This window comes from Carcharodon carcharias, chromosome 12 (assembly GCF_017639515.1).
Source record: "Carcharodon carcharias isolate sCarCar2 chromosome 12, sCarCar2.pri, whole genome shotgun sequence".
Taxonomy (NCBI): domain Eukaryota; kingdom Metazoa; phylum Chordata; class Chondrichthyes; order Lamniformes; family Lamnidae; genus Carcharodon; species Carcharodon carcharias.
The window spans coordinates 152,405,634-152,477,722 of record NC_054478.1 but is presented as its reverse complement, the minus strand read 5'-3'; the positions used below and the strand labels follow the sequence as shown (position 1 = coordinate 152,477,722).

Here is a 72,089-nt window from a genome sequence, read left to right as displayed (position 1 = left end):
CTGTCTGCCCCCAACCCCCCTCCCCACCCCCCAACCACCCAACTACTGTCTGCCCCCAACCACCTTCCCCACCCCCCAACCCCCCCCCCAAACACCCAAATACTGTCTGCCCCCAAACACCCTCCCCACCCCCCAACCACCCAACCACCCTTTCCCCCCCAACCCCCCAACCACCCTCCCACCCCCCAAACACCAACCTACTGTCTGCCCCCAAACCACCTTCCCCAAACCCCAACCACCCTCCCCACCCTCCCAACCCAGAACCACCCTCCATACCCTCCAACCACCCAACTACTGTCTGCCCCCAACCACCCTCCCCACCCCCAAACACGCATCCACCCTCCCCACCCCCCAACCACCCAACTACTGTCTGCCCCCAACTACACTCCCCACCCCCCAACCACCCAACTACTGTCTGCCCCCAACTACACTCCCCACACCGCAAACACCCTCCCCACCCCCCAACCACCCAACTACTGTCTGCCCCCAACTACCCTCCTCACCCCGCAATAACTCTCCCCACCCCCCAACCACCCAACTACTGTCTGCCCCCAACCACACCCCTACCCCCCAACCACCCAACTACTGTCTGCCCCCAACCACCCCTCAACCACCCAACTACTGTCTGCCCCCAATCACACCCTCCACCCCCCAACCACCCAACTACTGTCTGCCCCCAACCACCCTCCCCACACACAACCACCCTCCCCACCCCTCAACCTCCCAACTACTGTCTGCCCCCAACCACCCTCCCCACCCCCCAACCACCCAACCACCCTTCCCAACCCCCAACCACCCAACTACTGTCTGCCCCCAACCACACTCCCACCCCCCAACCACCCAACTACTGTCTGCCCCCAACCACCCCTCAACCACCCAACTACTGTCTGCCCCCAACCACACCCCCACCCCTCAACCACCCAACTACTGTCTGCCCCAACCACCCTCCCCACCCCCCAACCACACAACTACTGTCTGCCCCAACTACCCTCCCCACCCCCAACCACCCAACTACTGTCTGCCCCCAACCACCCCTCAACCACCCAAATACTGTCTGCCCCCAACCACCCTCCCCACCCCCCCAACCAGCCAACTACCCTCCCCTCCCCCCAACCACCCAACTACCCTTCCCACCCCTCAACCACCCAACTACTGTCTGCCCCCAACCACCCTCCCCACCCCCCAACCACCCAACTACCGTCCTCACCCCCCAACCACCCAACCACCCTCCCCACCCTCCAACCACCCAACTACCCTCCCCACCCCCCAACTGCCCAACTACTGTCTGCCCCCAACCACCCCTCAACTACCCAACTATTGTCTGCCCCCAACCACCCACCCCACACCCCAACCACCCAACTACTGTCTGCCCCCAACCACCCTCCCCGCCCCCCAAAAACCCAACTACTGTCTGCCCCCAACCACCCTCCCCACCCCCAAAAAACCCAACTACTGTCTGCCCCCAACTACCCTCACCACCCCCCAAACACCCAATTACTGTCTGCCCCCAACCACCCTCCCCACCCCACAAACACCCAACTAATGTCTGCCCCCAACTACATTCCGCACCCCCCAACCACCCAACTACTGTCTGCCCCCAACCACCCTCCCCACCCCGCAACACCCAACCACCCTCCCCACCCACCAACCACCCAACCACCCTCCCCACTCCCCAACTACCCTCCCCACTCCCCAACCACCCTCAACACCCCCCAACCACCATCCCCAACTCCCAATCACCCTCCCCACCCTCCCAACCTACAACCACCCTCCCCACCCTCCAACCACCCAACTACTGTCTGCCCCCAACCCCCCTCCCCACACCCCAACCACCCAACTACTGTCTGCCCCCAACCCCCCTCCCCACCCCCCAACCACCCAACTACTGTCTGCCCCCAACCACCTTCCCCACCCCCCAACACCCTCCCAAACACCCAACTACTGTCTGCCCCCAATTACCCTCCCCACCCCCAACCACCCAACCACCCTTTCCCCCCCAACCCCCCAACCACCCCCCCACCCCCCAAACACCAACCTACTGTCTGCCCCCAAACCACCTTCCCCAAACCCCAACCACCCTCCCCACCCTCCCAACCCAGAACCACCCTCCATACCCTCCAACCACACAACTACTGTCTGCCCCCAACCACCCTCCCCAACCCCAAACACACAACCACCCTCCCCACCCCCCCAACCACCCAACTACTGTCTGCCCCCAAACACCCTCCCCACCCCCCAACCACCCAACTACTGTCTGCCCCCAACTACCCTCCCCACCCCGCAACCACCCTCCTCTCCCCCCAACCACCCAACTACTGTCTGCCCCCAACTACCCTCCCCACTCCCCAGCCACCCTCCCCACCCCCCAACCTCCGAACTACTGTCTGCCCCCAACCACACCCCCACCCCCCAACCACCCAACTACTGTCTGCCCCCAACCACCCCTCAACCACCCAACTACTGTCTGCCCCCAACCACCCTCCCCACCCCCCAACCACCCAACTACCCTCCCCAACCCCCAACCACCCAACCACCCTTCCCACCCCTCAACTACCCAACTACTGTCTGCCCCCAACTACCCTCCACACCCCCCAACCACCCAAGCACCCTCCCCAACCCCCAGCCACCCAACTACTTTCTACCCCCAACCACCCTCCCCAAGCCCCCCACCAACTGCTCACTGATCCCTGACTACCCAAATAACCCCCTCAACTAGCCTCGACTGCCCCTTCAACCCCCCAGCCAACCACCCTGATCCCAATGCCCATGACCACCAGGCTACCCTTATCCACTCTGCCCCCCCCCCCTACTGCCCCCATGCCAGCTCCCCCTGTTTGTCTGCAGGGCAAGAAGCCACACAGCAGGATGGAGAGGGACAAGGCCAGAGGCCGCAGCCTGCCCAACATCAGAATCCTCACCCTGTTCAAAGAGGTGTCCGCCAAGCTAGCCAGGGAGGGACAGGGTCCTGCCTGCGCTGAAGTGCTGAAGGGAGGCCCAAAAAGGAGACCGTCCACTGACCCAGCACCAATCGCCCCACCAAGGATGATGCCTCTGAACCCTCAGGAGATTCCCCATGACCGTGTTCGCCTGCCCCCACCGCCCCCCCCGCCCCCCCCAAAGTGCAGGGGGATTCACCTCGGTGGGTGCCTGCCCTCAGGTTAGGCTCAGGGTCACGTCTTGGTGAGCGCGTGGGTAGCCACGTCTCCAGAGCTGGCCCAGACCTGAGGACCACACAAAGAGGCCTCAAGGGGGAGTCAGACAGGCCAAGTGAGCGATCAGGATGAATTGCAAAAGTGCCAGGCTGTCCACTGTAGCCCTGAGGAATAGACAAATGAGAGTCTTTTCCAGGTGGTGTGACAGTGAGAAGTGTGGACAGGCAAAGGGACGTGGCTGCCGCTGTCTAAAATGAACTGTGAGCTGACAGGCAGCTGCAGCTGGAAGATGAGCGGGCAGCTGACAAACCTCCCTTCATTGCAAGAGAGATAGAGCGTGGGATTAAAGGGGTCTGGCAACAGTTGCCTGCAACCTGGGTGAGCCTTCATCTGAAGTATTGTCTGTCCTGTTCGTCTCCTTATCCAGGGAAGGATAGTCCCAGCAAGCCCCGCTAAAGGGATTGCAACCACCGTTCACCAGGCTGATTGCAGGCTCTGGGGGATTTTCCCACAAGACTGCCAGCCTTGCCGTGATCTCCATGTTGTGGGACCCATGAGTCAGGAGCAAACCTGCTGCCGTGTAGGCTCCACCTTAGAGAGGAGAAGACGGCTGAGAATGGTTCTCATCTCGTTACCTCATGATATTTAGGGTATTGCTTTCGTCAGCCATTTATACTAACCTTGGACTCCACCCACCTAAAAAGACCCTCCCCCCACTTTGAAGATTTACACGTACAGAGCAACTGTGTTGTGAAGGAGAGCCTTGAAAAAATGGTGTATGTAATTTTCCAGATACGTGTCCCCACCTTTTACCCTCTCCCTGTCACCCACCAACGTCCCCTATCACCCTTGACCCCAGCAATATAACCATTCCTCTCCCCTATGTCAGCCTTGAGCCTCCCTGTTAGGCCTGATGTCTATAACCATGTCCTCTGCCTTCTTTCACCTCTGAACCCACACCAGTTACCATTCCAATGCCCTCCCTGACCCTGCCCACTCCTGTTATCCAGACCACCTCTTTCACCTCATGGGAAAATACCCCAGTGCCTGGAATCAGGCCGGTGAACCACTGTCTATCATCCTCTGGCCTGGAAAAACAGCCATTTACCATGACCCACTCTTCTCTGCCCTTAAACCAATTATTTATCCACACTGATGTTAACCTCCCTATTCCATATATCACTTTAGTTAACAAATCCTTTATGTGGCACTTTGTCAAAAAGCATTCTGAAAATTCAAATGAGCAATATCCATTGTATTCCCACCACCCCCCCTCAATCCTCTCTATTACCTCATCAAAAAATTCAATTAGATTAGTCGAGCATGATCTGCATTTTTTCCAAATTCATGTTGGCTTTCCTAAATTAAATTAAACTTCTCCATTATTACCACCAAATGGCCACTTGAGCTTGTAGCTCACCCACATTATTCACCACACTTTGTGCATTTACATAAATGCACTGTACCCTTGTCTCTGTATCCCCCGTAGTCTTTCTTAGTCTGCTCCTATCAAATATGGTGCTTCTTCCTTATCCAGTACCGCCCAACGTTCTCACTTTGTGTACCTTATCCCTCTTTATTTACTTCTATATGCTGGTGCCTAGCCCCCTGCTCCTTGCCAGCCAAACTGGTGAACCTCTCCTTGTGGACATTGGTGCCTGGCCTGTTTCTAATTGGAAAGGTAGCTCCTGCCCAGGCCTGGTCCTAATGCCCAAGAATCTGAGACCCTCCCTCCTACATCATGCTTCAAGCCATACATTGATCCATCCTATCTTCCTATTTCTCCCTGGCAACGCCGGGTACTGGGAGTAATCCAGGGATTACTATCTTTGACGTCCTACCTTTTAACTTCCTCCCTCATCCCTGAAAATCTGACTGTAGGGCCCTTGAGGCCTGATCTCTCTATGTCATTGGTACCAACATGTACCACAACTCTTAGCTCTCTCTGTTCCCCTTACAGAATATCCTACACCTTCCCTGTGATGTCCTTTTACCCCAAAACCAGAAGGCTGACCATGTGGACTCGTGACGGTGTTTACAGAAATATCTGCCCGTCTCCTTGACTATGGAATCTCCTATAGCAACTGTATTTCTATCATTTGCTGTTCACTCCTGTGTTCCCATTGGTGCCACAGCCAGTTGGTGAAGGAGGAGGCCAGAATTCGATTTTAATTCAGTTTTAGATGTATTCACAAAGTGAGACTTGACATATTTATAGTTCTTCGTGTCTCTTTATATGTGCACAAGCCATTAGCCGATGATCTTCCCCCACATCTGTAGACGGAGCCTTAATTTATACAATTAACAGCTCAGGGTGGTGTCATTGCCCAGCAGTCTCCATGACTGAGTTCCTGTTTGAGAGTGACATGCACCGGGTGGGCTAGTCAGGAGCGGGCGCGGGCTGGCACGGAGCTGGTCGCTGCCCGCAATCGGCCGCGTGCCGCCATTTTAGGTGGGTGGACCAATTAATGCCCACCCAGTGTGACACACACGCAAAAACGCTGAGCGCTCACTGTGCAGGCGGAGAGGGGGGGTTCTCAGGGGGGGGAGAAGAGGGAGAGTCGGGGCCTGCTCTCTGCCGTGCGTGTGCGTGAGAGGGTGTAGAAATCACCCTGAAGCATGGAGCTTCCTTGGGGAGATTAAGTTCCATTCAAAACATGTGCCCTCATGTGACAGTGTCAATGAACGTTAATAAAAACATTTATTTGCTTTATAAACCCTTCGTGAGGCCTCACCCCGCCCCTGGATGAGGTTTGAGGAGGAACACGAAGGCCGCTTGAGTTCCTTGCCTGCCGCTAACCTTCAGGCTGGACAGACAGCCCCGACAATCAGTTTAATTAGTTTTTAAATGGCCTTAACAGGCCTTTAAGAGTTCGGTGGGTTCACAGCTGACTCCGGGGTCTGCCCACCATGCAGAGGATCATAATGACGCGCGGTTAGGTCAGGACACACACCTAACATCACCGTGGGGCATTTTACACATCGGCAACTGGGCCCTGCCCCCACAATCCAACCAGAAGCTTCAGGCCCACAAGCAGCATCATCATTTATCAAGCAATACACAAATCATCAGAACATTCTTGCGCAGACTACCACCTTCTCTAGAAATATGCGACCTGTCGTAACAGGTTATGGCATCAACAGAGGTTTGAAAACCACTCCCAAATATTTCTGCTTTAATTGGAAACATCCAAAGGCTTTGTTCTGGATGAAGTGGTGAAACACTTGGACCCCAGGCAGGGCAGCAGTGATAAAACAAGCCGGTTCTAACTGCGTTGTGGATTTTGGGCCATGTCAGTCAGGCTGAGGCATTGTTGACTTGCCTCACAGGTGAACACAAGTTCTATACCAATGAGCATTGATAGTTCGACTGATTTCTAAGTGTTCATAAAAATGCAGAGTATCAGCCTTTACACCACATCCTTGATGAAGCTGCTCATTTCATTCATATCATTCATATTTCTGTTACTTCCCCTCTAGCAGAAAATAATATGTTGTAATAAGTTTTGTCAGGCCTTTTATGGTTGGCCACAGTGTTCATCTGAGTCATGAATCCAAATTATAGTGTTTGGTGCTCAGTGTTTGCTATTTTAAAGCTGTTTCAAAGTCTTTGTATTCCTGAATCTTGCACTTCCCACTAGTCTGCATGAAGATTCTCACACACACACATTCCGGATACCCCTGAGCTCCTCTCATCCCAAGCTGCATGGGTAAAATTGCTGGATTTAGGACATCACCTTGTGGGACAAATGTAGCATTTGGAGGAATTTCAACTCTGGATTCTTTTCTCACCTCTTTCTGCCATAAAATATTAGTGCATTATTTATGGGAGCTGATACTGTGAGCTGATCGCTGGTAGTTTAATTTAACTTGTGATGAGTGATTCTGTGGAGTTGCTCCAGCTGAGCCATTGGCTGAAATTTAACGCGGCTCAGCAGGGTCTCGGTGGGGTAGAAGAGGGTGTGGATGGCAAGGACTCCCCCATTCTGACCTCCGCTCCCCCAGCGATTGAGAGCCAGGCTGGCAAATTAGTGGCTGCTCAGTGCCAGTGGGAGAATCAGCGGTGCTGGGGTTGGACAGTGAGCTGCAGGCACTGAGCAGCCAGTCTAAAGGAGTGGCAGCATCCAAAATGGTAGCATTGAAAGGAGCTGAAGCGTCAGCATTGGAATAACCTTTGGATCTGTGGTAGGAAGGAGAAAGGGAGGAGGGGAAGGCACAAAACAACAGCAGACAAGCTCCATAAACACCAAGGAAACCTCCCTGACATCCTTCCCCCACTGGGAAGAAACCCACCTTGGACCACCCCAGTAAGAACCATCAAACCCACAGACTCTTTAGCAGATCCATAGCCATAGCGGAGAGTAGAAGCTGGGTAGCTCCCAGTTCAGCAATGATTTCCTGCGTGTCTTCCCTCTGGGAAGATCTCCTTCCAGGATTCTGAAATGGAATTTCCTCTAATCGAATTGCATAAAGAGGAGGTACTTGAAAATTTAATTGCAATATTGAGTTACCTTCCAGGCAAGTGATTTGAAAAAAATATAGCGCTCACACATTTGTGGAAATAAGCTGGGAAGGACAAATTTAGCTATACATGATGTGTCTGTAGAAGTTTCATCTCTGCTAAGGCAACATCCTTATAGATTAAATCCAGCGAAGTTATCACAAGTGCAGAAAGAAAGTACATTCATGTTTCAATATTACATCAGTGAGTCTAGATGCAGTGACTGGAGTTCGCCTGTTGTACAGGTACCGAGACTGGATGGGACATGAAGATGGTGTGTGGGCTATCGAAAGGTGAATGTGGTGACAAAAGTGAATTCATATCCTATACCACGGTTGGGAGATTGTATTGGGAAAGTGGGACAATCAAAATTTATTACAAAGATTGATCTGCTAAAAGAATATTGACAAGTGCCATTATCGGAGAGAGCAAGGGAGATATCTGCTTCTGTGACTCCAGGTGGACTATCTCAGATTGAAGTCATGTTGTTTGGTATGAAGAACGAAGCATTGGGCTGAATCTTGCCCTCGGTTAGCGAGCAGGCCCCACCAGCTCGGCAGACCCCCGCCACTGAAACAGGGTCAGCTGCCATTTTGAGTGGGCGGGTCAATTAAGGCCCACCCAGCGGCCTGTCCAACAGGTAGCGCTATGCACCTCCTGTCCGGGGTGGGGGGGAGAGAGTCCCCAGCTGACAGAGTGCGCTCTTTCACACATGCACACACTGCTCCCTGACAGGGAGACCAGTGACAGTCTGAAAAACTTCACAAATACAAAAATTAAAAAATCCTTAACCTGCCCCCCACATGTGACAATGTCACACGAGATGGGACATGTTAATAAAGACCACATCAACTTTATTAATTTTTTAAACCACGGACATGAAACCTCATCCCGCCAGTGGGTGAAGTTTCATCAATAATCTGGAGCCCGCTGGGACTCCTGGCCTGTCTAACAGCCTTACGCTTGGCCGGGCAGGGTCTTTAATTAATTTAATTAGCCTGACAATGGCCTCAGTTGGGGTCAGCAGGCGGAGAGCTGATTTCACTGTGCCCCCACCTTCCTCAATATTTAAATGGCCCAGGATGACATCAGGGATTCCTCCTGACATCATCCTGCATCATATTCCCCTCGACGACCGGGCCCCGCTTCCAAATCACCGAGGAGAAAACCCTGGCCAGAGAAACATAGAAACGAGCAGCAGGAGGAGGCCATTCAACCCATCGAGGCTGCTCCACCATTCACTATGATCATGGCTGATCAACCAACTCAATAGCCCGCTCCCACTTTCTCTCCATATCCTTTGAACCCTTTCACCCCAAGGGCTATATCTAACTCCTTCTTCAAAACATACAATGTTTTGGCCTCAACTACTTTCTGTGGTATTGAGTTCCACAGGCTCAACACTCTCTGGGTGAAGAAATTTCTCCTCATCTCAGTCCTAAATGGTCTACCCCATATCCTCAGACTGTGACCCCTGGTTCTGGACTCCCCCACCATCGGGAACATCCTTCTTGCATCTACCCTGTCTGGTCCTGTTAGAATTTTATAGGTTTCTATGAGATCCCTCCTCATTCTTCTGAACTCCAGAGAATATAATCCTAACTGACTCAATCTCTCCTCATATGTCAGTCCCACCATCCCAGGAATCAGTCTGGTAAACCTTCGTTGCTCTCCCTCTATAGCAAGAACATCCTTCCTCAGATAAGGAGACCAAAACTGCACACAATATTCCAGGTGTTGTCTCACCAAGGCCCAGTATAATTGCAGCAAGACATCCCTGCTCCTGTACTCGAATCCTCTCGCTATGAAGGCCAACATACCATTTGCCTTCTTTACCGCCTGCTGCACCTGCATGCGTACCTTCAGCAACTGGTGTACAAGGACACCCAGGTCTCTTGCACATTCCCCTCTCTCAATTTATAGTCATTCAGATAATAATCTGCCTTGCTGTTTTTGCTACCAAAGTGGATAACCTCATATTTATCCACATTATACTGCATCTGCCATGCATTTGCCCACTCACTCAGCTTGTCCAAATCACACTGAACCATCTCTGCATCCTCCTCACAGCTCACCCTCCCACCCAGCTTTGTGTCATCTGCAAATTTGGAGATATAACATTTAGTTCCCTCATCTAAATCATTAATATATATTGTGAATAACTGGGATCCCAGCATCGATCCCTACGGTTCCCCACTAGTCACTGCCTGCCATTGGGAAAAAGACTCTTAGTTTCTCGGTACACTACCCCCAATCCCACGCGCTTTAATTTTACATGCTAATCTCTTATGTGGGACTTTGTCCAAAGTTTTCTGAAAGTCCAAATAAACCACATCCACTGGCTCCCCCTCATCAACTCTACTAGTTACATCCTCAAAAAATTCCAGTAGATTTGTCAAGCATGATTTCCCTTTTATAAATCCGATTCTGCCACTGTTTTCCAAACACTCAGCTATTAAATCTTTTATAATGGAATCTAGAGTTTTCCCCATGACTGACGTCAGGCTGACTGGTCTATAATTCCCTGTTGCCTTAATGACAGTGTAACTGGGAGTCAGAGTAAGTAGGGGATTTAGAAGCTATTAGAATAGCAATTTGCAAACATATGAACGTGCTTAAAATCATTTCTCTTATTCATAAATATTTAATCTAGTTTTGTAAAAACCTATAAGACTTGGTGGTCCAAAGGCTGAATTCGAGACACACATCTCAAAATTTATACAAGTTGCAAAACAAATTGTGGCAACATTCTCTTTGAGATTTGAACAACTCGGCATTTACCATCGGCTGTGCCGTAACAGCAATGCTATTGAACGTCAAGGGGCGATCGTTAGATTCTCTCTTGTGGGAGATGGTCACTGCCTGGCACTTGTGTGGTGTGAATGTTACTTGCCACTTGTCAGCCCAAGTCTGGATATTGTCCAGGTCTTGCTGCATTTGGACATGGACTGCTTCAGTATCTGAGGAGTGGCGAATGGTGCTGAACGTTGGGAAGGAATGCCTGGCACAGCAGACAGGTGCTTAGGTGCTGTGGGTGGATCAATGCAACTCACATAGCACAGCTCCAGAGGGTGCAGTGGGGCTTTTTATTCTTTCATGGGATGTAAGCATTGCTGGCTAGACCAGCATTTTTGCCCATCCCTAATTGCCCTTAAGAAGGGATGCTTTCTGAAGTCAGAGGAATCAAATTCTCCCATTTGTCCTTGCAGGAGAAGAGGGCCCAGAATGGCCAGGACAGAGCATGGGCCAATCTCCTCAGTTTAACTATCCTCACAGCCTTGGAGGAAGAGCCTGTAGAACAGGCAGAACACAGGCGACAGTGTCCATCGGCGGAGGGAGCCAGAACTCTGCTTGTGAAGGGTGAGTTTCCATGGTGATGGGTGAGGGGGTTGGGTGGTGGATTGTTAGGTGGTGGGAGGGGGGGATAGGTGGGGTCAGGGAAAGAGCCAGCGTCATTATGTGTAACATGCACAAGCTGCAGATGTGTGTGTGTGTGTGAGATGCTACAACCCCTGTGTGCTTCAGCCTGGAGAGTCACACAGGCCTGACCTTGCTGATTTCTCCCACAGATGCACCAATGGCCCATCCCGACAATATGCCTGGGATCTCCTGCCCATCTCTGAGGAGGAGGAGGGGATTTCATGAGGTGCAGCATCATCTCTTTGCCCTGGACCCTGCACCAGATCAGAAAGAGTGACCTCGCTGGTCCATATGCATGACTTTCCTAATTGGGATCAGCACCTGGTAAGAGCAGGAGACAAGCAGGAGAAGCAGCTGATGGAGACTGTGAGAGCCTGGGTCTCTGTCACCACAAGGAGTGGGGGAGGACAGGCTCACGCTGAACTCCAGGCTGATAATGAGGTCCGTGAGATGGTACATGCTGCGAGGTCAGCGTGGGGTCCGCGAAGGTTTGACAGAGATTGCAGAGGATATGCAGGCGAGGGCTCCGACAGTGGAAGAGTCCATCTGGGACATGGGTGCTGCAAGCTACTGAGTGACTGAGTGGATGGCCGTCTCCAACAAGTGATTGGCTCCTCGGTGAAGAGACCCATGCAGCAGACCAGCCAGTGGAGAGTGGAGACATTAGCAGAAGAGATACCCATTTTCCCAATCTCCATATACACCTGCTTGTCATTTCCCCTCAGCTCCATATAGACCTGCCTGTCATTTCCCTCTGATCCATATAGACCTGCCTGTCATTTCCCTCTGATCCATATAGACCTGCCTGTCATTTCCCTCTGATCCATATAGACCTGCCTGTCATTTCCCTCTGATCCATATAGACCTGCCTGTCATTTCCCTCTGATGCATATAGACCTGCCTGTCATTTCCCTCTGATCCATATAGACCTGCCTGTCATTTCCCCTCAGCTCCATATAGACCTGCCTGTCATTTCCCTCTGATCCATATAGACCTGCCTGTCATTTCCCTCTGATCCATATAGACCTGCCTGTCATTTCCCTCAGCTCCATATAGACCTGCCTGTCATTTCCCTCTGATCCATATAGACCTGCCTGTCATTTCCCTCAGCTCCATATAGACCTGCCTGTCATTTCCCTCTGATCCATATAGACCTGCCTGTCATTTCCCTCTGATCCATATAGACCTGCCTGTCATTTCCCTCTGATCCATATAGACCTGCCTGTCATTTCCCTCAGCTCCATATAGACCTGCCTGTCATTTCCCTCAGCTCCATATAGACCTGCCTGTCATTTCCCTCTGATCCATATAGACCTGCCTGTCATTTCCCTCTGATCCATATAGACCTGCCTGTCATTTCCCTCTGATCCATATAGACCTGCCTGTCATTTCCCTCTGATCCATATAGACCTGCCTGTCATTTCCCTCTGATCCATATAGACCTGCCTGTCATTTCCCTCTGATCCATATAGACCTGCCTGTCATTTCCCTCTGATCCATATAGACCTGCCTGTCATTTCCCTCTGATCCATATAGACCTGCCTGTCATTTCCCTCTGATCCATATAGACCTGCCTGTCATTTCCCTCTGATCCATATAGACCTGCCTGTCATTTCCCTCTGATCCATATAGACCTGCCTGTCATTTCCCTCTGATCCATATAGACCTGCCTGTCATTTCCCTCTGATCCATATAGACCTGCCTGTCATTTCCCCTCAGCTCCATATAGACCTGCCTGTCATTTCCCTCTGATCCATATAGACCTGCCTGTCATTTCCCTCTGATCCATATAGACCTGCCTGTCATTTTCCCGTGCTCCATATAGACCTGCCTGTCATTTCCCTCTGATCCATATAGACCTGCCTGTCATTTCCCTCAGCTCCATATAGACCTGCCTGTCATTTCCCTCTGATCCATATAGACCTGCCTGTCATTTCCCTCTGATCCATATAGACCTGCCTGTCATTTCCCTCTGATCCATATAGACCTGCCTGTCATTTCCCTCAGCTCCATATAGACCTGCCTGTCATTTCCCTCTGCTCCATATAGACCTGCCTGTCATTTCCCTCTGATCCATATAGACCTGCCTGTCATTTCCCTCTGATCCATATAGACCTGCCTGTCATTTCCCTCTGATCCATATAGACCTGCCTGTCATTTCCCTCTGATCCATATAGACCTGCCTGTCATTTCCCTCTGATCCATATAGACCTGCCTGTCATTTCCCTCTGATCCATATAGACCTGCCTGTCATTTCCCTCTGATCCATATAGACCTGCCTGTCATTTCCCTCTGATCCATATAGACCTGCCTGTCATTTCCCTCTGATCCATATAGACCTGCCTGTCATTTCCCTCTGATCCATATAGACCTGCCTGTCATTTCCCTCTGATCCATATAGACCTGCCTGTCATTTCCCTCTGATCCATATAGACCTGCCTGTCATTTCCCTCTGATCCATATAGACCTGCCTGTCATTTCCCTCTGATCCATATAGACCTGCCTGTCATTTCCCTCTGATCCATATAGACCTGCCTGTCATTTCCCTCTGATCCATATAGACCTGCCTGTCATTTCCCTCTGATCCATATAGACCTGCCTGTCATTTCCCTCTGATCCATATAGACCTGCCTGTCATTTCCCTCTGATCCATATAGACCTGCCTGTCATTTCCCTCAGCTCCATATAGACCTGCCTGTCATTTCCCTCTGATCCATATAGACCTGCCTGTCATTTCCCTCTGATCCATATAGACCTGCCTGTCATTTCCCTCTGATCCATATAGACCTGCCTGTCATTTCCCTCTGATCCATATAGACCTGCCTGTCATTTCCCCTCAGCTCCATATAGACCTGCCTGTCATTTCCCTCAGCTCCATATAGACCTGCCTGTCATTTCCCTCTGATCCATATAGACCTGCCTGTCATTTCCCTCTGATCCATATAGACCTGCCTGTCATTTCCCTCAGCTCCATATAGACCTGCCTGTCATTTCCCTCTGATCCATATAGACCTGCCTGTCATTTCCCTCTGATCCATATAGACCTGCCTGTCATTTCCCTCAGCTCCATATAGACCTGCCTGTCATTTCCCTCTGATCCATATAGACCTGCCTGTCATTTCCCTCTGATCCATATAGACCTGCCTGTCATTTCCCTCTGATCCATATAGACCTGCCTGTCATTTCCCTCTGATCCATATAGACCTGCCTGTCATTTCCCTCTGATCCATATAGACCTGCCTGTCATTTCCCCTCTGATCCATATAGACCTGCCTGTCATTTCCCTCTGATCCATATAGACCTGCCTGTCATTTCCCTCTGATCCATATAGACCTGCCTGTCATTTCCCTCTGATCCATATAGACCTGCCTGTCATTTCCCTCTGATCCATATAGACCTGCCTGTCATTTCCCTCTGATCCATATAGACCTGCCTGTCATTTCCCTCAGCTCCATATAGACCTGCCTGTCATTTCCCTCTGATCCATATAGACCTGCCTGTCATTTCCCTCTGATCCATATAGACCTGCCTGTCATTTCCCTCTGATCCATATAGACCTGCCTGTCATTTCCCTCTGATCCATATAGACCTGCCTGTCATTTCCCTCAGCTCCATATAGACCTGCCTGTCATTTCCCTCTGATCCATATAGACCTGCCTGTCATTTCCCTCTGATCCATATAGACCTGCCTGTCATTTCCCTCTGATCCATATAGACCTGCCTGTCATTTCCCTCAGCTCCATATAGACCTGCCTGTCATTTCCCTCAGATCCATATAGACCTGCCTGTCATTTCCCTCTGATCCATATAGACCTGCCTGTCATTTCCCTCTGATCCATATAGACCTGCCTGTCATTTCCCTCTGATCCATATAGACCTGCCTGTCATTTCCCTCTGATCCATATAGACCTGCCTGTCATTTCCCTCAGCTCCATATAGACCTGCCTGTCATTTCCCTCTGATCCATATAGACCTGCCTGTCATTTCCCTCTGATCCATATAGACCTGCCTGTCATTTCCCTCTGATCCATATAGACCTGCCTGTCATTTCCCTCTGATCCATATAGACCTGCCTGTCATTTCCCTCTGATCCATATAGACCTGCCTGTCATTTCCCTCTGATCCATATAGACCTGCCTGTCATTTCCCTCTGCTCCATATAGACCTGCCTGTCATTTCCCTCTGATCCATATAGACCTGCCTGTCATTTCCCTCTGATCCATATAGACCTGCCTGTCATTTCCCTCTGCTCCATATAGACCTGCCTGTCATTTCCCTCTGATCCATATAGACCTGCCTGTCATTTCCCTCTGATCCATATAGACCTGCCTGTCATTTCCCTCTGATCCATATAGACCTGCCTGTCATTTCCCTCTGATCCATATAGACCTGCCTGTCATTTCCCTCTGATCCATATAGACCTGCCTGTCATTTCCCTCTGATCCATATAGACCTGCCTGTCATTTCCCTCTGATCCATATAGACCTGCCTGTCATTTCCCCTCTGATCCATATAGACCTGCCTGTCATTTCCCTCTGATCCATATAGACCTGCCTGTCATTTCCCTCAGATCCATATAGACCTGCCTGTCATTTCCCTCTGATCCCATATAGACCTGCCTGTCATTTCCCTCTGATCCATATAGACCTGCCTGTCATTTCCCTCTGATCCATATAGACCTGCCTGTCATTTCCCTCTGATCCATATAGACCTGCCTGTCATTTCCCTCAGCTCCATATAGACCTGCCTGTCATTTCCCTCTGATCCATATAGACCTGCCTGTCATTTCCCTCAGACTCCATATAGACCTGCCTGTCATTTCCCTCTGATCCATATAGACCTGCCTGTCATTTCCCTCTGATCCATATAGACCTGCCTGTCATTTCCCTCAGCTCCATATAGACCTGCCTGTCATTTCCCTCTGATCCATATAGACCTGCCTGTCATTTCCCTCTGATCCATATAGACCTGCCTGTCATTTCCCTCTGATCCATATAGACCTGCCTGTCATTTCCCTCTGCTCCATATAGACCTGCCTGTCATTTCCCTCTGATCCATATAGACCTGCCTGTCATTTCCCTCTGATCCATATAGACCTGCCTGTCATTTCCCCTCAGCTCCATATAGACCTGCCTGTCATTTCCCTCTGATCCATATAGACCTGCCTGTCATTTCCCTCTGATCCATATAGACCTGCCTGTCATTTCCCTCTGATCCATATAGACCTGCCTGTCATTTCCCTCAGCTCCATATAGACCTGCCTGTCATTTCCCTCTGATCCATATAGACCTGCCTGTCATTTCCCCTCAGCTCCATATAGACCTGCCTGTCATTTCCCTCTGATCCATATAGACCTGCCTGTCATTTCCCTCTGATCCATATAGACCTGCCTGTCATTTCCCTCTGATCCATATAGACCTGCCTGTCATTTCCCTCTGATCCATATAGACCTGCCTGTCATTTCCCTCTGATCCATATAGACCTGCCTGTCATTTCCCTCAGCTCCATATAGACCTGCCTGTCATTTCCCTCTGATCCATATAGACCTGCCTGTCATTTCCCTCTGATCCATATAGACCTGCCTGTCATTTCCCTCTGATCCATATAGACCTGCCTGTCATTTCCCTCTGATCCATATAGACCTGCCTGTCATTTCCCTCTGATCCATATAGACCTGCCTGTCATTTCCCCTCAGCTCCATATAGACCTGCCTGTCATTTCCCTCTGATCCATATAGACCTGCCTGTCATTTCCCTCTGATCCATATAGACCTGCCTGTCATTTCCCTCTGATCCATATAGACCTGCCTGTCATTTCCCCTCAGCTCCATATAGACATGCCTGTCATTTCCCTCTGATCCATATAGACCTGCCTGTCATTTCCCTCAGCTCCATATAGATCTGCCTGTCATTTCCCTCTGATCCATATAGACCTGCCTGTCATTTCCCTCAGCTCCATATAGACCTGCCTGTCATTTCCCTCTGATCCATATAGACCTGCCTGTCATTTTCCCGTGCTCCATATAGACCTGCCTGTCATTTCCCTCTGATCCATATAGACCTGCCTGTCATTTCCCTCTGATCCATATAGACCTGCCTGTCATTTCCCCTCAGCTCCATGTAGACATGCCTGTCATTTCCCTCTGATCCATATAGACCTGCCTGTCATTTCCCTCTGATCCATATAGACCTGCCTGTCATTTCCCTCAGCTCCTTATAGACCTGCCTGTCATTTCCCTCTGATCCATATAGACCTGCCTGTCATTTCCCTCAGCTCCATATAGACCTGCCTGTCATTTTCCCGTGCTCCATGCATGAATGACAAGAGGAGAAGAGGACGTGGTACCTGGGGCCTTCACGTTTCCCCCCTCCCTCTTGCCAACCATTGAGGTACAAGTGTGTCTGCGATGGAGTCTTTATGATTCCTGACACTTTCTGCATCTGGGGCTTCTTCTCAGGTGCTCCTGAAAGCGACAGCAGCTCCCCTCCCTTCTGCCTGTGACGCCAGTGCCTTAGGATGTCTTGTGACAGAGGGAGGAACCTGCAACTGCCCAGGGATCCCTCAGAAGGCCAATCCCTCATGGCCTCAGGCTTTCAGCTAATGGTTACCTCGGTCACCCCAGGCAACAGGGCAGCACTTTCTGTAGCCTGTCTCCATCTCTGCTGGCTGAGAAATTGGAGGAACGCATCAGCGGTGCTGAAATAGAAGTTTAAGAACACACTGAGCCTCTTTGGGAATCACTGTTGTAAGATGAGCTTGATTAGACACCATGTGTTAGGGTGCTTAGATGAAACGTTACTGTTAGGGCTCAGGACTGTCTGAATGCTCTGAAGGTGACCGTAACCAGACGTGTGTGTGTGTGTGTGAGGTGGGTCATGAGGCAGGGGCTGCCTGGAGTTGCTGAGGGTGTGTGTGCTGATGGGAATGACCATTGTCAATGTACTACACACTGACTGGTCCAAGGCTGTCAGCGGACAGTGGTTGAAATTATAGTGAGCCTACAGCGAGGATCTTTGGTAGACCAGATGACTGACAGGCTGTTCAGCAGAAATGCCTCGGGGTGAGAGATTCCCGAGCCTCCCCAGCACTTCAGTCTTGAGGCCCTCCAAGTGGTCCTGCTGACTGGCCTGGATGCTGCTGCTCCTCTTCAGTTTCCTCCTCGTCCTCCTTGTCTGAGGGACTGATGAACTGACAGCACAGATAGAAATAAAGAAGTGCGATCTGTTAGCTATTACAGAGACATGGCTGCAGGGTGACACAGGTTGGGATCTGAATATTAAAGGGTATATGACACTTAGGAAGGACAGGAAGTTAGAAAGGTGGAGGGGTAGCTCTGTTAATTAACGCTGGTATTAGCACATGAGAGAGGGATGACCTCAGTTCAGGAAACCACGACATAGAAGTGGTTTGGGGTTTTGATGAGGAATGGTAAAGGCACGGAGTCACTTGTGGGAGTGGTGTACAAGCCCATTAACAGTAACCACCCAGTAGGACAGAGTATAAAGGAAGAAATAATGGGAGCTCATGATAATCTTGAGTGAAGTTTAATCTGAATATAGACAGTGAAAATCTGATGGGCAAAGGGAGGGTAGATGAGGGGCAGAATTTTTCCCTCAGTGGGCAGACACGGACCTGACCCACTCGAGGGTAACATGAGGCGTGTTGATGTCAGGCGAGCGTCCCCACGTATCCCACAGTCGCGCGATATTTCAGTCGGCGGGCGCGCACCGGAGTCGACAATTAAAAGGCCTGTTAGGGCCATTAACAAGGTCATTGAAACAAATTTTCCATTGACCGTCCAACCTTATCGTTGGAGTGCAGGCAAAAAGGCCAAGCAGCCTTGCACATTTTTGGAAACCTTGTCCATGGGCGAGATGAGGTTTCCAAGGTCAAATAAAAATGGAATAAGTTTTTTTTAAATTTCCTTTATAACATGCCCCTACTCATGTGATTCTGTTTTATAACATTTAAAAAATATATATATTTTTGAAAACTCTTCATTGCCCTGAGGCTGCTCTGTGCTTGAGGGAGGTTTTGAGATGCACACTAGTGCGCATGGGTGAAGTTTGCACTCATCCCTCTTGCCCTCCTCCCCTCCTGAGCACTGCAACTTGCCTTTCAGACTGTGCAAACCTGAGCTGGACTGCCTGCATGAAATCAAGGCCTGCCCCACTTGCAGGCAGCAATCAGCTTCCTGACCGAGCGCCCCCCCCCACCCCCGACAAGGGAAAAATTCTGTCCAAGGAGTTTGTAGAATGTTTTCAGGATGGCTTCTTAGAACAGCACATTCTGAAGCCCTCCAGAGAGTAGACCTGGTATTGTGCAACGAGATAGGATTAATTAGTGACCTGAAGGGTTCTCAAAATTCCCACATTTTTCATATCATCAACAAGGATATTACTTTTGGACTTTTAGCTGAAACCAGACAACGAGAGGAGACAGAATACACATTCTTCCCTTGAAAACAATCAACACAAAACTAAAGCCTATCAAAATCTTACATAAGTAATCGCTACTAACTACTAAGGCAGGAAGGCAGTAATCAATGCAATTATGCAAACCCATCAATACTCTACATATACAATGACTTTCAGTTCAAGACTAGTTACGGGGACAGGAAGACAATAATAAACATCATGTGAGCCCATTAAAAACAACGAGACAACAATCACATGGGGAAGCCCACCAAAATCAGACAAAGAACTAACCTTGATTTGGATTGAGATAAGAAATTCAGAAAAAAAACCAGTATAACTGGGCCAGGAGATCTGAAGTGAGTAGGTTTTGGGCAGGGACACAGAAGGGTGAGCAGTTTTGAAAGCTGACACAGGGCAGTGAGCAGTTGGGAGCGGTTGGAGCAGAGTTTGAGCAGGGAGAGGTAGCTGAGCCAAGCGGAGGGAGGAGATATGGAGGTTTGCAGGCCCACAGGCAGTGTCACGGTGAGGGGCATAGGGTGTCAGGCTCAACCAAAGACAACAAGGCTGCAACTGCAGCTCTCCATGAAGATCAACCACCCACAACTGCAGCTCTCCATGAAGATCAACCCCCCTCAACTGCAGCTCTCCATGAAGATCAACCCCCCACAACTGCAGCTCTCCATGAAGATCAACCCCCCACAACTGCAGCTCTCCATGAAGATCAACCCCCACAACTGCAGCTCTCCATGAAGATCAACCCCTCACAACTGCAGCTCTCCATGAAGATCGACCCCCCACAACTGCAGCTCTCCATGAAGAACAACACCCCACAACTGCAGCTCTCCATGAAGATCAACTCCCCACAACTGCAGCTCTCCATGAAGATCGACCCCCCACAACTGCAGTTCTCCATGAAGATCAACCCCCCACAACTGCAGCTCTCCACGAAGATCAAGCCCCCACAACTGCACCCTCCACCCATCTGAAGAACCTTCCCAGATTCCACAGACCAGGACCATGTGGGGATGGCAGGCCCCAGAGGACACAAAGAGCCTACCCCAAAACGGTAACCGGCTTACCTGGCTGGATTTCCAATTGTCAAGGAACCCTGGTTGGTGAGCATGATCCCTGACCTCTCCTAGTTCAATTTAGTTAGGTCTTGGGGGTGGGACAAGGGTAAGGAGATTAGTAGTGTGATTTTCCCTCATTATGCTGTGTGTTCCCCATTCTTAACTAAGTGTACTTTGTAAGTCTGTATAATCTCAGTGTAATCCTAATGTTATAAATTCATTTTTGACTTCAATAAACCCAGTTTTTCTTTCCAGTTGTCTGCTGCACTTTGTCACAATCCCCAAATAAGTCCAAGGTCTAGAACCCAGGGAGTGGGAATGATTCGGACCGCTGAGAGGTCAGAGGTGAAGCTGACACACACACCACCCTCTACATAACGGCGACTGCGACAGGACCTTGGCAAATGGGACGCGATGCAGTGGACACTGATTTGGAAGAGAGAACAGTAATGGAAGAGAGGATTTCAAATCATGTGTTCAGTAAGGTGAATATGAGAAAAAAATGGGTCACTACGCTGTTAAAGTCTGGGCGCCCAGTAGATGCTGCAGCTAAATGGACAGAAGGGAAGGATCATCAAAAACCCATAGAAAAGGCCGTCTGGCTGATGTGCTTCAAGAAACAGATCCAGCTTTCGAACAGGCTCGTTGAAGTACAGGCAGCTGAGATTCGGGAGTCAGCTCTGGAAGTCCAAACAAAGGCCCTAGCAGGGGAAAAGTTACTGTTAGCATTGCAGGCTCGGAACCAGGAAAGGGGGCAGTTAGTGGGGGAGCATAAGACCCAGCAGGAATATTTACAGTGTCAGGTCACCCAGGCCAAGAACAATGAGCTGAGGTTGCTGGAAAAGAATACCCGCCAAGCAAGACAAGTAAGAGAGCAGGAGGAGAATGTAAAAGGCTTACAGGCAGCCTATAAGATAGTGAGTGCACAGGGGTTTGAGGATACAGATCATGGCCCCTGCCAGAAGCAGGTAGAGAGTCTGAACCTTGCTCTAAGGACGGCAAAAGGCAGGGTGTGTCTCATTAGCCCTAGTGCAGCCCAGGTCGACTTCACAGGGAACCTGGGGAGGATGGTTCAGACACCACAGGTAGTGCCAGGGGACCACCCGGCTGAAGAGCAGGAGGGCCCACGACCACCACCCGTAGCGCCAAGCTTTAGTGAAATCTGGCAGGAGTGGGGGTGGAATTAGGGGCAGAAGCTGAGGAGGAAAACCCCCCAGCAAGACAGGCTGGGACCGGGGCCAATGTGCCCAGCCCGGCAGCAAAGGTTCAGCTCGCCCGCTGGTAATGGGGATGAGGGACCCTCCAAAACCAGTTCGTAGTTCCCCACGGCACCCAACAGCTTAGGGCCATGGTAAACCTTTTAACTAAACTTGCGGCAAATGGAGATCCCTTGGTCCACTTCAGGGAAGTGAAACAAGCAGCAACCAGTGTAATGATGCTAAACAGGCCAAAATGCTGCTATTCTCCCTGGAGAGTGTGCTGTTCCAGTCCCTCTCTGACCAATGTAAGATGGGACAGTGTGATTATGGGGAGCTCAGGGAGGAAGTTCTTGAGTTTATGGGGATGAATGAGGGAAGGCCTTTCTCCTGGGTGGAAGAAACAGTGCAGCTCATAGGAGAGGCTTTTGCAGACAGGTTGTGGCCGGTGTATAGGAGCACATGCAGTGGGACGCCTAACCGAGCTAACCTGGACCAGGATCAGCGGGCCCACTAGCTCCATTGCCTGGTGGCAAACAGCTTGTCACAGGTCAGGGCTGCGTCAGGAATGTGGTTTGACCCAAAGAATCACCTGACTACCGAACTCACATTGATCAGACAATTGACCATAGCTTACAGTAGTGGTAAAGGAACCAATGCACATCTACCTAAAGGGAAAGTGCATGAAATTAAACCCGGCCAGGGTAGGAGCAGCATCAGGGAGGGAATAACCCTCCCAGCACAAAGCTCAACTGTTATGGGTGTGGGAAGAATGGACACTGGAGGAAGGAGTGTAAGAATCCTTGGAAAGATAACAAGGGAAAGAATTCCTCAACCCCAGCCCAAAAGGCAGGGACAGGAATCCCTCTCGCCAAGGCCGAGTCATTTTGGACACCATGAGAACCCTATTGACTGGCCCAGGGAAGGGAGCAGCCACCACATCAGCCCCATCTAACCCACAACCCTGACCAGAGCCAGCGCCGCCTGTTTACCTGTGTCCCCTTACCTACGACTTATGGAAGAGACCCCTTGTTGAGATGGAGGTAGAAGAGGTAAAGGGGACCTATCTGTTGGAGCTATCTCAGGAGCTTCATGTACCATGATCCATTCAGCTAACCCCACCACCTCACCTCTATCTAACGGGGTCCCACACAGTCTGTCGGGATTCACAGCTAGAGAACAGGCTGGCTCATTTTCCATCCCGCTGACCATTCATCTAGGAACACTCCGCTCTAAGTGGACCTGTACCATAATGAAGTGGGAAGTGGAGGGTGAAAAAGGGATCCTGGGAGCTGACTTTATTGTAGGCCACAGGATCCTAGTGGATTTGAGGAATCACTGCCTATGGGGGGCAAACACAGGAAAGGAAGATGGAGTAGTATCATCCCAGGGAAACAGGGGAAGGGGACCCTGTGCACCATGAAGCCTAACGAGGGTTATAACCTCAAACTCATGGTCAGTATTACCTCAAGGGTGTTCCAGGCATTTGTGTGAGTCCACCCAGCCACATTTACCACACACACAAACACGACTGTGGGAGGGTCAACAGGTTCGAGGTCAGTGTAGATGGGGACACTATGGCCCGACCACAAAAGCAATATAACTTCCCCAGGGAAGCAGAGCCAGACATGGAAGCAGCCATCTCCTCCTTAGTGCAAGAGGGGGTCCTGAGACCGATAGCCACCCACATGAACTCTCCACTGTGGCCGGTTAGAAAACCGGACAACTCCTGGAGGGCCACAGTGGACTATTGGGTGCTCAACAGTAACCTCCCAGCCTGTACACCCACGGTAGCAGCAGCTGCCGACCTGATAGGAAGTATCCCAGCATCCGTGACCACTTTCACGGTGCTGGATATCTCCAACGGGTTTTGGTCCATCCCTTTAAGGAGAGAGGATCAGTACAAGTTTGCCTTTACTGGAAGTGTCTGCCTCAGGGTTTCCACAATAGCCCCAGCATTTTCCACCAATGCATGGCAAACAGTTTAAAGGGCTTCAGCCAGCCCATGCGGCTGGTACAATATGTGGATGACCTGCTCCTATTCACCGATCCGAGACAGGAGCATGGCCCACTTCTGTCCGAACTGCTGGAACTGCTCGGCCAGGAAGGTTTTAAAGTGAATTTACACAGTAGATGGCAGAACCCTTAAGTGCATCGACGGGCAGAGGGATCTGGGTGTACAGCTCCACAGGTCACTGAAAGTGACAACGCAGGTGGATAAGGTAGTCAAGAAGGCATATGGCATGCTTGCCTTCATTGGCAGGGGTATTGATTATAAAAGCTGGGAAGTCATGCTGCAGCTGTATAGAACCTTGGTTAGGCCACACTTGGAATATTGTGTGCAATTCTGGTCACCGCATTACCAGAAGGATATGGAGGCATTGGAGAAGGTGCAGAGGAGGTTTACCAGGATGCTGCCCGGTCTGGAGGTTATTTGCTATGAGGAGAGGTTGGAGAAACACGGATTGTTCTCACTAGAGCGACGGAGATTGAGGGGCGACTTGATAGAATTTTACAAAATTATGAGTGGCATGGACAGAGTAGATAGACAGAAGCTTTTTCCCAGGGTGGAAGAGTCAATTACTAGGGGACATAGATTTAAGGTGAGAGGAGAAAACTATAGAGGAGATGTGGGGGGCAAGTTTTTTACGCAGGGTGTAGTAAGTGTCTGGAATTCGCTGCCAGAGGAGGTGGTGGAAGCAGGTACGATAGTGGTGTTTAAGAGACAGCTTGACAAGTACATGAATAGGCTGGGAATAGAGGGATACGGACCCCGGAAGTGTAAAATGTTTTAGTTGACGGGCAATATGATCAGCGCAGGCTTGGAGGGCCGAAGGGTCTGTTCCTGTGCTGTACTTTTCTTTGTTCTTTGTTCTTTGAACCCAAGGAAAGTGCAGGTCGGCCAGCAGGAGGTGAAGTTCCTGAGCCTCCTCACCATCACCCTCCTTGCCCATCACCGTCCTCACCCATCACCCTCCTCACCCATCACCCTCTTCACCCATCACCCTCCTCACCATCACCCTCCTCACCCATCACCCTCCTCACCCATCACCCTCTTCACCCATCACCCTCCTCACCATCACCCTCCTCACCCAGATGCTCCTGGACAGGAGAATCAGGGATGGGACAGTGAGCAGTGCCCACATTGCTCGCTGGACCCTGCTTCTCTCACAGATGGACCTAAAAGTAAAAGGGCTGTGTGAGCCAAAGCTAACCTGGTATATCCTGGAACAGCCCACCGGTGTTCCAGACAAGGGGTTTGGGAATTGGACACAGGTATACAGGCTGTGAAATCTCTGTGGATGTCTCCAGCACAGTATCTGCTGGTGAGCGACATATGGGGTGTGGAGTTTATGACTCAGCGGCAAACCTCGCCCTGGTAATTAAGCTCCCCAGCACCATGAGCGCCCAGCAGGCTGACCTGTCTGCGGTATTGTACGTGGTTACACACCCCGAGATCTTCCCTACCCCACACACGATTTGCTCGGACAGCATATCCACATGTAATTCATGTCCGGAGTACCTGGTCATCTAGTCCCACTGCGGATACACCTCCACCGACAGGAGACCCCTCACAGTCAAACACTTGCTGGAGAAAATCTTAGCAGCGGTGGGGGAGGAAGGGGAGGTTTTCACCTTAAGACAGTCCAAACCCAGGACCCCATCCTCAAGGCAGTCCTCAGTGCAGTGGCAGAAGGGAAAAGGGTAGAGGGCCCTTACAGCACAGCAGCCCTCTCCGTAAAGGGAGGCATGCTGTGTAAGGGAGAGCAATAGGTAGTACCGCAGCAGCACAGGGGGGAATTCCTTCAACTGGCCCATGAGGGTCCAGGATTGGGGCATCCCAGGCCTGAGACCACCTGGCAGCGGGTGGAACAGGCAGGATGGTGGCCAGGACTCAGGGAAGATGTCCGCAGGTTCTGTGCCAGCTGTGTGGTGTGGTGCTGCTAACAACCCTGACCCACACAAAAGGAAAGTACCTATGGGGCACATCAGGGGGGTAGAGGGACCATGGCAGGCGATCCAGGTTGACCACATTGGGTCCCTACCCACCACCCAGGGAGGCTGCAAGTGCTGCCTAGTCCTGGTGGATGTGTTCACAAAGTGGGTAGAAGCCTTCCCCTGCCGATCAGCCACAGTTCTGAGTACAGCCAGGGTCCTGGTCAGGGAGGTGTTCCCACGATGGGGGCTACCACAGAACATGGAGTCCGACCAAGGGAGCCACTTTACCGGGCAGGTCATGCAGAATACCCTTATGGGACTCAGCATAGAGGGGAAATGGCATGCTGCACACAACCCACAGTCCTCAGGGATTGGAGAGAGGATGAACAGAACCTTGAAAGAAAGGCTGAGGAAAGAGACGGTAGAGTCACCTAGAAGGTGGGTAGAAGTCTTACCATTGGTCCTAATGGGGATCTGAGCCAGCCAGTCAAAAAGCACAGGGTATTCCCCACCCGAGCTCATGACTGATAGGGTTATGCAGACCCCCACCCATGTGCTAGCCCCGGTGCTCAAGGAGGGTCAGCTCAGAGAGGTGAACCAGGACAGCTTTGTCAGGAATCTGTCTGAACACCTTAAACAGGTTCACTGGCAGGCTGCTAGCAACATGGGAAACAGCATCGGAGTAACCGACTGCTGCTAGAACCCCGTACACACCACGAGTGGGAGATAGGGGATCAGGTTATGGTTAGGAATTTTGCTCGTGTAGGCTGTCCAGAACAATTATACCTGGGGCCTACAGCATTGTAGATAAGGTAAGTCCCATGGTATATGTCATAAAGCTGCCTCGTGCATTAAATGGTTCCACATTAACCAACGTAAGTTGTTTAAATCCAAGAGAAGGGGACAGGATAAAAATCCTCAGCCTGCAGCAGGAACAAACTCTCAGACTGCACAAGGAGGTGCAGGGGCTTGTTTTAAGGGAAAGACCATCCCACCCACCATCTGGGACAATCCCCTGTTCATCTGGGACACGAGGAGGGACCTGAGGGCAGGGGGTTCCCTGCCCCTGACACAGGTTTAGAAGAGATAAAGCTGGAGGATAGAAATCCCCAGCCAGAGGCAGTGGAGATTCTACAGGCCACACCAGAGGGGACAGTGGCTGGGGTTGAAGACCCACCAGCCAGAAAACCCCCGCCAGCCACAGTCCCTAGAAGATCCCCACGAACGTCACGGCCAAAGGAACCGAGGTCACCGGTCCCCAGTTTAAAAGGGAAGCCCCTCAGGTCAGGGATCGATCTGAGGACAGAGGTCCCCAGCCAGCAGCTGCAGGCTGCGAGGGACCAAAGGTACAGGACAGGGCGGGCACACTGCGGGGAGGAGTGTGCTGTAGGCCGAACAGTGAATAAACTGGGGCCTAGGGTACAGTACAGGGTGGACACACTGCAGGGAGGAGTGTGCTGTAGGCAGAACAGTGAATAAACTGGGGCCTAGGGTACAGTACAGGGTGGACTGTGAAGGGAGGAGTGTGCTGTAGGCCGAACAGTGATTAACCTGGGGCCTAAGGTACAGGACAGGGTGGACACACTGCAGGGAGGAGTGTGCTGTAGCCTGAACAGGGATTAACCTGGCCACTTGTTCCCGGGCGGTGGATGTACACAGCTTCTGTTATTTAATTTTGAGATTGTTAAGTTAAATTTTAAATAAGGTGGTCGGTAGTTTAACGATTATTGTTTCAGAGGGTTTGTGTTGAGTTGCAAGACTGGACGATGCTTTACCCAAGCCAGCGAGTCCATTTGGGACCTGGCAAAATGCTCTTATGTCTCCCTGCAGAAAGGATTTCAATAGGATGGGGGACATACTCCTCCTCGCCCTGATAGGAATGGCCACTGGGAGGCGAGGTGACCTGGAGGATACCCACATCTCTGAGTACTCAGGGGAGAGAGCAGCGGTTGTGACTGTGAGAGGCAGTGATGGTAACGTGGAGGAGATCACTACCTATTCCCATGTGGGAAGATGGTCAGGGTGACTGGGATCTAACTCCACGCGATACTCCAGTCAGGCCGGGGTCACCTACAGGGATGTGTCTCTCCCCTGGCCCAGCAGACAGGCTGTGGCCGCACAGGTTGGGGTCACTGAGGGGAAAGGCATGTGCCTGACCTGCAGAGGACAGATTCCCCTGGGAAGGTGGTGGTGGCTCTGGAAGCTGAGCAGAGACATGGGGGAGGGTACAGTGACTGGGAGAGACAGGGGAACGACACCCATTGGACCATTACCGGGAACCATGGGGGGTGAGCGTGGGCTGGGACACGTGGTGGAAATCGGAACAGGGAATCTATGTCTGCATGTGGGGATCACAGAAGACCTGCCCCACGGGCGTATCCATTATCTATTCTGCAGCATGGCTGGACAAGGGGAAGGGGATGGAATGGGATTCCCACCTACACATAACCCCATCCTCTCCAGCCTCAGTTAAGGTCACTGAACTCGTGACACGCGCCCAAAAGCCCCTGCCCACGGCCCCGACAGTAAGGACACATATGGAGAAGTGCCCTGTCCCCACCAAGGGACCAGGGAATGGGCTGGCACTAGTGCCAACTGAAAAGGTGCTATACCAGGGGGTGCACTATGCGGTAGCTTCCGTGATTCTAAACCTCACAGAGGTACACTTACCTGAGTGATGGGCCAAGGAGACAGAACAACTACACCAGGCCCTGTTAAGAGAAAAGTTCAGGAAATTCTACCAGTTCGATTTTGCCAATGTCGACAAAACAGAACTGTACACTCCCCACACTGAGTACTTTAAGCAATGCGGGGAGACAAAGAAGGGTTATCTGGAATGATGTTTTCACAGCTTATAATACAGGATCCTCTCTGATAAACAGTCTGGATGACAGAGAATTATAGACACAAATAAACAGTTTAAAAACACAATTACAAAAATTCTTAACAGAGGAGAACACAGCGATAGGCTCAGAGCTACACCAGGATCAGGCCATGACAGTCCATTGAAAGGAGATTATTGCTGAGTTGGAAAGGTACCAAAACAGTGAATGCACTCATTCGAGAGGATAGGAATGCATCAGACCAGGCTGCACAGAATGAGGTGTGTGTGCTGTACGGGGCATGGTTGTTGGGCGAGGGCCACACCAACCTAGAGGATTTAAAGCCAGGTTTAGTCCCGTCCTGGATCAGCAACAAGCACCTCGCACACCTCCACCCATTTGAGACTTCACTCAGCCTGTGTCGGCTCCCCTAGCCTCTGAAGCCTACCCTGTCCCAGTACATTGTGGGCGCTCCAACCACACCATCATGGGTATGGTAGTGAGGATGCCGGTCATGGGTGGGACAGTCCAGCCTGCACCAGTATATAGGGTGGGGAACATTGGAGTCATTCAAGGGGGTGCACACATCCATTTTGCAGCAGTCCTACCTTATATCACCAAGTGGGAGCACATGAAGACAGGTACTGACCTCTCTGGGTGCCGGAGCTGGGGTGCACATGTAGTACTGTGTCCCCAGCACTTGACCGCCTATTCCAGACCACAGTGCGGGTTTAAAACTGCTGGTGCACGGCCTATAAACTGTACGATGGAGGTAATGGCACAATGCCATGTTCCCCAAAGGTAGCATATATAGGGGGTGGGACATATTGTGTCAGCACAAGTGCGCCCCACTACCAGCTTGGACAGCACATCCGGTGTCCGGTAAGTGACAGCAGTTTTTGTTTTAAACCCAAGACAGAAGTTCAAGTGGTCCAGGAATGGATTGTCCCCATTCCTGAACCCTCCACTGTTCAGCTCACTGTTAGGGAAAACTTTGCCAACCTGCAGAGCTCTGTCACACGTTTCAGTTACAAAATTCCCCCTCTACCAGAACATCTCACTAAACTACTAAAAGCTATAGAGTTATCACAAAAGTATTTCTATACTTTGGAACAGAACACACACAAGATAGAGGGAGAGATTCAAGGTATCACAGGCCCACCTTGGTGGGACATTTTCGAAAACATAGAGGTCCCTTCATGGGTCAGAATGGCTTCCCACATCCTGGTGGTTTTCCAGCTGGGAATAGTGCTATACCTGTTGTGCTCTCAGTGCAAGGGGAAAAGGCTAAATCCTAGAGTTCCAAACCGAAAGGACCTGGAAGAAGCATTATGCTAAGGTGGAGAGAGATACACCTGTTTGAACCTTTCACATATATTTTTTTTGTGTTCCTGAATAAAGATTGTTGCTTTTTTTGTGTTCGGTTATTTTTAAGAAAGACTTATATGTGTTTTTTTTTAATAAAGATGTGTGTGCATCAAGTGGGATGTTGGACCCCCTAACTGTTTGGGTGTATGTAAATAACTGGATTTTGCCTATGCATGCTTACATACACCACAATTTAAAGAATGGGGAATGTACGTGTCGTGAGATCTTAGATAGGTAATTACAGGGGAAGATTGACTATGGAGGGCTGGGAATTTTGTTTTTTTTTTCCAGTATGATACTTGAATCAAGGTTTAAGTATCATTGGGGAGGGGGGGGGGCCGCTGCTGAAGCGTTCTCAAAATTCCCACATTTTTCATATCATCAACAAGGATATGACTTTTGGACTTTTAGCTGAAGCCAGACAATGAGAGGAGACAGAATACACATTCTTCCCTTTTAAAACAATCAACACAAAACTAATGCCCATCAAAATCTTGCATAAATAATCGCTACTAACTACTAAGGCAGGAAGGCAGCAATCAATGCAATTATGCAAACCCATCAATACTCCACATATACAATGGTTTTCAGTTCAAGACTAGTTACGGGGACAGGAAGACAATAATAAACATCAAGTGAGCCCACTAAAACAACGAGACAACAGTCACATGGGGAAGCCCACCAAACTCAAACAAAGAACTAACCTTGATTTGGATTGAGATAAGAAATTCGGAAAAAAAACCAGTATAACTGGGCCAGGAGATCTGAAGTGAGTAGGTTTTGGGCAGGGACACAGAAGGGTGAGCAGTTTTGAAAGCTGACACAGGGCAGTGAGCAGTTGGGAGCGGTTTTGCAGAGTTTGAGCAGGGAGAGGTAGCTGAGCCAAGCGGAGGGAGGAGATATGGAGGTTTGCAGGCCCACAGGCAGCATCACGCTGAGGGCCACGGGGTGGCAGGCTCAACCAAAGACAACAAGGCCGCAACTGCAGCTCTCCATGAAGATCAACCACCTACAACTGCAGCCCTCCATGAAGATCGACCCCCCACAACTGCAGCTCTCCATGAAGATCGACCCCCCACAACTGCAGCTCTCCATGAAGATCAACCCCCCACAACTGCAGCTCTCCATGAAGATCAACCCCCCACAACTGCAGCTCTCCATGAAGATCAACCCCCCTCAACTGCAGCTCTCCATGAAGATCAGCCCCCCACAACCACGTCCTCCACCCAACTGAAGAACCTTTGCAGATTCCACAGACCAGCAACAAATGACAAAAAGATTAAAAAGGAGGGAAAAATTGGAGTATGAGAGAGAGCTGGGTAACAAAATAAAGACGGATAGCACAAGTTTCTATCGATATTTTTAAAAAGAAAAGAGTCAACTAAGTGAGCGTTGGTCCTATAGAAAGTGTGTCCAGGGAATTAATAATGGACAGTAAGGAAATGGCAGATAAATTGCACAGCTGTTTTGCATCTGCCTTCACTATAAAGGATACAAATAGCATCTGGTAAATGGCTGTGAATTAGGAAATGGAATGGAGTGCTGAACACTGAAAAATTTCAATCACCAGGGATGTGATAAGGACTAAATTGTTGGAGCTGCAGGCTAATGAATCCGTGGGTCCTGATCAACTTCATCCTAGGGCCTTCAAAGAAGTGACTAGTGAGATAGTTGATGCATTAGTTTTAATTTTCTGAAACTCCCTTGATTCGGGGAAGCTCCCTGTAGATTGGAGAATAGAAAATGTAACTCCGTTATTCAACAAAGGAAAGAGACAGAAAGTGGGAGACTACAGGCCAGTTAGCTTAACATCTGTCATAAGGGAAATGTTAGAAGCTATTATTAAAGAAGCTATAGCAGGGAACTTCTATAAGTTCAAGGTAATCAGGCAGAGTCAACATGGTTTTGTGAAAGGGAAAACATGTTTCACCAACTTATTGGAGTTCTTTGAGGAAGTAACATGTGCTGTGGATAAAGTGGAACCAGTGGATGTGCTGTACTTAGATTTCCAGAAGGCATTTGATAAAGTGCCACATCAAAAGATAAAACCTCATGGTGTAGGGGGTAACAAATTGGCATGGATAGAAGATTGGCTAGCTCACAGGAAGCAGAGAGTAGGCAGAAATGGGCCGATTTCAGATTGGCAGGGTGTGACAAGGTGTCACAGGATGTCACAGGGATCAGTGCTGGGACCTCAACTGTTTACAATTTATATAAATGACTTGGATGAAGGGTTGGATGGGATGGCTGCTAAATGTGCAGATGACACAAAGATAGGTAGGAAAGTAAGTTGTGAAGAAGGCATAAGGAGGCTACAAAAAGATATGGATAGGTTAGGTGAGTGGACAGAGATCTGAGACATTGAATATAAAATGGGAAAATGTGAATTTGTCCATTTTGGCAGGAAGAATCAAACAGAAGCTTATCATCTAAATGGTGAGAGATTGCAGAGCTCTGAACTGCAGAGGGATCTGGGTGTCTTAGTGCATGAATTGCAAAAGGTTAGTATGAAGGTGCAGCAAGTAATTAGGAAAGCTAATAGAATGCTATCATTTATTGTGAGGGGAATTGATCACAAAATGCTTCAGTTATACGGAGCACGATTGAGATCACATCTGGAGTATTGTGTACAGTATTGGTCACCTATTTAAGGAAGGATGTTAATGTGTTGGAAGCACTTCAGTGAAGGTTTACCAGACTAATACCTGGAATGGGTGGAGTGTTTTATGTGGAAAGGTTGGGCAGGTTAGGCTTGTATCTGCTGGAGTTTAGAAGAGTAAGAGGCAACTTGATTGAAACATATAAAATCCTAAGGGGCCTTGACAGGGTGGATGTGGGGAGGATGTTTCCTCTTGTGGGAGAATCTAGAACTAGGGGTCACTGTTTAATAATAAGAGGTCGCTCATTTAAGACAGGGATGAGGTGAAAATTTTTTCACTCAGAGGGTTGAGAGTCTTTGGAACTCTCTTCCTCAAAAGGTGGTGGAAGCAGAGTCTTTGAATATTTTTAAGGCAGAGGTGGATGGATTCTTGGTGAGCAAGGGGGTGATAGGTTATCGGGGGTAGGCAGGATGCAGATTTGAGGTTACTATCAGATCAGCCATGATCTTATTAAATGACAGAGCAGGCTCGAGGGGCTGAATGGCCTACCCCTGTTCCTTCTCCGAATGTCCCTGTGCACATGTGCACAGTCAATGATTCCTTGGACATGGGGGATCCCAGTCATGACTCTGAAGCAGTACTGGTGAATCTTGCACCCCATTCCCTTGGCTGATGTCCCATTCCCTTCACCTTGAATGTTTCTGATTCACTTTTTACAGACTTGGGTGACCCAATGCAGCTTCTCTTTGAGAGCTTAACAGTGTCATGAGGGGGCAACACAATGCTTGTGTGCTGGTTACCTCCAATTGGACTGGATCTGCTCAGCAATGGATTACAACCCTTTTGCCCAATTGACTGATAACATTTGGGCCCCATGATTCCATCATTCTCCTGAAAGGCCTCCCATCCTGACTCCCCATTCTTGTTCAAAGCTCTACTGCTCATACCTTGTGCTTCAGTAAGTTCCACTTGTTCAATAACACAGCTGCTGCACCACCATTGAGCATTCCTAGCATTTTATATCAGGTATGTGTAAGAGCTCATCTGCTGTCTCTTCTCTCACTCCTGGTAATATACAGTCCATCTGGACCAAGGGTTTGATTCATTTTAAGTTTAAGTTTTTTGTCTCGAACACCTAGCTATCTTTCTTGGTCCCAAATTCAAATGTTGAATTGGAGGTCAGGAAGGAGGTGAAGTGAATTATGAAACAGTTGAACACTGAAGGAGGCCCATTCAGTTCCTTGAGTCCGGCTTTTTTGGAGAGCAATCTTATCAGAATCACTCTCTCCACTCTTTGCCCCCGATCCCTGCATTTTTCAGCCTCTAGTATTTACCCAATTTCCATTTGAAAATTCCTATGGAATTCGTTTCCACAGCCCCCTCCAGCTTTTGGTGAGGTCGTGCACTCCAAATCCTTTGTAATACTGGATTAAAAAGGTTTCCCCAATCCCTTTAAAGCTGTGCCCTCTGATTATTGATCCTTGAGTCATTGGGAAACCACTCCTCTTTGTCTGCTCTATCTAAACCCTTCAGGATCTCAAACACCTCGAACAAATCTTCACTGAGTCTTCGGTCTGAAATACTGCCGTGGGAAGAACATCAAGGATAATCAGCGAGTCTTCAGAAGTCTCATGACAACTGGCATCATTCGCAAAATATGATATGTTTGTTGTTGCTTTATGCAGGAACAGTAGAAGTGGCCAAATAAAACAATTTAAAAAAGCTTGCTTTAAATGTTTGCAGTAACGTGGTTTGGATCAGTGCCAGGAAAACTGACTGGATTTTAACAGATTGGCTCCTTTTTAAAGAGTTCTTTGTTCTACCCACATGGCATATTTGGTAATTGGTGAAAAGCAAAGTTTTGTGTGTGGAGTCTTTATAATAATACTAGAACCAACTTCCTGAAGCAACAGTCCCTACATCTACTGTCCCATGAATAGTGGTGTGTATACTTCTACCGAAAAGGAGCAAAGATTTTGAGCATGATTGGTGAGTTTGTGGTTAACTGATTATTGAAGTGTGTTTTATTCTCAAATATAAGAATAGGCATTGATTAAATCACCTCCATACCTTTGCTCACTATAACTTATGAAGACTTAAGTACATTGTCAATCTCAAATGACCAGGTCAATAACGTCCTCAGAAAATTTCACTATTTTACTTGAACATGACCTCCCTTTCCTGATAGGTGAATTCTCTTTAACAAGTTATCTTTTGTCAAGTTTATAATCTGTCCAGTTAGTTGCAAAGAGCACCTATACAAAGGAATATCCCATAACCCTTTTCTTAACAACATAGTTTCGGCTGGTAGCTTTCCCATCTTCAGGAACGTTTCCTGAATTCAGTTGTAAAATGGTTACAGTGCTCATTTTGTGTGACAACTTATTACCTTAATTGTATCTTACAGTGCCTCACAAAGACTGTTTCACTACATTTGAGGAATCACAAGATGAACCATTTTGAAAAGGGTTGATGAAATATGACATTTGAAGGAATTACCATAAATGATGTATAGCAACAAATTCTACTTATTGGAAGTGTTTAATTATCTGAACTGTGACACCCACAGGGTAAGCAAAGGGAGGCAAGCTGGCATAGTTACTGTGGTCTGATTACATCACTGTCCACTAATTTACTATGACTTGCATGATCTGAAGTATATAAACACGGAATACAACCCAAAAACAGGCAAAGAGAAGGGGGAACATTTGTCCACAACATTCAGGATGAAGGTTATTCTCTTCACCCTTGCTGCAGTCCAAACTCTCTATGGTTCTGGTAAGCACTGTTTAAAATTATTGCCATAATATTTTTTCTGATGATGACCAGCTAGTGTCGGTTCATGTCAAGATGAATTGAAAGTATATTGATCTGCAAATCGCTTTGCTTTTTGATTTAGAACAAGCGTGTGAAAACTGGGACTTTGCTGTGGTTTCTAAGGCACTAACTGCTTCACTTAAAAAGTGGAATGGAAGATCTGCAACCGACTGTTACTTCACTAATACTAGGTGTAACGTAAATGCTGTGAGTGTCACAAAACCCATTTCCCTTGTTCGACTCTTGACTTAGAAACACATTTTCGTTCAGGGAATGAATTTTATTTATTTGACATCTTAAAAATGTTATTGCATGAAATGATAGCACTATAAAAAAGATTGAAAATAATTATATAGAGAAAATTGAGGACAGACAAAGAAGCGAAACTAAAAGTTATGGGCAGGAAGAGCAGAGGGAGAGAGAAATGACAACACAGGCAGGTAAGAGAAGGGCCATACTGATTTTCCCAGTGCAATGTGCAGGAGATTGATTGCCACAATAATTCCAAATATTCTCTCAGTTCCTAACCATGATACATGGAAAGTTCCAACACTTTCTGTCTGGCACTGTGTCATTATTTCTACATGATATCTCAAACTCTCTTCAATGTGTCTCCTTTAAATGACACAAATCTAACTCTTCCTGTTAGATAATTCCTAAAGGAGAGCGCTTGCTCCAGGTAGACTTAATATTTGATGTCCAGGAAACCACAAGGCGCCAAGATGCCAAAAATGATCCAGCAGAATGTCGGCTGAAATCTCTCCCAGATGCTGTAAGTATTAACATTTCTCACTTCTTTCTCGATTGTAATGAAAATGGGGACTAGAGGCTTTAGCAGTGTTGCCAATCGAAACCATTGACTAGCCACAGGTTTGGTTAGGGCTACATTGTTTTAGCCACCTGCATTAACTTTAGTCGAAAAAAATAACTTTCACTTGAGAAGGCCAATGTGCACATTTATTAACAAACATTCATTTGTACCAATAACTGAGGAAGTAAAATACTCACAATGATCCAAAACTACATTTTATCTTTTCAATAAATGCACAGAAATGCTACAATATATGTACAAACATTGTGTGAATATGAGTAGCTGCCCAAGGAACTTGTTAGACCTTATCTTCTCACTCATTTTTAATTTACTAATCAGAAATGGAATTTGTCATTTTTGGATTTGCGATTAGCCACATCTGGATAGTAGTGAACATATTGAGTAACAGTGAAGGGAAAATGATATATTACACAAAGCTTCCTGGTTGATAGCTATCACTAGCCCCCATATAGCCAAATCCAATAAAGCATCCAACTACATTTTTGGCATTATTTCCAGTCTACCTTTAATGTAATTTCTTAAATAATTGCAAAGTTTTTTTTTTATTGAAGAGGACCATTTTTATTATCCTCTCATGTGTGAAAGCATTCTTCAGAAATTGTAGTGTACAATGCATCCCTGCCCTTGTTGTACGCTGGATGTTCCTGTCTCTGTGATATTGAGAAGGAATTGTCCTGTTTCCCCAAGTAATGTTAGGTAGTCATCCAAATCTCAACCACATACATCCTGTACCAAGTCCCAGTCACACATCACCACTGATATTCATAGCAACCCCGCTATCCTCCTAGGGACTGATTTTAAAAGCCTCACATCTTTTCCAAATCCCTGAGGAGGAAGGTTTTGAGAGGGTGTTTATAGATGGGGAAAGGTGAAACAAGATGTAAGAGTGTGGGAAGAGGACTCCAAAGTACAGGACAGAATGGCTCAAAGCTCTACTCCTGATAGTGAAATAGATAAGAGCTGCAACAGCGGGGTGAGAGCCAGTGCAAGGTGCTGGCCAGGATGCAAGGCTGCAGGTAGTTGGAGATACAACATGGAGAAGGACAATGGAGGGATTTACAAATGAGAAAAAGGATATTCAGAGTGATACGCTGGAGGATGGGAAGGTTATCCAGGGCAAAACCACACACGGTACAAGATGGAGGCGATGGGATCTTGACCAGTTGGTGCTTCTGTAGGCCAGCAAGTCAAGCATTGATGGAGTTGAATCTGGAAGTGAGGAAATATGAATAAAGTTTCAGCAATGGTAGGGTTAATGCAGGTAGGTGATATTATGGTTTGGAGGATGATTTTTAAGCTCATCGGAGAGCAAAACAGCCTAAAGTTCATCATGAGTAAGAAGTCAGGGAGTGGTAGATTAAGCACAAATTTATGTGGTTAGGGTACAGGCTCTATGGTGTGACTGTAAGGGAGCTGCACAGAGTTGATGGTTTGGCTGTAAGGGAGGTGGTGTAAACAGTCGATGATATGACTGGAAGGGAGGTTTGCACAGTCGATGGTGTTACAGTAAGGGGTGTACACCGTCGATGGTGTGACTGTAAGGGAGATGTACACAGCTGATGGTATTAGAGTAAGGGAGGTGTACACAGTCACCAGTGTGACTGTAAGGGCAAGTGTACACAGTCGATGGTGTGACCTGGCACTCAGGTATGTGATGATTGGGTCAATATTCCACTGTTGATACTCACTCACTATTACAAAATTCTCTCTGTTTTGGAGCACTGTTACTGAATTACAATCTCACTCTCTAACCTGTAGAAAAGTGCTACTTGCACGAGCTGGGTCATGTTTGAAGCTGGGAAGATCCAGAATGTTGAAGTCAAATGCAGTGAGCCAGTTTCACCAAATTCAATACCAACTCCATCGATAGCTCCAGCATCTACACCAACTCCAACACCAACTCCATCGATAGCTCCAGCATCTACACCAACTCCAACACCAACTCCATCGATAGCTCCAGCATCTACACCAACTCCAACACCAACTCCATCGCTAGCTCCAGCATCTACACCAATTCCAACACCAACTCCATCGCTAACTCCAGCATCCACACCAACTCCAACACCAACTCCATCGATAGCTCCAGCATCTACACCAACTCCAACACCAACTCCATCGATAGCTCCAGCATCTACACCAACATCATCATCGTCATCATCGTCAGAAAGCAGTGAATCATCAGAGGAAACCGAAAGAGTGGTAATGTTTTTGTTTTTGAATTTCAAACTGAAAGTTCCTGAGGACTAGGGCAATAAATATGGTGCAAGGCAAACCCTCAGCAGAAAAGACTGAACAGTTGAACTCTCATGACTTCTCACTGAGAGTTACACTTTCTGCCTCTTCAAATGCAGATTCATGGCAGCAGATAGATTTGTATGAAGATTTGAGAACCTTGCAGGAGCAATTTATTCATGTAGCTTAACTGTCAGAGCCATGCAGGCTTTCATTGATTCCCTGAGAGCAGGCAGCACCCCAAGCACTATCTGCATTGCTTGCACAACATTCTTCACTGATATTACTGAGGAAATCTCCACTCCTGACTCTCATGGAATTAACATGGTTACCAGGGATCTCCTAGAAACAGCACGACACATAGTCCTCCACCCTGAATTACATTTTCTTCAACTTGCTATGTTTAATGAGCATCAAATAATCGCAACGGCCTCAAGTTTCAGCCTCCATGCATAAAGGGCTTAAAGGAGTGGAGTGTGAGTTCAGGACTTTGTAGGGCTCCAAGGTGTTTACACTGGTTTCCATTTCTTTGACAATTATTGCGAGGGGCTTGGAGTATAAGAATAAGGAAGTCTTGCGACAATTTTACAGGGTTTTGGTGAGATTACTCCTGGAATATTGTGCACAGTTTTGATCTCCATATATAAGGCAGGAAATATAGCATTGGAGGCAGTGCAGTGAAGGTTGACGGGGTTGATTTCTTTGCTGTGATGAGAGAGTGTGTAAATTGAGCCTGTACACTTAGGAGTTGGGCCACCATTTATTGTCCATCCCTAGTTGCCCTTGAGAAGGTGGTGGTGAGCTGCCTTCTTGAATCGCTGCAGTCCATGTGGGGTAGGTACACCCACAGTGCTGTTAGGGAGCACAAGGGAGCACAAGAACATGGGAACAGGAGGAGACTATTAAGCCCCTCGAGTCTGTTCCACCATTCCATGAGAATATGCCTGATATACATTCTAACTGTCTTTGTCCATATCCCCCAGACCCATTCAATAACAAAAGTAAATCAATGTCAGATTTAAGATTGGCAATTGATCTAGCATCAATAGCTCTTTACAGAAGAGAGTTCCAAACTTCTTCCACTGTTAGAATTGTATAAAACACTGGTGAGGCCACAACTGGAGTATTGTGTGTAGTTCTGGTCACCACATTACAGGAAGGACGTAATAGCTCTGGAGAGAGTGCAGAGGAGGCTTACAAGAATGTTGCCAGGGTTAGAAAAGTGTAGCTACGAGGAGAGATAGGATAGGTTGGGGTTATTTTCCTTAGAACAAAGAGGGCTGAGAGGTGACTTGATTGAGGTGTACACAATTATGAGGGGAATAGATAGAGTGGAGAGGATAAAATTGTTTCCCTTGGTGGAGAATTCTAGAACGAGGGGACATAGATTCACGATAAGTGGCAGAAGGTGTAGGGGGGACATGAGGAAGAACTTTTTTACGCAGAGGGTAGTGGGTGTCTGGAATTCACTGCCCAAGTTAGTGGTAGAGGCAGAAACTCTAAACTCTTTTAGAAAGTAACTGGGTCTGCACCTTAAGTGCTGTAAACTGCAGGGTTATGGGTCGGGTGCAGGAAGGTGGCTTTAGAAAGGGCAGCTGGGTGTCCTCGGGCTGGCATGGACAAGATGGGCCGAATGGCCTCCTTCTGTACTGTAACTTTTCTATGGTTCTATGTTTGTGTGAAGAAATGTTTCCTACTTTCACTCCTGAAAGGTCTCGTTCTCATTTTTAGACTCTGCCCCCTAATCTTAGACAGTGGAAATAATTTACCTGTTGGTTCAAATCATCCCTGAACCATCTAAATTCTAGGAAATAGATCACTAGTTTGTAATTTAACCCTCAGCTATCATTCTAGTTAATTGATACTGCACATTTCCTCCAAAGACAGTATATCCTTCCCAAGGTAGAGGGCCCAGATCTAAACACAGTAACTCCAGGCCTTTGTACAGCTGAAGCATGATTTCTATTACCTTGTATTCTAGTCCTCTAGAGAACAGCATTGCATTAGGCTTTCGGAGTATTTCCTGTATCTGGATGTTCAGCACATTTAATGATCTCTGTACCTGGACCCCAAGCCTCGGAGCTCCAGTGTTTCTAAACATTCAGAAAGTCTCCTGCTTTATCCTTTTTAGACTCAAAGTGGATGACCTCTCATTAGCAGACATTGAAATCCATTTGCCACAGTTTTGCACATTCACTTAATCTATAAATAATTAGACCCAGGCTTTAGTGTTAGGCTAGATTATTAACTCAGCTCTTGAAGGGGGGATAGATCCTTAGATTATTTAGCTCACCAGGAAGGATCCGTATGACTGAGCTAAGCTGATACACTGCCATCTGGGCAGACTTAAACCTGTTTACATAGGACAGGACCATTGAAGCCTGAAAGTGGATAATTCATAGGTTTGACTGTAAGTAAGATCTGAATGATAAGCACTGAGGTGGGTCATTTGGATATTTAATATTCTGTTTTGAAAACAACTGCATACATGAAGACAATTATGTTTTCCTTGAGCTAAAGATATAAATAACACACATTGATATAGATGAACTACAAACGTAACAGGAAGAACCCTGGGTTAAAAGTGAGAGAACACGCTTGGAATAAGAGAAAACATAACTCAAAACGAAGGAATTACAAACCAGGAGGAAACAAGCCTGACCGGACAAGAGGAAGGGGCAATCCTCGGCAAGGAACACGTGACTATTACCCTAAAAGAATCTACAAATTAAACTCGCGAGGCAGGAGGAGCTGGCAATGGTGAAATACCGAGTAAGTGTTGCCAGAGATTATTTGTCACTTTTTGAAGGATAAATTGTCTTTATTTTTATCCCAATTTTGTGTCACAGAATGACATAAGATGACAACCCGGCCAAAATAGGCCATTGGCATGTGGTGGTGTTTATTGTCCACATGAACAATATCCTAATTCCGTGCACCCTATCTTGTATCAGCTGTTAGCTCTGGCTTCGTTGGGAGCACTCTCACTCTTGAGTCAGGATGTGAGAGATCCTGTGGGCAATAGCAGGGGTCTTATGTATGGCACCCTGACCAATATTTAACTCTCAACGAACCTTACAACCCCCTCCCAGAGAACTGATTCCTTATTGTATTATTATTAGTCGGCGCTCACTATGGCCATGTTGGCTGCTGTGTTTAATGGGCAAGGTCTTTCAGATGGTGTGTGTGTGGGGTGGGGGAGGGCTGGCCTGAAACATCAGGGTGTAAAATGATGCGCGATGATGTCGGGCGTGTGTCCCCAATGTCACCGTGCTTCTCGCAAGGTTCCATTTAGCGGCCGCGCTCCGGATATTTAGACGGCCGATTAAGGCCGTTACAGAGGTGAGGAAGGTCATTGTTAATGCTGCTCGTCCCATCTTAAGATTGATGGGCAGGTGAAGAGCCCAAGTGGCCTTTACGTTTTTTAACCTGCCTGAAGCTTTTATTAAATAAGTAAATAATTTCTCCAAAATATAAAGACACGTCCCATCAAATGCGACACAGTCACATGAGGGGACGTGTAATTAAATTTTTAAACCATTTAGTTAATCATTTCAATAGTGATTCAAGCTCCCTGAAGCAGCTCGGTGCCTGAGGGAGTTTGCTGCTGTCTCTCTCTCTCTCTCTCTCTCAGGTGCATGTGTGAAACAGCACTGGACCCCGACTCTCCCTCCTCCCCCCACCCGCACAGGTAGAGCCGAGCGCTACTGCCCGTGTGTCACACTGGGCAGGCCTTCATTGGCCCACCCACGTACAATGGAGGCATGGAGCCGATGGTGGGCGGCAATCAGCTCCGCAACCACCCCTGACCAGCTCGCCCACCCCCCTGTAAAATTCAGGCCCATATGTGGGTCCAGTTCCAAAGCAATTTATTAGCTGGAAAGCACTTTGAGAAATCCTGAGGTTGTGAAATGTGCTATCAAACCAAAACCCCCTTTTTGCTGTTCCCCCCCCCACCATCAGCCTCATGTAGGACCTGTTCTTAAATGTTGACACTCACTGTGGTTTTATATTAAGTTATACTACGAATGTGTTATTTTCTATACCTCTGCGTGGTCCCCACGTTTCCAGACTGAACAGTCCCACATTCTCTGCTTTTCCATTCTCACTCAATTCTCTGCCTCAGGTTAGGCTGAATGAATCATTGAGAGGAATCTGAACCCTGGCATGACAGACGGGGGGGGACACTCATATGAAACCCAACCCCAATACGCCGTTTCCATTTTAACCTCAGTGGGTGTCCCACTCAGGAGGAGCGAGCATGTGTCTGCAATGTTTGGACGAGATTCCGTTGCTGAGAATTTGGCAGCGATTTAAATTTAACACTGGCCAATCAGATCCCCAGGGCTGGGGAAACAGGTAACAGTGACACCCCCCCCCCCCCCCACCCCATCGGCAGGAGCAGGAGAACCTTCAGCACATCAAGCAAGATCTTCACTCCACAATCAGCCGACCCCTCCACCTTCCTAACCCACAATGTCTCCTGGTTCCTCCACACTTCCCGATCGTCCTCGCTCCCTCCCTTTGGAGTGTCGGTCCTTCTCGGATCCCAATTGCCAGGGCATTTTCCCGCTTCCATAGCTGAACATCCCACCGGCCGACCTGTGACTGTGACTGGCTGTCAAGCAGGCACCGAGTAAGCAAAACAAGAACCCGTTCCTGAATTAAATTCGGCAGAACCTCTGCACCCAGAACCCGCCTGGGTTTTAACTCCGCAAGCACACTCCCCCTGTCCCTGAAAACACTGGAGTCACTAAGTACAATCAAGTGTTACCAGCATTTGTCCCTATTGGAGGGATTCTTTAAGAATGAAATAACTTGTTTTAACCTTCTCTCATTTACGCAGCTGTGTGTGAACAGAGTGGATGCGTTTCAAGTATCTGTGCTTGATTATTGCAGACGGACAAACGATACTCCCAGGATTAAACATTAACTCAATGCTGTCACTATAACTGTCCCAGGAGAAACACATCCTTCCCAGCATCAGCCCCATTCTGCACGTGTCCACCACAAACTCACTTTTACTGAGAAGAGATTTTTCATCTCATTCACTGACTGAAAATATTCACCAAGAACCTCCTTGAAAAATTATTAACCAATTTTCAGCTGAAACTATTAGGAATTCTCATTGAGTGAATTTTGCTGATTTATTGCAGATTTCAAAAGAAAACTGAAGAGTGAACGGAGACATCAGGACAGAGGGAGGAGATAAACAGGAAGGGAATTCCACCTGGATTAAACTGATAACTTTCAAACATTTAATTATAAGTAGCTTACTATTTAATTATCAGTAATCATGCTATAGCTTGTTATACTGGTGTTCAAGATATTCTCACTGCTTAGCAATGTCTGGCATGTGATCTGAACCTAGCCAACTGAATCATGTGAGATATTCGATACCAGAAGTCAATGTAAACCCAAATAATAAATAGAACCTTGCTGCCTAATTATTGTTTCACTGAAGCTCTTTTGGTTCAGTAAAATAACACAAGAAGCAAACTCTCCAATGTCTTAACCATCTAGAGATGTCACATGCATCATGGGGCTACTACAATGCACAGGTCAAGGAAATAAAATGCAAACCCTTCCTTCATGTGTCACCATTAAAATTGCCACAGATTCCAGCTCTTGGCCAATTCCATGTTCATGAGGAGGTTCATGAGGCAGTTGGGGTTGCAGAAAGAGTGGATGAGGCTGCAAGTGAGTTCCCCCTCCCTGCTCCCTGCCCCAGCACCAAGGCCCAGGTGGTGTCCAGCCCTGCCCTTGTTCTGCTCCTCTCTCGGTTTTTCTCCAAGGTGTGATGGGGGAAAGCAATGGACTTGGTCATTGGGTGGGAAAGCTCCATAAACTGTCTTGTGATTGCTGCAAACTCCAAGTAAGGAAAGCTGCATTTGCACTGACTGGGGCAGCAGCTTCTCCCAGGGGGTGAACTACTGCCATCTTTATAGGGGGTAATGTGCAGCAAGGTGTGTGTGCAGATGTTATAACGATAGAGTGCAATGTGCAGCAGGTTTCATGCACGACCATCCTGGGCCAGATTTGCACTAAGAGGGGTAGTGGGCAGGAAGAATGTCGTTTTACCTGCCCACCACGTTGGGGGCTTCTCACACCTTATCATCCCAAACCCGCCGCATTATTTATCCATTCCCGGCAAACATGCAGTTTCCATGGTGGGTGGGCTCTCATTCACCAGTCACACCATCGCTTCACCGCATCATCGTACCGGGGACCATGCTTAAATCCCAGCCTCGTGCACACCTCTCAGTGATCCCACCCACGTGCACACCTCTCAGTGCTCAGAGCCACGTGCACACCTCTCAGTGATCCCAGCCCCGTGCACACCTCTCAGTGATCCCAGCCACGTGCACACCTCTCAGTGATCCCAGCCTCGTGCACACCTCTCAGTGATCCCACCCACGTGCACACCTCTCAGTGCTCAGAGCCACGTGCACACCTCTCAGTGATCCCAGCCCCGTGCACACCTCTCAGTGATCCCAGCCACGTGCACACCTCTCAGTGATCCCAGCCACGTGCACACCTCTCAGTGCTCTGAGCCACGTGCACACCTCTCAGTGATCCCAGCCACGTGCACACCTCTCAGTGATCCCAGCCTCGTGCACACCTCTCAGTGATCCCAGCCACATGCACACCTCTCAGTGCTCAGAGCCACGTGCACACCTCCCAGTGATCCCACCCACGTGCACACCTCTCAGTGCTCAGAGCCACGTGCACACCTCTCAGTGATCCCAGCCTCGTGCACACCTCTCAGTGCTCAGAGCCACGTGCACACCTCCCAGTGATCCCACCCACGTGCACACCTCTCAGTGATCCCAGCCACGTGCACACCTCTCGGTGATCCCAGCCACGTGCACACCTCTCAGTGATCCCAGCCTCGTGCACACCTCTCAGTGATCCCACCCACGTGCACACCTCTCAGTGATCCCAGCCTCGTGCACACCTCTCAGTGATCCCAGCCTCGTGCACACCTCTCAGTGCTCTGAGCCACGTGCACACCTCTCAGTGCTCTGAGCCACGTGCACACCTCTCAGTGATCTGAGCCACATGCACACCTCTCAGTGCTCTGAGCCACGTGCACACCTCTCAGTGATCCCAGACCATAGCTGCTCACACATGATATGGCCTCAAAAGCTAAGATGGCTGCAGGTCCCCAGGTTTAGTGGCATCTCCCTCGAGTGCCTATTGTACACCGGGGAGACTCTCTGTGATGTCCTCTACCCCTGCTGTGGCTGCAGGAGGGGCAGCTACATTACCCCTCCAGCTTGGTGGGCAATGACAGTGGTGGTCAGTGCCAATGCTGCACAGAAGAGGTTGGCCATCCAGTGCAGATAGAGGGTGAATGATCTTGTCTGTGCCCCCAGGGCAAGGTAACCATCTCATCACTCTAAACTCACACACTTACAAGCCCATCACACACTCACTGGCATCTCACTCACTGCCAGCTCAAGGGACACCACCACTCACTCTCTCTCTCTCATACACACCCTCACATCTCCATCTGGCCTCACCTCCTCTGGAGACTGCCTCCTCAGCACTCACCACCCTGAGGCCACTTACACAGGTCAACATGTGCCCCCCACACACACTCCAGGATACCCCCCTTCCCCAGTACAGCCCTCACCCTGCAGCCTCTTCCCTTACCTGAGGCTACTTCTCCCTCTTCCCTAAGCAAGCCCTAGCCCGCTCAGCTGTAGAAAAGCTGGTCTGGCTTTATGGCTGATTTGGTAGGTAGGTGTTCTGAGAGATCGGATATATAATTATTTGGACAGCCAAGGGCTGATTAAGGATAGTCAGCATGGCTTTATGTGTGGTAGGTCATGTTTAATGAACATTGTAGAGTTTTTCGAGGAGGTCATCAAGAAAGTAGATGAAGGAAAGGCTGTGGATGTTGTCTACATGGACTTTAGTAAGGCCTTTGACAAGATCCCACATGGGAAGTTAGTTCAGAAGGTTCAGACACTTGGTATCCATGGAGAGGATGTAAACTGGATTCGAAATTGGCTGTGTGGGAGAAGACAGAGAGTGGTAGTGGATGATTGCTTCTCAGACTGGAGAAGTGTGCCTTAGGGATCTGTGCTGGGACCATTGTTGTTTGGTGTCTATATCAATGATCTGGATGATAATGTGGTAAATTGGATCAGCAAGTTTGCTGATGACACTAAGATTGGAGGCATTGTGGACAGCGAGGAAGGCTTTCAAAGCTTGCAGAGGGATCTGGACCAACTGGAAAAATGGGCCAGAAAATGGCAGATGGAATTTAATGCAGAAAAGTGTGAGGTGTTGCATTTTGGAAGGACAAACCAAGGTAGGACATACACAGTAAATGGTAGGGCACTGAGGAGTGCGGAGGAACAAAGGGATCTGGGAGTTCAGATACATAATTCCCTGAAAGTGGCATCACAGGTAGACAGAGTTGTAAAGAAAGCTTTTGGCATACTGGCCTTCATAAATCAAAGTATTGAGTATAGGAGTTGGGATGTTATGGTGAGGTTGTATAAGACATTGGTGAGGCCAGCTTTGGAGTATTGTGTGCAGTTCTGGTCACCTAACTCCAGGAAGGATATCAGTAAGATTGAGAGAGTTCAGAGAAGATTTACTAGGATGTTGCCAGGTCTTAAGGAGTTGAGTTACAGGGAAAGATTAAACAGGTTAGGACTTCATTCCTTAGAGCGTAGAAGAATGAGGGGAGATTTGATAGAAGTTTACAAGATTATGAGGGGTATAGACAAACTAAATGCGAGTAGACTCTTTCCGCTTAGATTAGGAGAGATAAACACGAGAGGACATGGCTTTAGGGTGAAAGGGGAAAGGTTTAGGGGGAACATTAGGGGGAACTTCTTCACTCAGAGAGTGATGAGAGTGTGGAACGAGCTGCCATCTGACGTGGTAAATGTGGGCTCACTCTTAAGTTTTAAGAATAAATTGGATAGATACATGGATGGGAGAGGTCTGGAGGGTTATGGACTAGGTGCAGGTCAATGGGACTAGTGGAATAATATTTCAGCACACACTAGAGGGGCCGAATAGCCTGTTTTTCTGTGCTGTAGTGTTCTATGGTGCTATGGTTCTAAGAATCTGTCCACCTCTGCCTTAAAAATATTCAAAGTCTCTGCTTCCACTACCTTTTGAGGAAAAGAGTTCCAAAGACTCACAACCTTCAGAGAAAAGATTCTCCTCATCTCTGTCTTAAATGAATGACTCCTTATTTTTAAACAGTGACCCTAGTTCTAGATTCTTCCACAAGAGGAAACACCCTCTCCACATCCACCCTGTCAAGACCCCTCAGGATCTTATATGTTTCAATCAAGTTGCCTTTTACTCTTCTAATCTCCAGCAGATACAAGCCTAACCTGTCCAACCTTTCCACATAAGACACCCCACCCATTCCTGGTATTAGTCTAGTAAACCTTCTCTGAATTGCTTCTAACACATTTACACCTTCCCTTAATTAAGGAGACCAATACAATACACAATACTCCAGATGTGGTCTCACCAGTGCCCTGTATAACTGAGACATAACCCCCCTACTTTTGTATTCAATTCCTCTCACAATAAATAATAACATTCTATTAGCTTTCCTAATTACCTGTTGTACCTGCATACTAGCCTTTTGTGATTCATGTACTGGGACACCCAGATCCCTCTGAATCCTCAGAGCTCTGCAATCTCTCACCATTTAGATAATAAGCTTCTGTTTTAATCTTCCTCCCAAAATGAACAAATTCTCATTTGCTCACATTATACTCCATTTGCCAGATCTTTGCCCACTCACCTTAACCTTTCTATGTCCCTGTATACCCAAATATAAATTAGGATAATGTTAGGGTCACACTCAGTACAACATGAGGGAATTGGATATTATGGATTGTAAGACCATACTTAGTGAAAGTGACCACAAACTCTGTTAAGATGGCTGAAACCTAACGTGTGACTATGGACATTTAAACTGTGGATGGGATTTGATTCTGTGGCTATCGTTTAGTTAAACATGGACCTGAATAAGGGACTTTCATAGCCACCTGTGATGTTTCAACATCTCATTGTTTAAAGATGAACCAGCCTTTGCGGAATATGGGATCTCTAAACTGTTGGTCTCCCAGTGCCGTGTTGAACAAAGGGGACTATTTGAGCTCAAGGTGGAGCAGAGAAAAGAGTGAATGACCATTGTCGACTGTCACTGTATTGTGGTGGACTGGACCCCAGAAATGTTAACTCTGCAGTCATGTGACTGAAACTAACTTTCAGGGACTACAGTTTAATACACGTGGAACAAAGCAAGTATGTGTGTGTAAGAAACATCCGAATCACCAGAAAACATCTGAAACAGTGGAACCATTACAACTGAAAGTCATCTAATGCAGCCAAAGGGTGGTACTTGTTCCAGCTTCCAAGTTCACCTGTGAACAAACCTCCTGGCTATTCATCTACACAAGGCAACACAGCTTCCTTTGTTTCTAAAAGGCCTTCACCCCAAATAAAGGATCAAGTCAACCAAGGCAACACAAGACCTGCATTGGTGTAGAAACTGAGCTATCAATTCCATGTTAATAATTATGGCTTTAACTTCATCTGTATCTAGTCTTTGTGTGTGTGATAGTGGGAGTGAGACAATTGATTGAGATGTTGTATTCAAACATCAGGGGCAAGTCTGTGATAATAATTAACCTTCTTTATGTGTCAAAATCACCAGAAAGCCTGCCACTTTGGCTACAGGATAGGTACAGTCCAATAAGAGGGAAAGGTAGGAGAATGAAAGCAACGGTTTCTTGGATGACAAGAGAGAGACAGAGAATGAGATGAAACAAAAGAATAGACTGTATGATGTAGGTCAGGTGAATCCTTCAAGCAAGAACCAGGGAAAAGCAATAGGTTGAAAGAGGAAATGAAGAGGAAAATAAGACTGGCAAAGAGAGACTATGAGAATTGAAGGTCAGTGAACATAAAAGGGAACCCAGAAAGCCTTTTACCGGAATGTAAATAGTAAACAGATATTTAGAGGAACAATGGGGCCCATTGGTGATAAAGAGGGTGATGTAATGCTTACAGGCACAGGCAATCCTAGAATACTTAAGGAGTACTTTGTGATTACTAAGGAAGAGGATGCTGACAAAATATCGGTAGCAGTAGAAATGATTAAGGTATTAGGTGGGGTGATACTTGATAAGTAGGGTGTATTGCAAAGGCAAGCTACAGACTGAAACACCCAGGACTGGAATCGGAACTGTTGCTACAGACTGAAACATCCAGGACTGGAATCGGAACTGTTGCTACAGACTGAAACATCCAGGACTGGAATCAGAGCTGTAAGGTACTGTAGCTACAGACTGAAACATCCAGGACTGGAATCGGAGCTGTAACATACTGTAGCTACAGACTGAAACATCCAGGACTGGAATCGGAGCTGTAACATACTGTAGCTACAGACTGAAACATCCAGTGACCAGTAAGTTCTATGTCTTGAGTTTCTTGAATTTAATTTGAAAGTGCATCACCTTATTCCATTGCAGTTCATTATAAATAATTCACAACGTTACCAAAATAATTTGGAGTCTGGATCATATTGATTATGAAAGGGGAAACTGACTCACATTGTACCTTACAAATCAAATTTCAACACCTAATGATACTTTTGGACACAAAGTTACCAACTGGTGAGAGTTTGAAGGAAATGAAGGGAGTGAAATCTGTGCAGTGATTGTGGTCAGGTTACCTCATTGTTCTGTAATGTGCGCTAATGCTTTATGTGCTCTGATGTATAGAAATCTTGAATTGAAGCAGAGATGAGGCAGACAGAAGAACAGGATCCAAGTGTCCTTCACCCTGTCTATCCAGGCAAAATGAAATTCATTCTCTTCATCTTTGCTGCAGCTCAGATCCTCTCCTGTTCTGGTAAATATCGGAATGTGCTAAGGAACAATTTTGTTGAGCAGTTTGTTGTTCTGATCATTGGGTGTTAACCCAAATGGCCAATCGTCAATAATGTCTTCACCCTTGAAACTCTTTGCTTTTAAATTCAGGAATTCCATGTAGAAGTTCGACATTTTCACAGATTGGGATTGTGATTGATGCTACAATTGCGAAAGTGAATGAAGAATTCACGATGAACAACCTCTTGGCTCTTGTGAATTGTGAAGTGACAAGGGTAAGTGGCACCAAGTCCAATTCATTCCCTTTTGTTTCTTGGCTGTTAATGATTCATTCACATGAACATCTTTCGTTTAGTTTAAATGGATCTTTCTGCACAATATCCTTCAACTGTTGAGAGATAAAAAAGTAGTCATTTGTAGCAATTGGGGTCAGTGTTGTTTGGAATGGAACAATGATCTCTCTCTACCCTATTACGAACTAATGTTTGATTACATTTCTGTCCACCTGAATTACTTCTTCTTGTGACCAATTTTTGGTAATTGGCTTAATTGAATGATTAAGCTTGAAATTCCCTTTGTGAACATTATAATGGAATCTCCCTATGCAAACACCTGCTGACCTGCTGTGAGGCTGCAGTTTGACTCCAGGAGGCGGTAGGAACAGGCTCTGGTCACTAGACACTGCTGAAGAGCAATTCTCAGTTTGTACAAATCCAGCTCTCACCATTATCACAACCAAAATAAAATACAGCAGCTGCTGCAAATCTGAAAGAAAATAGAATTCTACAAAAAAACCGCTGCTCAACATTGGTCCCAACGTGGACAGCGATGAGGGTCCCTCCCTCCTCTCACCCCCAGTTCTTCCTCAGGAGTGAGGGGACATCCTTCATCCTGTACCTGGAGAAATAGGATAAGCTCAGAGGCTCCCCGATGTTATGCAATTTTAAGCGTTCGAAGAAAAGTGAGGCAGTTTCAGAGTCTAGTATCTTTGAGTCTTTATCTGCAACTTATTTTCCAGTGTTTATCGGAAAATGGTTCGTTATCTGTTCGAGGTTCTCTCACTCGGTGGCTGATGTGGCTCTTGACTGTGAACCTGAATCCATGTCCATCTATTTCAATGTTTCATCTCTCCCCCTCACCATCACCTCTCTGCTATTGTTTACCTGTCTCTGTCTCAAATGCTGTGTGTGTTTCAGCAGGTTAATATTTTAATGTTATTTCCGCCAAACACGTCCAGGTGTGCCTCACCGCTGCCCATCCCCTGACAAGTGCTGCTGCATTGGCAGTGTTGCTTTCCTTCAGTACAGCTCCCCCCAGTTTCCTGACGTCATGGGGGTGGCGAGGCAGTTTAACTGGGGTTGTGGGGTTGGCTGAGCTCCAACAGCCCACCTGGCTCTCCCTCTCTGCCAGAGTGTGGGTGGGCAACCTAAGGCCGTCCAACAGAGAGGCTCATCCCCAGCCCCCCCTACACCACAACACAATGGCGGTCTGGCTGCTTTCTGTATTTCTTCATGCCGTGTTTAAACATGTTGGTGAAAGGCCTCTCCCTGTTGAATTACCTCTCGGTTTCTGAGCTTTTACTGTAGCTGCTGCTCCTCTCAAGCTGAGAGACAGGAACAATATCTCTGGAGACAGAACATCCAACCAGCTCAGGATTGCCCCAGTCTTTACAAACCAGGAACACAAACATTTTCCACTAGATCAGTGACAAAACATTGAAAGCTCTGGGGAATTGTAAAATGCCAGTTTTATTCAAAGAACCATAGGAACATAAGAGCAGGAGTAGGCCATTTGGTCCTTCAAAACTCCACCATCATTCAATAAGGTCATGGCTGATCTGGTTGTGGTCTCAGTTCCACTTTCCTGTCTCCCTCCCCATAACCCATGACTCCCTTCAAAAACCTGTCTAACGCAGCCTTGAATAAATTTAAAGACCCAGCCTCCAATACTTTCAGGGAAAGAGGATTCCAAACACCAATGACTCTCTCAGAGAGAAGGCTCCTCCTCATCTCAGTGTTAAACTGGAGTTTTCTTATTCCTAAACTGTGCCCTGGAGCTCTAGCCTCCCCACAAGAGGAAACATCCTCCAGGTACCCACACTGTCAAGGCCCCTCAGGGTCTTATATGTTTCAATAAGATCACCTCTCATTCTTCGAAACTCCAGTGGGTATCAGCCCAACATGTTCAACCTCTCTTCATAAGATAAATAACATCCCCTTCATCTTAGGAATGAGTCCAGTGAAGCTTCTATGTACTGCTTCTAAAACAATTATATACTTGTTTTTAAAGTAAGGAGACCAAAGCTGCACACGATGCTCTAGATGTGGTCTCACCAAAGGTCCTGTGCAGCTGGGGTAAAACTTCCTGACTTTAATACTCCATTTTTCATGTAATAAACACCAACATGCCATTTGCCTTCCTAATCATGGGCTGGACCTACACTAACTTTATGTGATTTAAGTACCAGGACACCCAGATCCCTCTGCACCACTGAGTTCAGCAATCTCTCTCAATTTAAATAACATACTACCTTCCTATTCTTCCTGCCAAAGTGAGCAAATTCATATTCTCCCACATTACACTCAATCCGCCAAATATTTGCCCACTCACTTCACCTGTCCACTTCCCTTTGCCTCTCTACCTCCTCTTAACAATTTACCTTCCTCCTAGCTTGGTGTCATCGGCAAATTTACCCACCATACATTCTGTCCCTTCGTCCAAGTCGTTGATCTAGGTTGTAAATAGCTGAGGCCCCAGCACTGATCCCTGTAGTACTCCGCTAGTTACAGCTTGTCAATCCTGAAAAGACCCATTTACCCCGACTCTGCTACCTCTTAGCCAAGCAATCCTCTATCCATGCTAATATATTACTCCCTACACCACCTTCCCTTATTTTGTGTAGTAACCAATGCTGTGACAGCTTATCAAATGCCCTTTGGAAATCCAAATACTGCTTTCCCAGAGTGAGTGCTGTATTTGATGTCATATCAGGAGAATGCGATACATTTTTCAGAGCCACACGGTGACAAACCAGCCCATCATTGCAGTCACACACGCAATTTCACAGCTTCCTTTGCCAAGTCAGTCCTACTTGTCATGAAGGAAAGGTTTGCCATATAACATCTTAACTATGTAAACCTAAATGTGGTGGAAAGGTTAAAAAACTAGCTGTCATCAAATTGAGAACGGAACAAGATGAGGTGTTGCAACTATGTCTGGCGGCTATGGAATCACCAAACTGGAAAGTTCTGACGGAGAGAAGGTGCCTACAGGTAAAGTTGTTTACACACTGCGAAGTCTTCACAATGTTCAGAATGAGCTCACTGTTACCATCCCATCGGATCTCGTGCTCCACAACAACTGCATTGTCCTTCCACAAGCTTTCAGGGGACTTGTTGTTGACTGAGCACATGTAATCACCAAAACAATTCCACAGGGATAGGTGTGGTTCCCAGGAATTGACCACATAATAGGGCACAAAATCAATCAGTCTTTGCTATGTCAAGCAGCCACAATGTCAAATATTCCTGATCTGCTTAAGATGTCTGAACGACCTCCAGGACCATAGATCGTGGCTCATGCTGATTTCAGAGATTTGCCCACTGGTGGACAGCTGCTTCTTGACAATGATGATGACAACATGCCTCCATCTTCGAAATAGTTAACGTCTACTTCACTGAAAGCAGGAACCCCAAAGCTAGACCAGGTCTTCACTTTGTTTGGAGCCCCCCCCAAGCGTTAAGAAGTGACAATGGACCCCCACTAACTGTGATGAACTCAGTAAAGTCATGAACTACCTGGTTTTCACTCATTGAAAAATCACATCCCATTGACCAAGAGTTCGTAGACATGTTGAGAGATTTATATGTACCTTGAAAAAAAGTGATATATACAGCTACAGCTGAGAAGCAAAAACTGTATCGCTTACTTCGAAATTACAGAGTGACTTCCCACTCGAATACTGGAAAGTCTCCAGCTCCATCCAACTGCACACAGCTCTTCCTGAGCTACTGGCCAACACATACGTGAGTGTGATTGGGAACAGAAGGGTCGAATGAGAGTAAATGCAGAACAAAGCAAAAATTCAGAGCTACAGCAGGAAAGCCCGGGCGTAAAGTGCTTGTGAAATGTGATAGTCATGTTCAAAAGCAACAAGTCCCTATTATATCCAGCCATTTGTTGTGGCCAACGCAAGAGGATTAACGCTGACTTGCTAAGCAGCTCACAAATCATCACACAAAACATGTCATTCTCCAAAGCGCTGAGAACACCATTCATAAGCATTGAATCCGATTCTGACATTGACATCACAGATGAAGAACAAGTGTTAAATGAGATCGCACCTGACGTCAGACAGTCTCCTACTGAGAAGAGAAAACCTTCACTAAAGTTGTGGTTATGTTATGAAGTGAACGAATTTCAGTTGGTGAACAATTCTTTTATCACATTGGGTATGCCTGAGTGTGTTGTTAAATCAATACAAAAGCAGGATATGTAAAAGTGCTTCTAGTGAAGCTGAGTGTTCAAGTTAGGTGTAAGTTTATTGTTTACACCTGGGGAAACAAATAATTGAAACACACTGTGCTTCTCGTGTTGTTAAGGGGAGGGAAGTAGTGTATTGAAAATTGTATTGTGAAAATCTGGGTCATCATTCATACGCTTTAGGACATAACTTTTCCTTTCAGGGATATAACTTTTCCTTTCAGGGATATAACTTTTCCTTTCAGGGATATAACTTTTAGGTTGGAGGTTAAAGTTCAGTGTAAAATAAGTGGAGATCTGATTGAGAAACTGATAATAACTCTGATGTAAATGCATTTCAAACACCCCTGGGTTCATTAACTTAGAAGGAAACATGGGGGAGGATCTTCCGGTCAACAAGCGGGAGCGGGAGCCACTTGCTGATGTGTAAAATGTCGCGGGATGATGTCAGGTGGAACTCCCGATGTTGCCCTGCATCATTTCCACTTTCAGGTGTGTGGGGGCGCAGCCGAGTCAGCTGTGTACCCGTCAACCTGTCAACGGCCCATTGAGGCCATTGGAAAACTAGTTAAGGTCATTAATGGACCTGCCCGTCCAACCTTAGAGTTGTTGGGCAGTCTGGGAGCCCTGCTGGGCATTGGATAAAGCATCGAATCTTATCCACGGGCGGGATGAGGTTTCATGAGGGTTTTAAAGTATTTAATAAAGGGTTCAGTGAAAGTGAGGGGCATGTCCCAGCTCATGTGACAGCATCACATGGAGATGGGGCATGTTTTTATTTTTCTGAAACACTTTTCATTTCGGTTGTAAAAGCTTCAGGAAACCTCATCCCGCTCGTGGATCAGGCTTCCTAAAAAAATCTCAAGGCCAGTAGGCCTTTTTGCCTATCCCACTGACTGTAAATTAAAACAGGAAATTGATGACCTTGTTAATAATCGGCGGGCGTGTAGCCGATTCTGTTGTGCACCCGCCGGAGGAAACCTCGCCAGGCAGCGCAATGACACCAGGGCACACACCCGACATCATCGCCTGTCCTTCTACCCCGGCGTGTCAGGCTCGCCGACTGAAAACTCTTAGCTGTAGAAAATTTACAGCACAGGAAGAGGCCATTCAGCCCATCGTGTTTGCACTGGACAAGCCCACCCCCCCCACCACCCCCCACCCCTGGGCCCAATCCCACTTTCCAGCATTTGATGCCTGGCCCTGTAGGTTACTGCATATCCAGACACCTTTTAAATGAGTTGAGGGTTTTTGCCTCTATTCCCCTTTCAGGGGGTGAGTTCCACAACCCTCTGGGTGGAAATTAAAAACTTTTCGTCCTCTCCCCTTTAATCCTTCTACCGATCACGTTAAATCGATGCCCCTTAGTCACTGACCCCTCTGCTAAAGTAAACAGGCCCCTCACAGTTTTATACATCTCAATCAAATCTCCCCTCAGCCTCCTGTGTTCCAAGGAGGACAGCCTCAGCCTCTCCAATCTTTCCTCAATGCTGCAATTTTCCAGTTCTGGCAACATCCTGGTAAATCTCCTCTGTTCCCTCTCGAATGCAATTACATCCTTTCTGTAACAAGGTGACCAGAACTGCACACAGGACTCCAGTTGTGGCCTAACTAATGTTTTATATAGTTCCAGCATAACCTCCCTGCTCTTATATTCTATGCCTCGGCTAATAAATGAAAGGATTCCATCTGCCTTCTTAACCACCTTATTAACCTGCCCTGCTACCTTCAGGGGTCTGTGGACATTCACTTCAAGTTCCCTCACTTAATCTTCACCTCTCAGTGTCCTTCCATTTATTGTGTAATCATGTGCCTTGTTTGACCTCCCCAAATGCATCACCTCACACTTCATACGAATATATAAATATACAAAATAGGAGCAGAAGGAGGCCATTTGTCTCCTTGAGCCTGCTCCACCATTCAATAAGATCTTAGCTGATCTGTTTGCGTTTCGAGTTCTACGTTCCCATCTAACCCCGATAACCTTTGATTCCCTCGCTTAACAAGAATCTATCTACCTCGGCCTTAAAAATAGTCAATGACCCCACCTCCACCGCCTTCTGAGACAGAGAGTTCATAGTCACACAACCACCTGAGAGAAAACATTCCTCCTCATCTCTGTCCTAAAAGGGTGACCCCTAATTTTAAACCAGTGCCCCCTAGTTCTAGACTCACCCACAAGAGGAAACATCCTTTCCACATTCACCTTGTGAAGACCGTGCAGGGTCTTATGTACTTCAATCAAATCACCCCTCACTCTTCTACACTCCAGTGGAAACAAGACCTGTCTGTCCAGCCTTTCCTCATAAGACAACCCACTCATTCCAGGCATCAATCTAGTAAACCTCCTCTGAACCGCCTCCAATACATTTACATCCTTCCTTAAATAATGAGACTAAAGCTGCGCACAGTAATCAAGGTGCAGGCTCACCAATGTCCTGTATAACTGAAGCATAACATCCTTACTTTTATGTTCAATCCCTCTCGTAATAAAGGATAGCATTCCATTAGCCTTCTTGATGACATGCTGTACCTGCATGCTAACTTTTTGTCATCCATGCTCTAGAACACCTAGATCCCTCTGCATCTCGGAATTATGCAGTTGGTCTCTGTTTAAATAATACCAAAGTGAACAATTTCATATTTTCCCACATTAATCTGCATCTGCCAGATATTTGCCCACTCACTCAACCTGTCTCTTTCCATCTGTAGCCCCATATCCTCCTCACAACATATTTTCCTATCTAACTTTGTATCATCTACAAATTTAGCTACCATGCCTTCACTGCCCCCTTCCAAGTCACTGATGTAAATTGTAAAAAGTTGACTTCCCAGCACAGATCCCTGTGGGACTCCACTTGTTACACCCTGCCAATCCGAAAAAGACCCATTTATGCAAACTCTCTGTTGCCTGTTAGCTAGCCAATCTTCTATCCATGCTAATATTTTACCCCTACACCATGAGTTTTATTTTTCACAATAACCTTTGATGTGGCAGCTTATCAAACTCCTTCTGGAGATCCAAGTACAGCACATCCACAGATTCCCCTTTACCCACACCACATGTTACTCCTTCAAAGAAACCTAATAAATTGGTTAAACATGATGTTCCTTTCACAAAACCATGCAGACTCTTCCCAATTACCTTGAGTTTCTCTATGTGCCCAACTATAACTTCCTTAATGGTCGATTCTAATAACTTCCCCATGACAGACGTCAAGCTAACTGGCCTATAGCTTCCTGTTTTCTGCCTCCCTCCCTTCCTGAACAGAAGGGTTATATTTGCTACTTTCCAGCCTGATAGAACCTTCACAGAATCTAGTGAATTTTGGAAAATTAACATCAGCTCATCGACTACCACTTTAGCCACCTCTTTAAGACCCTAGGATGAAGTCCATTAGGATCCAGAGACTTGTCAGCCACAGCTCCATCAACTTGCTCAGTACTGCTTCCCTAGTGATTGTAATTTCACCAAGTTCCTCCCTCCCACCTCCTGATTTACAGCTATTGCTGGAATATTTCTTGTATCCTCTATAGTGAAGACAGAAGCAAAATATTTGTTCATTTCATCTGCCATTTCCTTATTATCTACTATTAACTCCCCACTGTCACTTTGTAGAGGACAACCACTCACTTTACTTACTTTATTCCTTTTTAAATACCTGTAGGGACTTTTGCTATCTGTTTTTACATTTCTAGCTAGCTTCCTCTCATACTCTAATTTCTTTCTCCTGATTAACCTTTTAGTCAATCTCTGCCTTTCCTTATATTCTGACAAGCCATCTGACCTGCCACTCATCTTTGCGGAGTTATATACTTTTCCTTAAGTTTGATGCTTTCCTTAACTAATAATCAAGGTTGTTTGGTCCTCCCCTTAAAATTTTTCTTTTTAATAGAAATATACATATTTTGAGTCTACTGAAATATCCCTTTAAATGTCTGCTACTGCTTCTATATTGACCTATCCCCTAGTCTACTATCCCAGTTCACTTCAGCCAGTTCAGCTCTCATGCCCACATAGCTGCCCTTATTTAAGTTTAAAAACCTAGTCTTAAGCTCACTCTTCTCCCTGTCAAACTGGATGTAAAATTCAATCATATTGTGGTTGCTGCTATCTCGGGATGCCTTTACTCTGAGGTCATTAACTAATCCTGTCACATTATACAATACCAAGCCTAATATAACCTGCTCTCTGGTTAGTTCCAGAACATGCTGCTCTAAGAAACTATCTCGGAAGCATTCTATGAACTCCTTATCTTGGCTACTACTGCCTATCTGATTTTTCCAGTTTATGTGTAGTTTAAAATGATCCATGATTATTTCCATCTCTTTATCACAAGCACCCAATATTTCTTCTTGTTTACTTTGTCCTACACTGTGGTTACTGTTAGGGGGCCTGTTGACCACTCCCACTAGTGACTTCTTTCCCCAACTGTTCCTCATCTCCACCCAAACTGATTCTATATCCTGATCCCCTGAACCAAGGTCATATCTAACTATTGCACAAATGCCCCCCTTGATTAACAGTGCTACCCCTCCACCTTTACCTCGCTTCCCATTCTTCTTGAATGTCATGTACCCCTCAATATTCAGGACCCAATCCTTGTCATCCTGCAGAAGTGTCTATGTATATGCTCTCAGATCATATTTATTTATTTCAATGTGTGCTATCAATTTGTTTGCTTGGTTATGAATGTTAGGTGCATTCAGATAGAGAGCCTTTAGTTTTATCTTTTTGTTATCTTTGTAAAATTTAAGTCTTGACTGTTGATGTATTCTTAGGGTTTCTTCCTCTCTGTCCTTTTCTGCCGATCTCTGACCCTCATTTCCCATATTACCATTTCTCTGCTCTTACCTTGTCTCTACTATTTGATTTACCACATCTCTCCACATTTTATCCCTTGCCCCCACTATTTGGTTTAAAACTGTCTCTACTTCCCTAGTTATGTGGTTCACAAGAACACTGGTCCCAGCCCGGCTCAGGTATAAACTGTCCTGATGGAACAGCCCCCACTATCCCCAGTGCTGGTGCCAGTGCCCCACAAACTGGAACCCACTTATCCCACACCAATCTTTGAGCCACGTGTTCACCTCTCCAATTTTATGTACCCTTTGCCAATTTGCATGTGGCTCAGATAGTAATGCAGAGATTATAACCTTTGAGGTTCTGCTTTTCAATTTAGTGCCTGGCTCCTCATACACATTATGCAGAATCTCTTTCCTAGTTCTGCCTATATTGTTGGTACCTACATAGGCCGTGACAACTGGGTTCTCTGCACCACCCCCCACCCAACCCCACCAGCAAACCCCACCTCCCACCCCCGCCACCACCCCCCACCCCCCACCCCCCACTGCAAGTTCCTTTTCACCCTCAGATGTCCCGAGCCCTGGCAATGAGCAGTCAGCACAGCCACCTGGACTGGTGCTCCTTGCTACAAAGAACAATGTCAAGCCCCCTCACTATACTGTCCCTGACTATCACTGAATTCCCCATTGCTCTATCCACTTGAATAGGCTTCCTGAACCAGTGGTGTTTGCTCATCTAACTCTGAGTTGAATTCTATTTGCCATTTTTCTGCCCACTTGACCAGTCTAGTTGGTAGTGAAATACTTGAACAATGCGTGATCCATCGCTAAGCTTGTAATGAAGCCAGGGGGTCTGGAGAAAGATTTGTAAATCTGCACTAGCAAATACACATTATTCACATTACAGAATCAAAGGGTAGCATGGAAGATGAAATGATTTGTTTATATTTCTGTTTGAGCATGTCACATCATCATAGAAATTGGATGTGGTGATGGAGGATTTTTTTGTTTAATTTATCTCTATGTGTTTGCTGACAGAAGCAAACAATTCAGCTTGGGAACAGGCAGAGGCAGTTGCAGACTTGGTCCTGTGTTAGCCGCAACTCACTGAGTGGGGAGAGCCAAAGGAAATGAATGTTATTTAGGCCTGTATTTAAGCGGGGAAATATTAACATTATCGTTCACCACGTGGACTGCAGGTAGGAGCTCAAACTCAGTTTGGAAGTGGTGAGGGAGAAGAAAACTGGAAGGTTTGTGGTAACTTAAAACTAGGGGAAGAAACCTGCAGTGGTCTTCACAGAGCCTTATTGCAGATAATAGACAGCTTGAATGGTTAGCTTGGAAACAGCGGTACAGAAGCTGTGGTCGCAGACTGGGACAAAGCAGCCTATGTAGGTCCAAAGCCAGGACAAGGACCTGAAGAGTCCAGAGTCATCAGGTCCATGAAGGAAATTGGAGGGTCACTTAGCCAAAGGCTAATGGAACAATCCCCATGGGCAGAACATTTTGCTTGTCAGGTGAGCGTGAGCCTGACCCGAACCAGTGTAAAATGACACACGGTGACATTGGGCAAGAGTCCCGACATCATCGTGCGCTTGTGCAATATTTCGGTCAGTGGGTGCTTGCAGTAGCTGCCAGTGCGCTCACCAACAATTAGAAGGCTTATTACGGCCATTAACAATCCAGCTGATTTAAGATTGTTGCCGCCTGTGCAATCTTATGGTCGGTGGGGCTGGCAAAAAGGCCAGGTGGCCTTTGCATTTTTGCGAAATCTCATCCACGGGCGGGATGAGGTTTCGATCCATCATTAAAATTGTTCATTCCAATTTCTATCATGTTCCCTGCTCATGCCACAGAGTCCCATGCGGGGACTTTTTTTTAACAGCTTAAAATTCTTTACTTTTCATTTCGAGAACTGTTCACCTCTCTGAGGTGGCAGCTCTCTGTGCCTCAGGGGGAGCTATTCCAGCACGCACCACCCGAGTGCATGCGTGAAATTTCCCGCTGACCCTCCTCCTCCCCCAGGCAGCGGTGAAGTCGCGGTCCGGACCCGATTGCGGGCAGCGCTCCGCTTCCCACCCGCCCCCGCTCAGCCCGCCCCCGACAGCTGCAGAACTCTGCCCCATGAGTCTTGTGGAGAAAGTTGGAACACGGAGGGGGGTTAAAGTCGATTCTGGAGAGCAGTGAAATGCCTTTTGAGTTGGGACAAGCAAAGGTGAATGAACCTTCAAGAGAAGTAACAAGTGGAACTGGGTTTATAGCATGGCCTTTCTCAACAATCATGTTCAGACAGTGGCGCTTGGTTTGTTTAATTTCTTTTCGTACACAATAAAGTTTGCTTTTATTTAGAAACATGAAGTCCTGTGACGTAATTCAGCCTGTACATTGCTGGGTATTTGCATTCCTCCCTTCAATGTTAACGGTCCCTCACAGGATCATAACAATTGTATTGTGCATTTTGTCCATTTAAGGCCACTATACCCATGTGCCCTCAGAAAGAGTCCAGAAGGTCAATAAAGAAATCCATGTTTTCAGAACGTGTGCAGTTCTCATTCTGAATTTCCTTCCTGAATCATACTGTTTCTTCCTAAGAACAATACAGCACTCAATACTGAAATCATCAGCGAACATCACCACCTTATGATGGAAGGAAGATCATTGATGAAGCAGCTGAAGATGGTTGGGCCGAGGACACTACCCTGAGGAACTCCTGCAGTGATGTCCTGGAGCAGAGATGACTGACCTCCAACAACCACAACCATCTTGCTTTGTGCTAGGCTATGTCAAGACCTTCTGTATATTGATCTAAAATAAGTAGGTTTAACATTCTTGTGATATCAATAACTTGCATCGATATAACACCTTTAATGTAGAAAAACAACCAAAGGAGCTTCCCAGATGCAAGAGGAAAATGAATGATGAGCTGGAAAGGAGATGTTGAAAGACAGAAACCCGCTGCTGAACAGTAGGAATGAATGGAAGAGGGTGGTGTAGAGGCAGAATGAATGGAAGAGGGAGGTGTAGAGGGAGAATGAATGGAAGAGGGTGGTGTAGAGGCAGAATGAATGGAAGAGGGTATTGTAGAGGCAGAATGAATGGAAGAGGGTGGTGTAGAGGCAGAATGAATGGAAGAGGGAGGTGTAGAGGCAGAATAAATGGAAGAGGGTGGTATAGAGGCAGAATGAATGGAAGAGGGTGGTGTAGAGGCAGAATGAATGGAAGAGGGTGGTGTAGAGGCAGAATGAATGGAAGAGGGAGGTGTAGAGGCAGAATGAATGGAAGAGGGTGGTGTAGAGGCAGAATAAATGGAAGAGAGTAGTGTAGAGGCAGAGTGAATGGAAGAGGGTAGTGTAGAGGCAGAATGAATGGAAGAGAGTAGTGTAGAGGCAGAATGAATGGAAGAGGGTAGTGTAGAGGCAGAATGAATGGAAGAGGGAGGTGTAGAGGCAGAATGAATGGAAGTGGGTAGTGTAGAGCCAGAATGAATGGAAGAGAGTAGTGTAGAGGCAGAATGAATGGAAGAGGGAGGTGTAGAGGCAGAATGAATGGAAGAGAGTAGTGTAGAGTCAGAATGAATGGAAGAGGGTGGTGTAGAGACAGAATGAATGGAAGAGGGAGGTGTAGAGTCAGAATGAATGGAAGAGGGAGGTGTAGAGGCAGAATGAATGGAAGAGGGTGCTGTAGAGGCAGAACATTTCAGGGAGGGAATTCCAGAGGGTGGAATCTGGTGACTTTAGTTACTGTTGCCAATGATTGGGTCCAGATGGCAGGAAATTCTACCTCACAGCTGATAAAAAGCAAACAGGATTCAGGAGCAGTGTTGAACTTGATACCAGGACTGGAATCAGAGCTGTAAGGTACTGTTGCTACAGACTGAAACATCCAGGACAGGAATCGGAGCTGTAAGGTACTGTTGTTACAGACTGAAACATCCAGAACTGGAATCGGAGCTGTAAGGTTCTGTTGCTACAGACTGAAACATCCAGGACTGGAATCGGAGCTGTAAGGTACTGTTGCTACAGTCTGAAACGTTCAGGACTGGAATCGGAGCTGTAAGGTACTGTTGCTACAGACTGAAACATCCAGGACTGGAATCGGAGCTGTAAGATACTGTTGTTACAGACTGAAACATCCAGGACTGGAATCGGAGCTGTAAGGTACTGTTGCTACAGTCTGAAACTTTCAGGACTGGAATCGGAGCTGTAAGGTACTGTAGCTACAGACTGAAACATCCAGGACTGGAATCGGAGCTGTAAGGTACTGTTGCTACAGTCTGAAACTTTCAGGACTGGAATCAGAGCTGTAAGGTACTGTAGCTACAGACTGAAACATCCAGGACTGGAATCGGAGCTGTAAGGTACTGTTGCTACAGACTGAAACATCCAGGACTGGAATCGGAGCTGTAAGGTACTGTTGCTACAGACTGAAACATCCAGGACTGGAATCGGAGCTGTAAGGTACAGTTGCTGCAGACTGAAACATCCAGGACTGGATACGGAGCTGTAAGGTACTGTAGCTGCAGACTGAAACTTTCAGGACTGGAATCGGAGCTGTAAGGTACTGTAGCTGCAGACTGAAACTTTCAGGACAGGAATCGGAGCTGTAAGGTACTGTAGCTACAGACTGAAACATCCAGGACTGGAATCGGAGCTGTAAGGTACTGTTGCTACAGACTGAAACATCCAGGACTGGAATCGGAGCTGTAAGGTACTGTTGCTACAGACTGAAACATCCAGGACTGGAATCGGAGCTGTAAGGTACTGTAGCTGCAGACTGAAACTTTCAGGACAGGAATCGGAGCTGTAAGGTACTGTAGCTACAGACTGAAACATCCAGGACTGGAATCGGAGCTGTAAGATACTGTTGCTGCAGACTGAAACATCCAGGACTGGAATCGGAGCTGTAAGGTACTGTAGCTACAGAGTGAAACATCCAGGACTGGAATCGGAGCTGTAAGGTACTGTAGCTGCAGACTGAAACATCCAGGACAGGAATCGGAGCTGTAAGGTACTGTTGCTACAGACTGAAACATCCAGGACTGGAATCGGAGCTGTAAGGTACAGTTGCAGCAGACTGAAACATCCAGGACTGGAATCAGAGCTGTAAGGTACTGTAGCTAGAGACTGAAACATCCAGGACTGGAATCGGAGCTGTAAGGTACTGTAGCTAGAGACTGAAACATCCAGGACTGGAATCGGAGCTGTAAGGTACTGTTGCTACAGACTGAAACATCCAGGACTGGAATCGGAGCTGTAAGGTACTGTTGCTACAGACTGAAACATCCAGGACTGGAATCGGAGCTGTAAGGTACTGTAGCTGCAGACTGAAACATCCAGGACAGGAATCAGAGCTGTAAGGTACTGTAGCTAGAGACTGAAACATCCAGGACTGGAATCGGAGCTGTAAGGTACTGTTACTACAGACTGAAACATCCAGGACAGGAATCGGAGCTGTAAGGTACTGTTGCTACAGACTGAAACATCCAGGACTGGAATCGGAGCTGTAAGGTACAGTTGCTACCGACTGAAACATCCCGCACTGGAATCGGAGCTGTAAGATACTGTTGCTACAGAATGAAACATCCAGGACAGGAGTCGGAGCTGTAAGGTACTGTAGCTGCAGACTGAAACATCCCGCACTGGAGTCAGAGCTGTAAGGTACTGTAGCTAGAGACTGAAACATCCAGGACTGGAATCGGAGCTGTAAGGTACTGTTACTACAGACTGAAACATCCAGGACAGGAATCGGAGCTGTAAGGTACTGTTACTACAGACTGAAACATCCAGGACTGGAATCGGAGCTGTAAGGTACTGTTGCTACAGACTGAAACATCCAGGACTGGAATCGGAGCTGTAAGGTACAGTTGCTACCGACTGAAACATCCCGCACTGGAATCGGAGCTGTAAGATACTGTTGCTACAGAATGAAACATCCAGGACAGGAGTCGGAGTTGTAAGGTACATTTGCAGCAGACTGAAACTTTCAGGACTTGGATCAGAGCTGTAAGGTACTGTTGCTACAGACTGAAACTTTCAGGACTGGAATCAGAGCTTTAAGGTACTGTTGCTACAGACTGAAACATCCAGGACTGGAATCAGAGCTGTAAGGTACTGTTGCTACAGACTGAAACATCCAGGACTGGAATCAGAGCTGTAAGGTACTGTTGCTGCAGACTGAAACATCCAGGATTGGAATCGGAGCTGTAAGATACTGTTGCTACAGACTGAAACATCCAGGACTGGAATCGGAGCTGTAAGGTACTGTTGCTACAGACTGAAACATCCAGGACTGGAATTGGAGCTGTAAGTTACTGTTGCTACAGACTGAAACATCCAGGACTGGAATTGGAGCTGTAAGTTACTGTTGCTACAGTCTGAAACTTTCAGGACTGGAATCGGAGCTGTAAGGTACTGTAGCTGCAGACTGAAACATCCAGGACTGGAATCAGAGCTGTAAGGTACTGTTGCTGCAGACTGAACCATCCAGGACAGGAATCGGAGCTGTAAGGTACAGTTGCAGCAGACTGAAACATCCAGGACTGGAATCTGAGCTGTAAGGTACTGTTGCTACAGACTGAAACATCCAGGACTGGAATCGGAGCTGTAAGGTACTGTTGCTACAGACTGAAACTTTCAGGACTGGAATCAGAGCTTTAAGGTACTGTTGCTACAGACTGAAACATCCAGGACTGGAATCAGAGCTGCAAGGTACTGTTGCTGCAGACTGAAACATCCAGGACTGGAATCGGAGCTGTAAGATACTGTTGCTACAGACTGAAACTTTCAGGACTGGAATCGGAGCTGTAAGGTACTGTTGCTACAGACTGAAACTTTCAGGACTGGAATCAGAGCTTTAAGGTACTGTTGCTGCAGACTGAAACATCCAGGACTGGAATCGGAGCTGTAAGATACTGTTGCTACAGACTGAAACTTTCAGGACTGGAATCGGAGCCGAAAGGTACTGTTGTTACAGACTGAACCATCCAGGACAGGAATCGGAGCTGTAAGGTACAGTTGCAGCAGACTGAAACATCCAGGACTGGAATCGGAGCTGTAAGGTACAGTTGCAGCAGACTGAAACATCCCGGACTGGAATCGGAGCTGTAAGGTACTGTAGCTGCAGACTGAAACATCCAGGACTGGAATCAGAGCGGTAAGATACTGAAGCTACAGACTGAAACATCCAGGACTGGAATCAGAGCTGTAAGGTTCTGTTGCTACAGACTGAAACATCCAGGACTGGAATTGGAGCTGTAAGGTACTGTTGCTACAGACTGAAACTTCCAGGACTGGAATCGGAGCTGTAAGGTACTGTAGCTACAGACTGAAACATCCAGGTCTGGAATCGGAGCTGTAAGGTACTGTAGCTGCAGACTGAAACTTTCAGGACTGGAATCAGAGCTGTAAGGTACTGTAGCTGCAGACTGAAACATCCAGGACTGGAATCGGAGCTGTAAGGTACTGTTACTACAGACTGAAACATCCAGGACTGGAATCAGAGCTGTAAGGTACTGTTGCTACAGACTGAAACATCCAGGACTGGAATCGGAGCTGTAAGGTACTGTAGCTGCAGACTGAAACATCCAGGACTGGAATCGGAGCTGTAAGGTACTGTTGCTACAGACTGAAACATCCAGGACAGGAATCGGAGCTGTAAGATACTGTTACTACAGACTGAAACATCCAGGACAGGAATCGGAGCTGTAAGGTACTGTTGCTACAGACTGAAACATCCAGGTCTGGAATCGGAGCTGTAAGGTACTGTTACTACAGACTGAAACATCCAGGACTGGAATCAGAGCTGTAAGGTACTGTTGTTACAGACTGAAACATCCAGGACTGGAATCGGAGTTGTAAGGTACAGTTGCAGCAGACTGAAACATCCAGGACTGGAATCGGAGCTGTAAGGTACTGTTGCTACAGACTGAAACTTTCAGGACTGGAATCGGAGCCGAAAGGTACTGTTGTTACAGACTGAACCATCCAGGACAGGAATCGGAGCTGTAAGGTACAGTTGCAGCAGACTGAAACATCCAGGACTGGAATCGGAGCTGTAAGGTACAGTTGCAGCAGACTGAAACATCCCGGACTGGAATCGGAGCTGTAAGGTACTGTAGCTACAGACTGAAACATCCAGGACTGGAATCAGAGCGGTAAGATACTGAAGCTACAGACTGAAACATCCAGGACAGGAATTGGAGCTGTAAGGTACTGTAGCTACAGACTGAAACATCCCGGACTGGAATCGGAGCTGTAAGGTACTGTTGCTACAGACTGAAACATCCAGAACTGGAATCAGAGCTGTAAGGTACTGTAGCTGCAGCCTGAAACATCCAGGTCTGGAATCGCAGCTGTAAGGTACTGTAGCTGCAGACTGAAACATCCAGGACTGGAATCAGAGCTGTAAGGTACTGTTGCTGCAGACTGAAACATCCAGGACTGGAATCGGAGCTGTAAGGTACTGTTGCTACAGACTGAAACATCCAGGTCTGGAATCGGAGCTGTAAGGTACTGTTGCTACAGACTGAAACATCCAGGACTGGAATCGGAGCTGTAAGGTACTGTTGTTACAGACTGAAACATCCAGGACTGGAATCGGAGTTGTAAGGTACAGTTGCAGCAGACTGAAACATCCAGGACTGGAATCGGAGCTGTAAGGTACTGTTGCTGCAGACTGAAACATCCAGGACTGGAATCGGAGCTGTAAGGTACTGTAGCTGCAGACTGAAACATCCAGGACTGGAATCGGAGCTGTAAGATACTGTTGCTACAGACTGAAACATCCAGGACTGGAATCGGAGCTGTAAGATACTGTTGCTACAGACTGAAACATCCAGGACTGGAATCGGAGCTGTAAGGTACTGTAGCTACAGACTGAAACATCCAGGACTGGAATCGGAGCTGTAAGGTACTGTAGCTGCAGACTGAAACATCCAGGACTGGAATCGGAGCTGTAAGGTACTGTAGCTGCAGACTGAAACATCCAGGACTGGAATCGGAGCTGTAAGGTACTGTAGCTGCAGACTGAAACATCCAGGACTGGAATCGGAGCTGTAAGGTACTGTAGCTGCAGACTGAAACATCCAGGACTGGAATCGGAGCTGTAAGGTACTGTAGCTGCAGACTGAAACATCCAGGACTGGAATCGGAGCTGTAAGGTACAGTTGCAGCAGACTGAAACATCCAGGACTGGAATCGGAGCTGTAAGGTACTGTAGCTGCAGACTGAAACATCCAGGACAGGAATCGGAGCTGTAAGGTACAGTTGCAGCAGACTGAAACATCCAGGACTGGAATCGGAGCTGTAAGGTACTGTAGCTGCAGACTGAAACATCCAGGACTGGAATCGGAGCTGTAAGGTACTGTTGCTACAGACTGAAACATCCAGGACTGGAATCGGAGCTGTAAGGTACTGTAGCTGCAGACTGAAACATCCAGAACTGGAATCGGAGCTGTAAGGTACTGTAGCTGCAGACTGAAACATCCAGGACTGGAATCGGAGCTGTAAGATACTGTTGCTACAGACTGAAACATCCAGGACTGGAATCGGAGCTGTAAGGTACTGTAGCTGCAGACTGAAACATCCAGGACTGGAATCGGAGCTGTAAGATACTGTTGCTACAGACTGAAACATCCAGGACTGGAATCAGAGCTGTAAGGTACTGTTGCTACAGACTGAAACATCCAGGACAGGAATCGGAGCTGTAAGGTACTGTTGTTACAGACTGAAACATCCAGAACTGGAATCGGAGTTGTAAGGTACTGTTGCTGCAGACTGAACCATCCAGGATTGGAATCAGAGCAGTAAGGTACTGTAGCTGCAGACTGAAACATCCAGGACAGGAATCGGAGCTGTAAGGTACTGTTGCTACAGACTGAAACATCCAGGACTGGAAACGGAGCTGTAAGGTACTGTTGCTACAGACTGAAACATCCAGGACTGGAAACGGAGCTGTAAGGTACTGTAGCTGCAGACTGAAACATCCAGGACTGGAATCAGAGCTGTAAGGTACTGTAGCTGCAGACTGAAACATCCAGGACTGGAATCGGAGCTGTAAGGTACAGTTGTTACAGACTGAAACATCCAGGACAGGAATCGGAGCTGTAAGGTACTGTTGCTACAGACTGAAACATCCAGGACTGGAATCAGAGCTGTAAGGTACAGTTGTTACAGACTGAAACACCCAGTGACCAAACAGTGACCATTTAGCACCTTAACTCTGAGTTTATTTATTGAATTTGAGAATTCATCACTTTATTCCATTGCAGTTCATTATAAATAATTCACAATGTTACCAAAATAATTTGGAGTCTGGATCATATTGATTATGAAAGGGGAAATTGACTCACATTGTACCTTACAAAACAAATTTCAACACCCAATGATACTTTTGGACACAAAGTTAACAACTGGTGAGAGTGAAGAAACTGAAGGGAGTGAAATCTGTGCAGTGATTGTGGTCAGGTTACCTCATTGTTCAGGAATCTGGAGACACCCTCCCTGAAGTCCCATCACAGCCTCACCCACACCCTCCACCAGCGCAGAGACACACACCTCGGTGGGTCCCAGCTTTAGAGTAGCCTCAGGATCACAATCTGGTGAGTACATCGCACAGTCTGATCCACAGCAGGCAGAGACAGGGAATTCCCAGGTCCCCGGCACTCGGAGGAGCTGCTGGAGGCCAGAACGTTGCTGAGTCCGAGTCAGATGAGGAGCCTCTGGGCTCGGTCATGTCACAGTTGCTGGAGCTGCAAAGACACGCTCGGGAACATCAGGAAGGGATGTCTGCTGCACTCCTCAGATTGTAAGGCACGATGGAGGAGTCTGTCCATCCTCAGACTGAGGTGATAGCGCCGACATTGCCAACACACCGAGGTCAACACTGGCAGGATGGCGGCTGCCATGGAGACCTTGGTCCAGGATGTCACTCCTGCCCTGCTGCATGGGCTCAACTCCATCACTGACACCATAGTTGGCCTCCAACAGTGTGTACGCGAGAGGAGTTCTGGGCAGCTCGGTCTCACTCCAGCTCCCCCTGCTCCTCAAGGGGTCAGCCTGAGGCCCTCGGACACCCATAGGGAGGAGGGTCAGCAGTACACACTCCAGGCCCATCCATCCAGGTGACTCCAGGAGTGTCCGGCCCATCCGAATCCCCTCTTCCTGTGACCCCAACAGCTCCAGCTCCACAGGTCGAGGAGGGTGTCACTGACACACAGCAGGACCCCGAAAGCAGGCCGGTGACCTCCAGGTCTCGAACCTCCAGGGGACACCCGCCAAGGTCATCACAGACAGGGGGTCACAGACAGGGGGTTACAGACAGGGTGTCACAGACAGGGTGTCACAGACAGGGGGTCACAGACAGGGGGTCACAGACAGGTTGTCACAGACACGGGGTCACAGACAGGGTGTCACAGACAGGGGGTCACAGACAGGGGGTTACAGACAGGTTGTCACAGACAGGGGGTCACAGACAGGGTGTCACAGACAGGGTGTCACAGACAGGTTGTCACAGACACGGGGTCACAGACAGGTTGTCACAGACAGGGATCACAGACAGGGGGTCACAGACAGGGTGTCACAGACAGTGGGTCACAGACAGGGGGTCACAGACAGGGGGTCACAGACAGGGGGTCACAGTCAGCAGCTGCCCCCACCTCCACTGTGGATGTTCGGGGAGCACCAAGACGTAGCGGCAGGGTTAGGGAGGTTAAGAAGATGTATTTGCACAGCCTGGGCAGGGGTGTTAATCACTTGTACACCCTGTTCACTATTGTCAATAAACTCCTAAGAATGTCTCCCTGCCTGTGGCTCCTTGTTCTGATGAGCAGTGTTCATGTCACTCAGATGTGAAACCTTTCTGCACAAGATAAAGGCAGGTGTCTCAGTCCAGGGCCTCTTCCCTGTGTCTGTGCAGCCTTCAGACCACAGTGATGGTCCAGCCTCACACTCCCTGGACACATTACTGATGCCTGCACCTCGATGGTGCTGGTCATTGCTGCCAGAATGTAGTGGGCAGGCGACACAGAGTTCCATCATTCTCTCTGTGTGTCTCTCAGCACCTTTAAGGTGGGGCTGGCACCCATCACACCAGCATCTGTGACCAGTGATGCTGTGCACCAGCTCCTGAAGGGCTGAGGTGCTGAAGGTGGACACAGCATCAGATTCTTCTAAAGTTTCCTGGCCAAGTCTCTATCTGACCCTGATCACAGAAAACAAGTGAGCTGCCCTCGGCCAGACAGGAGTCAGACATTCTCAGAGGCTGTGTGAAGATCTATGGAGTGTCCTCACTTCATGTTGTCATCATCCTCCTGTGATCGAGCGACTATTAGGGCCTCCAATGTGTCTCATCTCCACCATCCCGAGGGTCTGCCCCACCAGGCTGTGAGCTGCAGCCTGAGCCTCATTATAGTGTCTCTCTGCTGCAGTCTGAGGCCCCACACGGGTATCATCAGACACGGCCTCTGTGGGTGGCCCCTGTCCCCGAGGAGCCAACCCTGCAGCTTCTGTGGACCCTGGAAGACTCCAGGGAGTTTTGGCTGATTGAGGATGTA

The 72,089-nt window shown here is 47.6% G+C and overlaps 1 protein-coding gene across 3 annotated transcripts; it reads left to right on the top strand.

The window, feature by feature from the left end:
* The first annotated feature begins 34,347 nt into the window (after nt 1-34,347).
* Nucleotides 34,348-43,805, top strand: LOC121285259 (putative uncharacterized protein DDB_G0290521). 3 transcript variants are annotated; one of them, XM_041201646.1, is made up of 7 exons: nt 34,348-34,474; nt 34,893-35,263; nt 35,385-35,509; nt 35,952-36,074; nt 37,893-38,333; nt 40,912-41,138; nt 43,523-43,805. In XM_041201646.1, exons 2-6 carry the CDS (start codon nt 35,212-35,214, stop codon nt 41,128-41,130), a joined length of 960 nt encoding a protein of 319 aa, XP_041057580.1. In that variant the 5' UTR covers nt 34,348-34,474; nt 34,893-35,211; the 3' UTR covers nt 41,131-41,138; nt 43,523-43,805. The 3 variants fall into 3 exon arrangements, with proteins under 3 accessions (XP_041057580.1, XP_041057582.1, XP_041057581.1); XM_041201647.1 differs by having other exon boundaries at nt 34,417-34,474; nt 35,055-35,263; XM_041201648.1 differs by lacking the exon at nt 37,893-38,333.
* Nucleotides 43,806-72,089: the final 28,284 nt, after the last annotated feature.

Bases quoted from the DNA above. Each gene is read 5' to 3' on its own strand.
- LOC121285259 (XM_041201646.1), top strand. From the start codon at position 35,212: ATGAAGGTTATTCTCTTCACCCTTGCTGCAGTCCAAACTCTCTATGGT. The intron at 35,510-35,951 runs GTGAGTGTCACA...TCTTCCTGTTAG, and splicing joins CTAGGTGTAACGTAAATGCT to ATAATTCCTAAAGGAGAGCG. The intron at 38,334-40,911 runs GTAATGTTTTTG...ACATTGATATAG, and splicing joins CAGAGGAAACCGAAAGAGTG to ATGAACTACAAACGTAACAG.